Source organism: Osmerus mordax, chromosome 22, assembly GCF_038355195.1.
Source record: "Osmerus mordax isolate fOsmMor3 chromosome 22, fOsmMor3.pri, whole genome shotgun sequence".
NCBI lineage: Eukaryota > Metazoa > Chordata > Actinopteri > Osmeriformes > Osmeridae > Osmerus > Osmerus mordax.
The window spans coordinates 12,829,806-12,901,894 of record NC_090071.1 but is presented as its reverse complement, the minus strand read 5'-3'; the positions used below and the strand labels follow the sequence as shown (position 1 = coordinate 12,901,894).

The window sequence follows — 72,089 nt, the reverse complement described above, 5'->3', positions numbered from 1 at the left end:
CAGCGCCACCTGCTCTTCTGGCAGTGAATTGTTTTCAGCACCCACTGCCTTCGGAGTACTATAAATTCAACCAATCTGTCCGACTCTGTGCGTGCGTCTGTCCGTAACGGAGTCGGAGAAGTATAATTCGGCCTTATATCATCAAAGACATGTCATTGGTGGCCCTTAAAGGGGTGATTGACTGGGTTTTTGGGGTATTTCACATTGTTCTTTAAGGTCTCCGAATAGGGTATGTAACATTGGTTGGGCTGAAAATGGCCCGGGTGCTGTTCTATGCCCCCCTGATGCTTCCAGTGAATTTGTCCCAGGAAAAAACGCTAGGTTTTGTCCTTTTATGGTATGCTCATGAATATATAGATGAGCTGTGCACTGATTGGTTGGTCTACAACGAGTGAAGCTGTGGAGCAAAGATGCAACACGGCCAACACTCACTGAAACATGAAGGTGGAGACTTGAAATAAAAACGTACAAGTAAATCTATTGTGTCCACACAACAGTGTTTTCAACAGATTGACTAGATATCATTTGAAATGATTATGTTAGTTGTTTCCACTTCTGTTGTCAAAGCAAACAGGATCGACTTAACTAGGTGGGTAACGTTAGCAGTACAACTTAGCAAACAAACTATCGTGATTCAACTCAGCTTCAGTTAGCTTTAGCTATCTTGCTAAAAAATAGATCTGGACAAACATGCATCTTGAATTGTAGATTTACATGACAACATAGGTTATTTATTTGAATGAAACAGTCAGGAACATGAAATAATGTTCACCCCATTGCCAGTAAACTAAATCATCACACATTCTACCGATGCTAGATACAGGCACGATACGTTAGCATTGCTAATAACTTAGCGACAACATCATACTACAGCTTGCGGCTGTGATGAACATAAGGTCGGAACAGCACCTATTTTCAGCAACAGCTTTATAGCAAATCCTGCTTTACATTGTCCCAGGTTTTCAAAACTGTCCTCTGTGAAATGGTTCGAGCAAATGTGTAATTGAGGGTCGAAATGCACAGGGATCTTCTCATAGACAAATATCACAGGCCGTCGAGTGTTTGGTTCCATGGGAAGATTCTGAAAAGTGTCATCATTCCCTGTACAGGCTGGAACACTGCATTTACGACCATAGTCCATTTTCAATAGCCTTGAAAAACGTTCTTCTTTGTAATTCCGTGGAAGTACACAGAGCAGCGCGCAGCAAATTTTGGGGCGTGACAAAGGTACAGACTAGAGCCAAAAAAGGTGGGCTTTTTCAAAATCTACCGTTTTACAGCTAAATTTTTTAATTGTGAGATTTGCATAGGAAAGAGGTGTCAATGGCCTTTGGGGTTCACTGTATGTCCATTTTACCCACTGACTGTCATTATTCAACTGTGACAAGGTAAATTCGGTTCTGCAATCAATGACCCCTTTAAAGATCCTGTAAAGTCGACCTGGAAACGAGTTTTAAGTTCGCCTCACCACAGAATAATGTGTTATTAACTACCTATCCAAATTCTAATGAAAATATAACACTGACAAGTATGTTAAATTAGGTTTTGAAATCATGAAAAAATCTGCAGTCTTCTCTGCGTGTCGCCTGAAGGAGCTGAAGCTCCGCTCCTCGCTGCCTAGTGCCTACCTCCGACCTCAGAACCGTTTAGAATTAGAATGTATTTGTTCAATGAGTGAAACATACAGATGCATATAAATGAAATGTTCCCCTGAGCTGTAACAGTAAAAATGGACACCAGAGACAGCAGACAGTGAGCTCTCCAACTAGACTACTTCTAACACATTAGCTATTTCACCAAAATACCATCATTCTACACCGAGTAGCCTAATATCAATTTAGCGGTTTGCACTAACTCATAGCAGAGATACCTCTGGAAAAGTTATGTAGTATTGTATAATTATAACAAGCACACAGAACTGAGTGATGAACTTCTTAAATGGCGTTGCAGCGCAGCTGGAGTTCTTGCATCCAGGGAAGATAAAGTTGCGGGTGGTGAGAGACATCCTGAAGCTAGCTAGCTAGCTGATGTAGGCTACAATAACAGTACAGCAGGAGGAGCCATTCAGTGATCTGACGTAGATAGGGCGAAATGACATAGATAGGGCATTTTTGGGCTTTGCCCATTAAAACCTGATCTGAAAACGGAAAATAAACTGTTCTTCGGTTTAACTCCACATTTCAGTGTGAAAAAGTTTTTGCGCTTTGCACATGCTTTCAGGAACTCATTTCACACGTATATAATGTACTTAGAAGCAAAACATGGAATTTACTTTACAGGATCTTTAAGTGTTTCTACCTTTTCTTCTTAATGGGCGGAGCTAGTTCAGGCATGGAACTCGGGCAGCGCGTGCCATATCACCCATCGCCGTGTTCTCAGCCCATAGGCTTAGCTTGTAAAGAATATATTGTGCTTATTAAAGTTATGCATTCTGCTTATGAAAGTTATGAACTTAGAAGTGTGCTCAGGATTAAACATTGGGTCTCAAACTGGGTGTGGGAAGCAGGCTGTTCTTTGTGTCTCTATCTTCATTTTCAGAAACAACCTTGAAACCGGGTGGAGACGGCACCCGAGCAGGTGGGACGCGTAGGCAAGAACAACTCCCTGATGCACGAGAGAACAAGCTCAACCCTTTTTTAATACTTGTGTTTCAATTGCACTGTATAAATATATGCTGGGGAGGGACAGATAGCCAGTTGGACTTCGTGAACCAGCCCAAACTCTGTTGCGGGTAGGGAAACTTAGACAACTCCAGAGCTCACTTGTTGATTTCCAACTGCTGCATTAAAGCTGATATTATCGGACCTCTGCGACTCCAGACCACTCTTTCTAGAACACAGATTTGTGTCACTGAATACTATCATTACATATTGGAATACACACATAGATTTTGAATCCTTCAAATGGTGACCCCGACGCTGAAAAGAGGGAGTCCAGAGGGTTCCGGCCCAACCGACAGATCGGGAGAAAGACCCATACACCGGTACGAGGAGGCAGACATAATCGTCAGAGGCGCCTCAACATTAAAAAAAGGTAAGCAGACACCTGTTAATTCAAAATACTGCTATTCGGAACTGAGAACCAAATTTAGACGATTACTATGTTTCATCGTACCTAATCAAACCAACAGTGGTGGGAAATCAACCGTTTTTGTGTTTTGTCTTTGTCCAAGGGGAGGTTAGAGTCCTCTCCAAGGTTTAGAGTCCCTGAACTCGTTGTCTTTGTCCAAGGGGAGGTTAGAGTCCCTAAACTGGTTGTCTTTGTCCAAGGGGAGGTTAGAGTCCTCTCCAGGCGTTAGAGTCCCTAAACTCGTTGTCTTTGTCCAAGGGGAGGTTAGAGTCCTCTCCAGGGGTTAGAGTCCCTAAACTCGTTGTCTTTGTCCAAGGGGAGGTTAGAGTCCTCTCCAAGGGTTAGATTCCTTGAACTCGTTGTCTTTGTCCAGAGGGAGGTTAGAGTCCTCTCCAAGGGTTAGAATCAGAATGGGATTTATTCGCCATGAAAGTTTGCACGGACAAGGAATTTGCTTTGGCAGGAAGGTGCATACAATAAACATATACCTAAAATTTTAATATGTGGACTAACTATACTAAGGGTACATAAACTAGCAGTACTAAGTGGGATTATAATAGAATTAAATATACAATAAAATAAAATATAAGTTGCCGTAAATTACAATATAAAAATACAAAAATACAAATATTACAAAAAATACAAATATTACAAAAAATACAAATATTACAAAAAATACAAATATTACAAAAAATACAAATGTACAAGATACCATGTTGTAATGCAGTGCAAAAAGCAGTGTGTTTTAAGCAAGAAGTCATTAGAGTCAGTGTGGTCCGTTGGCCTTGTTGAAGAGGCCAACAGCGGAAGGGAAGAAACTGTTCCTGTGGCGTGAGGTATTGGTCCTGATGGACCGCAGCCTTCTGCCGGAGGGGAGTGACTGAAACAGGGAGTGTCCGGGGTGGGAGGAGTCGGCCACAATCTTCCTCGCTCGCCTCAGGGTCCTCGAGGTGTGCAGGCCCTCGAGGGTAGGCAGATTGCAGCCAATCACCTTCTCAGCAGTACGGATGATACGCTGCAGTCTGCTCTTGTCCTTGGCAGTGGCAGCAACGTACCAGACGGTGATGGAGGAGGTGAGGATGGACTCAATGATGGCTGAGTAGAAGTGCATCATCATTGTCTTTGGCAGGTTGAACTTCTTCAGCTGCCGAAGGAAGTACATCCTCTGTTGTGCTTTCTTGATGAGGGAGCTGATGTTCAGTTCCCACTTGAGGTCCTGGGAGAGGATAGTGCCCAGGAAGCGGAAGGACTCTACAGTGTTGACTGGGGAGGCACACAGGGTGATGGGGGTGAGTGGGGCTGTGTTCCTCCTGAAGTCCACAACCATCTCCACTGTCTTAAGAGCATTGAGCTCTAAGTTGTTCTGGCTGCACCAGGTCACCAGGTTGGCCGCTTCCCACCTATAATCAGACTCGTCTCCACCAGAGATTAGCCCAATAAGGGTGGTGTCGTCCGCAAACTTCAGGAGTTTGACGGACGGATGACTGGAGGTGCAACTGTTGGTGTACAGGGAGAAGAGCAGAGGAGAAAGGACGCAGCCCTGAGGTGATCCGGTGCTGATGGACCGGGAGTCAGAGACTTGTGTTCCCAGCTTAAAACACTGCTTCCTGTCAGACAGGAAGTCTGTGATCCACCTGCAGGTGGAATCAGGCACGTTCAGCTGGGAGAGCTTGTCCTGAAGCAGGGCGGGGATGATGGTATTGAAGGCAGAGCTGAAGTCCACAAACAGGATCCTGGCATAGGATGCTGGGGAGTCCAGGTGCTGTAGGGTGAAGTGGAGGGCCATGTTAACTGCATCGTCCACAGACCTGTTGGCTCTGTAGGCAAACTGCAGGGGGTCCAGTAGAGGGTCAGTGATGGATTTAAGGTGTGCCAGCACCAGGCGCTCGAAAGACTTCATTACCACAGAGGTCAGGGCGACGGGTCTGTAGTCATTATGTCCTGTTGGCCTTGGCTTTTTGGGCACAGGGATGATGGTGGAGGACTTGAGACAGGCTGGCACATGGCATGTCTCAAGGGAGGTGTTAAAGATGTAGGTAAACACCGGAGACAGCTGGTCAGCGCAGTGCTTGAGGGTGGCTGGAGAGACAGAGTCCGGCCCAGCTGCTTTGGGGGGATTCTGCCTCTTGAAAAGTCTGTTAACTTCACCCTCCTGAATGGAGAGAGTCGTCACTGTAGAGGGGGGGAGGTGGGAGGCCTCCTGGGTGGGAAGGGGTAGTTCAGGACTGTCCAATTGTCTTTCAAATCTGCAGTAGAACTCATTCAGGTCGTTGGCCAGGCGGGAGTCGTTAGTGGAGTGGGGGGCTCTGGGCTTGTAGTTGGTAATTTGCCTGAGCCCTCTCCAGACAGAAGCAGAGTCGTTTGCAGAGAATTGGTGTTTTAGTCTCTCTGAGTACAGTTGTTTAGCCTCCCTCACCACCTTAACCTGTTCTTCGACTCCTTGAAACTGTCTTTGTCCCCACTCCTAAACGCGGCCTCTTTCTCTGACCTCAACCTTCTGAGTTTAGCTGTAAACCAGGGTTTGTCGTTATTGTAGCTTACCCTGGTGCGTGTTGGTATACAGCAGTCCTCACAGAAGCTGATGTATGATGTCACAGCCTCTGTGAGCTCATCCAGACTATTGGTAGCAGTCGTGAACATGTCCCAGTCAGTGCAGTCCAAGCACGCCCGCAGATCCTCCATAGCTTCACTGGTCCACTGTTTTGATGTCCTCACAGCAGGCTTACAGCGCTTTAGCTTCTGCCTGTATGCAGGAATCAGGTGGACCATGGCGATGTCAGAGTGACCCAGTGCTGCTCGGGGACCGCATGGTATGCTTTGCTGATTGTAGAGTAGCAGTGATCCAAGGTGTTTCCTTCTCTGGTAGGGCATTTGATGAATTGTCTATATTTTGGGAGTTCTTGAGTGAGATTGCCTTTGTTAAAGTCGCCTAGCACAATAACCAAGGAATCCGGATTTTCATGCTCCACACTCAGTATCTGGCTGGCGAGCACACGTTGAGCCTCGTTGACGCTAGCCTGCGGAGGCATGTAGACGCCAACCAGAATGAATGATGCAAACTCTCGTGGCGAGTAAAAATATCTACAGTTAATAAAAAATGATTCCAGATCAGGAGAACAGTGCTGCAGAATCACTGTCACATCAAGACAAAAAAGAGCGCACCTAACGACCGAGGCAGCCATCATCGGCGCCATCTTTAGAATCCCTGAACACTGTCTATTTGTGTGGAGTCAGATTGAGTTTAATAAAAATAGAGAGGAGTGTGGTGTATCTTTTCTTTGTCCTCTCCGGTACAAGATGGTTACAGAATTGAATTGATGTGAAAAAGTAATATTTGTGTGGAGTCGGGTTGAGTTGAACGGTATTTTAAACAGATCTGTCGTTCTTTAAAAAATAAAATTAAAAATAAAAAGATCCACTAGGTGTCCTCCAAGGACCATAATTGACTTCAGTGCAAACTCTAACAAGTTGTCAAATTGTGAGATCACTCACTTTTATCAATCTCGTGCTTTTTTCTTTGACCAAGAAGTTACATAAATCCCGAGGAGAGTTGGAGAAAGGTGGGGGCTAAAAGAGTCCAGTTACGTTGAGATCTTACACAGGTGATCCCAGAGGGTATACCCCTGGTTTATAAATTGGTTCTAATACAATTGGAAGAGTTATACTAGAGCAAAATTAAGTGAATAGACGGTAAACGCTAAACAGCTGTGTTGGTCAAAGAATGGTTTGAGGAAATGTATGTGAAAAATTATGAGGAAGCAATTGGAAAGTTACATAAAGGATTGGTTTAGAGAGGATCATGGAAGGTTATGAAATAAAACAAGAACGTTTTGTGGATGTGAAGAGATGATTGGTTTAAACACTGATGTTTTGAAGAGGAAACTATGAATATACTTTGAAGGTATATGGGATAACATTTTAAGTCAAAATAGTAAAATGTAGGGTTTTTAAGAGTTTAATTGTAATTTGATTTTAAGTTTTATTTGAGAGTTTTATCAGAGCCTGGCATACTGTTTGGGATAAACAGTTAGGCTGTGATAATGTTGTATTAATAAATGGTATTAGTGCATGAATCGGGTTATTATAACATTCAGTTCTGAAATAATTTGGGAAGACTCATCAAGTCTGATAAATTGTGGTTATGATGGTTTGAGCTAATTGGCTCGTTTTGAACTGCAGCAAAACGAGTTATGAAGTTCTACCTATCTGACCTTTATAGAAAATATATTTGGGAAAAATGTTTGGTTAATAGCTACATTAAGAACATTATTTGTTCTATATTTCATTTAAGAAGCATACAGATTCTGGTTTGGCATAATGAAATTTGCTTTATCATATCTTTGATAAAAAGAGGTGTGATTTGGTAAAATAGAGAATCTAAAACAATATTGGTCTTAAACTTAACTGTTTTAAAAGACAGAAAAGGTTTTTTGAAGTGAAAGAAATTAGACTAACAGTTGATTTTCTAAAGAAGGGAACAAAGAAACAGATTGTCATTTCTAGGCATGACTAATAGGAGTTGAATATCAAATGATGATGTATTGTCTTAATAGATGTTGTTACATGTGTTTGCTCAACAATAAGAAAACTGAAGGGTCAATACTGCCTGGTAATTATAGATATGTTTACAGTGGATTGAAATCTTTCCCAGTCCTGTACCAGATGCATTAACAACATTTGAATTGAATTATAGAAGATCATAATTACACAACTTAAACCTAATGCTCACGAGAAAAGAGAAGTCTTCTGCTAAATTCTGTTCCAGGTGAAGCAGTAAACCAAAGAGTGGAGGAGTCAAACGAGGAGATTGGGTATTGATTAAAGTTATCAATGAAAGGAGGGATCTTATGAAAACTTTAAAATATCCTGTCTAATTTCTGTTTTTTCTATTTGTTTCGAATTTAGTTTATTACAATTCTAAAAGCTTGGCTAAAGCTGTATGTATGTGGTGAAGGGGGCCTGTGAGCATGTCCAGGTCTGCCGTGGATACATGGATGTCGAATGTCCACTCTGGAGTGACGGTGGGTTTTCCCCTATAACATCGTTAGGGTTTTCCCACTGTGTCCAGTGTGTCCACACCACTTGGCCATAACGCTGCATAGTCTCATCATTTTTGTTGATTTGTATGTCAACATTGTGTAATCGGTAATGGGATATTTTTTTAATTTGGGTTTGTTGTCACACCTTACTGTTCGCATCTCATTTGACTCAGTTACTGCTTGATCATGGGAGATAAGGTGATGCTGGGACTGTAACTCTTTTCTGCTTCAGGACGAGTCAGACCGGCGGGTCTGACTACCTAACCCCTGTTCTAAGGCCCCATTCCCCTGGAGACCCTGCCCCATCTGCCCCTATGCCTCATCAGACCTATGAGTGGTCTGCCCTCCCCCTTCCCCTTGAAGACCCTGTCCCACCTGCCCCAATACATCATCAGATGTTCGGGGAAGCCTGTTGTACATTTATGGACAGGACCATTCAAGGTCATCGAGAGAACCTTGCACGCCCTAAGGGTGCTGGGGAAAGGAAGTACGTGGTACCACTGGAGCATGTGTTGTGCTGCTCCAGAATCCAGTCATACGTTCCAGGAGTTGGTGGAGAAGGGCCAGGAGGGGCAGTGAACCGTTTGCTATTGCTACGAATGTGAGAGTCCAGAAAAGAGGGTTACGACTAGGTCAAGAGTGATACTGCTTGACCACACTAGAATAGTACTGGACTAAGAAGGTTTCCGCTATTTTACTTAAGAGTGGGCTATATCAATATCAACATGATTGTTGCTCTATCCCGTGTCTCAGGTCCCTGTGCAACCAGATCATTGGCTCAGCTGTGGAGAACCCAAAGACGGGGTTCCAAATGCCATTGCTGGGGCTCGCTGACCAGGACGAGGAGGCGGTGGTTGGTCCGGGCTATGTTGATTGATCTCTGGTGTTTTCAGAGATCAAAAGAGGGATTAAAGAATATATTGTGCTTATTAAAGTTATGCATTGTGCTTATTAAAGTTATGAACTTAGAAGTGTGCTCAGGCTTAAACATTGGGTCTCACACTGGGTGTGGGAAGCAGGCTGTTCTTTGTGTCTCTATCTCTTCATTTTCAGAAACAACCTTGAAACCGGGTGGAGACGGCACCTGAGCAGGTGGGACGCGTAGGCAAGAACAACTCCCTGCTGCACAGGAGAACAAGGTCGACCCTCTTCTTATCTTTCTGTTTAATTGCACTGTATAATATATGCTGGGGAGGGAAAAATTGCCAGTTGGACTTCGTGAACCAGCCCAAACTCTGTTGCGGGTAGGGAAACGTAGACAACCCCAGAGCTCTGTACTTGTTGATTTCCAACTGCTGCATTAAAGCTGATATTATCGGACCTCTGCGACTCCAGACCACTCTTTCTAGAACACAGATTTGTGTCATTGAATACTATCATTACATATTGGAATAGACACATAGATTTTGAATCCTTCACTTGATAGGCGGCGCTATAAAGTCGCACACATGCACGCACACGCGTCCTCGATTACCCTTGTGTTCTGCGCTGCTGCCATTGCTGGTCGCTCCCCGTTCTCTGTGTTGTGTTGGCCTGTCTGTCGTTCGCGTTTCCCTGTCCGTCTCTTCGGCCCCGGACGGCGTGTGCCTGTTTTGGGGATCTGAACGAAGGTTTCGAGCTGCTTCCCGATGATTCCTAAAGAATATATTGTGCTTGTGTCGAATGTTTGGCTCCTTGGGAAGACTATGAGTGTTAGCCTTCCCTGTACAGCCTGGAACACAGCATTTACGACCGTGGTCCATTTTCAATATCCTTGTTATACTTCAAAACGTTATTATTTGTAATTGCTTAGAAGTAGCCTATAAAGAATATATTGTGCTTATTAAAGTTATGCATTGTGCTTATTAAAGTTATGAACTTAGAAGTGTGCTCAGGCTTAAACATTGGGTCTCACACTGGGTGTGGGAAGCAGGCTGTTCTTTGTGTCTCTATCTCTTCATTTTCAGAAACAACCTTAAAACTGGGTGGAGATGGCACCCGAGCAGGTGGGACGCGCGTAGGCAAGAACAACTCCCTGACGCACGAGAGAACAAGCTGAACCCTTTTTTGATACTTGTGTTTCAATTGCACTGTATAAATATATGCTGGGGTGGGACAGATTGTTGATTTCCAACTGCTGCATTAAAGCTGATATTATCGGACCTCTGCGACTCCAGACCACTCTTTCTAGAACACAGATTTGTGTCATTGAATACTATCATTACATATTGGAATAGACACAAAGATTTTGAATCCTTCAAATGGTGACCCCGACGCAGAATAGAGGGAGTCCAGAGGGTTCCAGCCCGACCGACGGATCGGGGGAAAGACCCATACACTGGTACGAGGAGGCAGACGTAATCGTCAGAGGCCTCAACATAAAAAAAGGTAAGCAGACACCTGTTAATTCAAAGTACTGCTATTCGGAACTGAGAACCAAATTTAGACGATTACTATGTTTCATCGTACCTAATCAAACCAACAGTGGTGGGAAATCAACTGTTTTTAAGTTTTGTCTTTGTCAAGGGGAGGTTAGAGTCCTCTCCAAAAGGGTGGAAGTCCCTACAAGTGTTTTGTCTTTGTCAAGGAGAGCTTAGAGTCCTCTTCAAAAGGGTGAGAGTCCTAACACGTTGTTTGTCTTTGTCAAGGAGAGGTTGGAGTCCTCTTCAAAAAGGGTGAGAGTCCCTGTAGGCCTAAGTGTTTTGTGTTTAAAAAAGGAGAGGTTAAAATACACTCCAAGGGTTAGAGTCCCTGAACTTGTTTTGTGTAAAGGGTTAGAGTCCCTGAGGTTAAGTGTCCTCTAAAGTCCTAAAAAGGGTTAGAGTCCCTGAGGTTAAGTGTCCTCTAAAGTCCTAAAAGGTTTAGAGTCCCTGAACTTGTTTTGTGTTGAATAAAAATAGAGAGGAGTGTGGTGTGGTTTTTTTCTTTGACCAAGAAGTTACAGAAATCCCGAGGATAGTTGGAGAAAGGTGGGGGCTAAAAGAATCCCGTTACTTGAGATCTTACAAAGGTGATCCCAGAGGGTATAGTTCTGCATAATTATGTGAGTATTAATGCTGATAGATGTGTTCGTTTAGATGAATCCCAAGTTTGGTGGTTAACAAATGCGTGATCAACATTTGTTATAATTCCTAGCCAAACAGGGAGGTTTTTTGAAGCCTTTCCGACCAGAACTTGGATTTATAGGCGGAAAATCTGTGATGTGTGATGGTATTCAGTAAAAATGCAGAAATTGAACCCCTGGTTTATAAATTGGTTCTAATACAATTGGAAGAGTTATACTAGAGCAAACCAGCTGTGTTGGTCAAAGAATGGTTTGAGGAAATGTATGTGAAAATTATGAGGAAGCAATTGGAAAGTTACATAAAGGATTGGTTTAGAGAGGATCATGGAAGGTTATGAATGAAACAAGAGAAAGTTTTGTGGTTTTGAAGAGGAAACTATGAATATACTTTGAGGGTATATGGGATAACATTTTAAGTCAAAATAGTAAAATCTACAACTCCCTGACGCACGAGAGAACAAGCTGAACCCTTTTTTGATACTTGTGTTTCAATTGCACTGTATAAATATATGCTGGGGAGGGACAGATAGCCAGTTGGACTTCGTGAACCAGCCCAAACTCTGTTGTTAACTTAGACAACCCCAGAGCTCTGTACTTGTTGATTTCCAACTGCTGCATTAAAGCTGATATTATCGGACCTCTGCGACTAGAGACCACTCTTTCTAGAACACAGATTTGTGTCATTGAATACTATCATTTCATATTGGAATAGACACAAAGAATTTCAATCCTTCATTAGACTTCCGGCTCTTCCGGTCGTTTTTATTCTATTAACTCCAGTCAACATTTACAAAACTATCTCCCCCAATAATATTTGTTCGATTCTCGAACCTGGCTCATACTACTAGCTTTTTCATAGAAGAATTTTTCCTGATTTTTGCTAAGTTTGAAACCATTCCGAAATGGGTAAACTAGCACCCCATTTATTTGCTTACGTCAATAAAAGTTGCCTGCAAATGTGCTCGCGGATACTAACAGAAAGTTCACATTGGCCGATAGCGGATTTACCTGGAGCTGAATGAGCCATATTGAATGAGCACAAGGAGAAATGGCTTGAGTTGCCTGCCCTGTTGTAGCAAGTTTAGCAAATGGTTGTTACACATACATGAAATGTTGTTAATATAGTTTATTCCCGTTATTTTAAAACAGATTAGATTTTTCTGTCAAGAACGTTTTTACGTTCATGACATGATGGCAAATATTATATTATGTTAAGCGTGAGCGTAGATTGTTGACATGTCTATCTGGAGCAAAGACGAAGATTAACACTTTAACTGATAACCACAATAAGAAATTATATAAATATGATTAGTCTTGCCTTCAGAAGCTTTTGTTAAACACACCCATTATTCTTTTTTTTATAGTGTCATCAAGCCAGACTGCTTTTGTGGGACAGTGAAGGTCCTCGGTGACTGTTTCACCCCCACTTATATCTGATGGAAACTTCTTGTATATAGGCCTAGTTCTGTTAATATGCCCCTTTCAAAGGCAAATGTTAAATAAAGTGTATTTTAGACACACTTCTCAATCTTTTATTTATTACATTATTTCCAAGTCTTGTTAGATCACGTTATATTTACATTTATTCATTTAGCATGGGCCATTAGCGGTCTGGGAGTAGTGAGTGACCTGGTGTATCATTCCCTCCTACCGGAGGAACCCTAATAATAGGAATACTAACAAAAACAACGTTATATCCATTAATAGGCGTTTGGTTTTGTAGAACATATAAAACACAGGCCACATTTCTACACTGATATGTAAATTGAAGGCAGTGTGAATTTCGTGGCATTTCGTTTGAAAATACAGTTGACAGTAAGCTATGGTAAGTCTGCATTATAGAAGATTTCTGTTACCAAAATAACTATTGAGCTTTCTTTGCCTGGCGAGAACAACGACGGAGCTAGGTGTTCATGTTAAAAGTTTATTTAATCCGATATAATGCGTTGGAAATCATACTCAAATCACAAGAAAAAAAGCAACATATGTGATGAGTTCCATCTAGAATAGCCCTATATTTAGCCCTATAGCTTATTTCTAACAACCAAGTGAAAGGAATACTATACAATGACAGCATACATTTACGTAAAGTTTGCATCATGTCTCTGATTCTTATCGGACTTGTACCCCATTCTGCCACTGCAATGCCTTAGCTCACACACTTGCAACCATATAAATCTATGCTCGCCACTGGCTGTCGCAAAGTATGACGTATACAGCTAGTTGCAAGCGTGCACGAGGTCTCGGAGCAAGGGAAAAAAAGAGCCACTGTTTATCCGACCTGCTCAAAAAGGCTGTAGGAACACAGCTAGACCGGAAAAGTCGGAAGTGGAAAGATGGCGCGGTCCAGTTTCGCGCTCTCGCTTGCCTCACTGCGCCACTGAGCACTTTTCATAGAAATGAATGGGGACGCCATCTTCGAAGACAAAAGTTGCTTCCTCTAGTTATATTAACTATGGTTCTTGCCCAGTCCGAGGTAGCGTAGATCTCCGATGCTAGTTTAGCTTCGCGCTGCTCTGTGTAGGTGAAGGATTCAAAATCTATGTGTGTCTATTCCAATATGTAATGATAGTATTCAATGACACAAATCTGTGTTCTAGAAAGAGTGGTCTGGAGTCGCAGAGGTCCGATAATATCAGCTTTAATGCAGCAGTTGGAAATCAACAAGTACAGAGCTCTGGGGTTGTCTACGTTTCCCTACCCGCAACAGAGTTTGGGTTGGTTCACGAAGTCCAACTGGCAATTTTTCCCTCCCCAGCATATATTATACAGTGCAATTAAACAGAAAGATAAGAAGAGGGTCGACCTTGTTCTCCTGTGCAGCAGGGAGTTGTTCTTGCCTACGCGTCCCACCTGCTCGGGTGCCATCTCCAGCCGGTTTCAAGGTTGTTTCTGAAAATGAAGAGATAGAGACACAAAGAACAGCTTGCTTCCCACACTCAGTGTGAGACCCAATGTTTAAGCCTGAGCACACTTCTAAGTTCATGAGACATAACTTTAATAAGCACAATACACAGCTTTAAGACATGCATCCTTCATAAAGTCGTACGAACATTGTTCCTGTTGTTGTATTCACTCTTGCACAGTGCCTGTGATGCATTCAGTGATTAAGATGCCACAAATATTAATAACTGGGATTATAGATAGTGCCGTGCCCGATATGCAGCTGGTGATTACAGTTCTAGAATTGTGCTGTAATGTATTATACATTCTTTAACTTTTACACAGGAACTGAACACGTTACAACGTAAGAGGTTCGAATCCAGCCAACGAGCCTGCCATGTCACTGGTTTTCTGTTTAGCGAGACTGTAAGCCACTGCAAAGGAAGCCAGGTACAACGCAGTCGCTAGCTACCTGTAGTCTAGCTGTATATAGTCATGGCAATCCTCACACAAACTATAAAAATTATTTTTGATTTTCGAAACGGTTTGATCGGTACAGCCAATCAAAATCTGTGGCAAAGCTGGCAAACAGGAAGTTGGGTCGTATCAGCAAATCTTTGATGGATTCAAAGCTGCATTTACTCAGAACCCTGTTCTGAGGATGTCTAAAATGTTTTCCGTTCATTTTACCTGCTTGGCCACCTCATTGCTGCTTGCAGCTATATTTAGGGTTCCTCCGGTAGGAGGAAAACCTATTGTTTTTGTTAGTATTCCTATTATTAGGGTTCCTCCAGTAGGAGGGAATGATACACCAGGTCACTCACTACTCCCAGACTGCTAATGGCCCATGTACGCCCATAGGTGGCGCTATAAGCCACGCCCAAAGTCTACGTGATTTCCCCAGCGCCCCATTATTCCAAAATGCCTGAAAATTGGTATACATGCCTTATTTCTCATGGGGAACAAAAAAACCTCAAGAACCCATAAGGTCCGCCATGATAGATTTTGCTGTACTGTCCAAATTTGCCTTCAAAACCCTTCTCCTCATGAACCATAGATCCAATCGACTTGAAAATTGTTACAGATTTGTAGAACACATGTCTTTCTATAGGGTGAATAAGGAATGCAATACAAAATGGCTGAAAGAAGTGTATTTATGTAAATGTCCACATTGCCACAATATGTTTGTGGTCAATTTTGACTGATGGTTTTTCAAACCTTTGTGCCTTCAAGATGACATCATTCTGAAGTACCATACGCAATTTCACCTTGATATGTCAATATATGATTGAAGTCAATTGAATTGCTCCATAGGGCGCGTGCTCCAAATTCTCTGACTCATCCTGCCCCTTGACACTAGGGTGACCACCTGTCGCGCCTTGCGTTGTCCCGCAAGGCGCGACCCGGAACTCTCTCTTTTATACATTTATAGTTGGATTTGACATTTAACAGACATTTAATTCATTTAGCAAGTTGTTTAACTCAAACAACCATAACACAGTACATATGGTATACAAAGCTGCAGTCAGATTTGGCGAAATTGTTAGCTTGGATGTTATCTTTACATATAGATGGGGTCTTGATGATGATGCGCACGCTTCAAGGCAGAAAGACGCGTTCCATTTCACTTTTACTGTACCTACACCTTTAATGTTCCCGCCATCCCCCCTTTTCTGAATGAAGTTCGACTGATCTGATTTGTTGATTTCTGTTGCTATGAAAACCAGTTTAGCCAAGTTAACTAACATTGTTTTTAGCTAGCTTGCATTATCAATAGCTAACAAAACATTAGTAAAAATAGCTTGCTAATCGAGCAGAACTTGTTAATGCAGGAGAGTCAAAGACCTTCGCACGTCACTAGCATCTCGTCATATCACGCAGTCGGCGCACAGCTAGATAATCAGCTGTCAGCGCTCTTGAGTACCCAGCATGCAGTGCGGCATGTCAAAAAACGCAAAGACTTGTGGAAAATAGTTTGGTTACAACGGCCATGCGAGGGATTTCAGTTGTTGTCTTCGTTCAGTTAGATGTTTGTAATGTTATTGTTTGTTAGTTAAGATAATCTTGTTGGTCACCCTGAGTGTGCATGTCGTGTAGTTTAATGGGAAAAGAGAGCCTGCAAAACTGTATCGCAGGCTTCTTTTGCTAAGACTTGCAAGGTGTCTGTACCTCATCCAGTTGCCTATGAGGCTGGTCTTGAGCTCTATTCAAGAAGGAAGTGAATGTCCGTAGTTTTCATGCCATATTTGAGAAAGTTAGAAAGCAATGATGTGGTTGATATGTATTGATTGTGGGAGGTAATTATTGGAATACATCTAAACCTCATGAGGCTGCTGCAGCATTTCTGCTTAGGAATGACCTGCGCTGGGAGAGGGAAACAGCATGGATGGGGATAGTGTGCGGGCAGATGTGTCTTTATATAGGGTAAAATGGAATGAGAAATGCAATACAAAATGTCTGAAAGGGGTGTATGGAAAGTGTCCACATTGCCTCAATATCTTTGTGTCAATAAATCAAATATCATTTTGACTGTTGGTTTTTCAAACCTTATTGGCTTCAAGGTGACATCATTCTGATGTACCATGCGCAATTTTATGCAGTTTTACCTTGAAATGTCAACCGTTTCTTAACCTTTGTCCCAAAGCTGACCAAAGCCCATACTCTGCCATTTCTACTCATACAATATCAACAGTTGGTGTGTAGCAGAGAGGATAGAGAGACTGACTTGTGACCTTATGCTCATGAGTTCAAATCCCCATTCAGACTATTGTTGTTGGCCAAACACTAAGTAGTTTTGCTCTCTTGTTGTCCAACTCTCCATCTTCAACAGTGTACATGTTTATAATATTTTGCCATTTTGCGGAGGAACCCGCATCGCTGCTTACAGCTATATTTTCAATTTGTTCTTGTCGATCAGACCATGTTTTTCAAATAACACTGGATGTTTTTCCCTCACAGTGCAGTTTGGTGCATTATACAATGTAGCCTACCTATCAGGGGCATTGTTAATTGTTAATGCGAGAGCACAACTTTTTTTTGCATTCATTTGCATTCATACTGTTTTTGTGAGCTTCATGCAATATTGTTTTTCTGTTTTAGTCAAAATAAGATGATCTGTAGGCCTATCAAATTTCTTTAGTTTTGTAATGGTTTATTAGCCTACCTCAAATCTGACTTGTGTGCCGAGTCCGACACCTGGACCCCTACTACGTGCTGCAGTGGCTATTTGGCAAGCTCAGAAGAGTGTGCCAACATGGAATTCTGCGTGCATCGGTTTGTGTTTTCGGTTAAACTTTGACTTTGATTCGGCTTTGATTTTACAAGCGTTGATTGGGATACTGCGTTTAATTTTTTCCGGGATTATCAATCTAAATTAATGCACGGACTAAAAGTAAATTGGTAATACTCAAACTTTATATTTTACTGGGGCACAGCAGATTTATACTGTGGCACGTGCCCCAGTAAAAAGGGTCTAACGACGTCCCTGCTACCTATTATGTGTGAACAAGAACTGATAATTGATTGAAAAATTATGATAATTATAATGACATTTTGCAAACATACAGAAGATGTTCATTTTAGAGTAATAGGTTATCTGGTTATTTATAACCAATACAATTTATCAATTATATACTGGTATTCAGCCCTGTAGCCCATCGCATAGCAAACCAGCTCTGGGGATACACCTTTACACTTACATTTACATTTAGTCATTTAGCAGACGCTCTTATCCAGAGCGACTTACAGTAAGTACAGGGACATTCCCCCGAGGCAAGTAGGGTGAAGTGCCTTGCCCAAGGACACAACGTCAGTTTGCATGACCGGGAACCAAACTGGCAACCTTCGGATTACTAGCCCGATTCCCTCACCGCTCAGCCACCTGACTCCCCACACTTCCACTCTATTGCCTACAGGTGGGATGTTATCCTTTCATTTTAAATATTTTGTTTTGTTTTGCATCTTATCTTCCACAGATGATTAGATAAATATACCGTATTTTCAGAAAACAAGCCGCATTTTCTATAACCCGCACCCCACCAGAATGGGAGCTTTGTGTTTGTAAATCGGATTTTAACTCACACTGAAATATATGCCGCACTTGATACGGGAACAATGATACCACGCAATGCACGAGTAGGCTATAGGCGATCTTACAGCATGCCATAACACACTTCGGTTGTGGATAGCATAGATATATATAAAGGCTAGATGTCTCGTCCACGTTGCCGGCCAACGGAGTCGAACGTCCGCACAAGGCGGCCATCTTGCCACAGTCAGCTCACTCACCCATAACATTGTGTTGGTGGTACATGTACTTTTTAAAGATCCTGTAAAGCAAATTCCATGATTTGCTTCTCAGTACAGTATAAACGTGTGAAATGAGTTCCTGAAAGCATGTGCAAAGCGCGAAAACTTTGTCGCACTGAAATGTGGAGTTAGACCGTAGAACAGTTTCTCTTCCGTTTTCAGATCAGGTTTTAATGGGCGGAGACAAAAAATTACCTATCTACGTCATTTTGACCCATCTACGTCAGATCACTGAATGGCTCCTCCTGCTGTACTGTTATTGTAGCCTACATCAGCTAGCTAGCTAGCTTCAGGATGTCTCCCACCACCCGCAACTGCATTTTCCCTGGATGCAATTTCAGCTGCGCTGCAACGCTATTTAATTTCCCTATTAATGAGGAAAGAAAAATAGGTGGATTGATTTTGTGAAGAGCCACGCTGATGGAAAGCTTCGGATAAACTCCAACAGCCGCCTCTGCAGTGACCATTTCACGGCGGATCATTTTAACATGGACCAGAGACAGACGGGGTTCAGGGACACACGGCTTCTCTTGAAGCGCGGAGCCGTACCGAGCATCGCCCTCCCGGCCGTTCCTCCTCCGGTCGCACCTGGACCATCCACCACCGCCAGCAGTTCATCACTCAGTTCTGTGTGCTTGTTATAATTATACTAGATAACTTTTCCAGAGGTATCTCTGCTATGAGTTAGTGCAAACCGCTAACTTGATATTAGGCTACTCGGTGTAGAATGATGGTATTTTGGTGAAATGGTAGCTAATGTGCTAGAAGTAGTTGGAGAGCTCACTGTCTGCTGTCTCTGGTGTCCATTTTTACTCCTGTGTTACAGCTCAGGGGAACAATTCATTTATATGCATCTGTATGTTTCACTCATTGAACAAATAAATTCTAATTCTAAACTGTTTCGTTCGGCTTGACGTAGCGTCCATTATCTGGGTCGTAGGTAGGCAGCGAGGGGCGAGCTTCAGCTCCTTTAGGCGACACGCTCCTCCAGTCTCAAGCAGAAAAGAGTGCTGAATTTCTCACGATTTCAAAGCCTAATTTAACATACTTGTCAGTGGGGTTTTTTCCATTTGAATTTGGATGGGTAGTTAATAACATATTATTCTGTGGTGTGGTGAACTTAAAACTCGTTTTAATTTCCACTTTACAGGATCTTTAATGAATTATGCAATATAGGCTAAATGCTTGAAAATATCACTAGAAGGGAACAACTTAAGGGGACGGACGGAATTTCGCCAGAAATTGTACCCTCTCTAGTTATGTTCTAAAAAATAGAATAGAAGTATGCAGTGGCATAACTACATCTCTGACATTGATAACAAACCAAACCGCTAAAAATCGGATGAAAATTTAGAAAGTTATGGTTATTTAAAAAGTACATGTACCACCAACACAATGTTATGGGTGAGCGAGCTGACTGTGGCAAGATGGCCACCATGTGCGGACGTTCTAGACTCCGCCGTAAGACATCTAGCCTTTAAATATATCTATGGTGGATAGTATGTCCATGCGTGGCAAAATCCACTGTTATGTCTACAAAATTATTTACAAAAAGGGCGCAACCTTTGTTCTCTCACATATATATTATTATTATTTTTTCCCCCCTTTTTGCCCCCCTAAAACTCAGTCAATATTTGGCCTACATAAACAACGTAGGTGTCAAAAGTTTCGTCTTGGTAGCGATTGAGTTGCTTCTATTGGAATTTACGTTCCGTTGCATGGTTTAGGCTTAAGTTAAGTTTTTGTGGCGAAAAGTGAAGCTAACGGTGGCTAATTTGCTAGCCACAGTCACTGACGTTACTAACGTCACTGCGTCACTAACGTCACGAAAACACGAGTGACTACCTTTGGCAGAACATTCGTTTTGCATCTGTTAACTTGGGGGATAGCTAGGCTAACTATAGCTTTACTGCAAGGCAGCTGCAGAAACGCCACAAGAAAAGAGGCCAGGGTGATAACTACTTCGGAGTCAGGTGGCTGAGCGGTGAGGGAGTCGGACTAGTAATCCGAAGGTTGCCAGTTCGATTCCCGGTCATGCAAACTGACGTTGTGTCCTTGGGCAAGGCACTTCACCCTACTTGCCTCGGGGGAATGTCCCTGTACTTACTGTAAGTCGCTCTGGATAAGAGCGTCTGCTAAATGACTAAATGTAAATGTAAATCTATTTACTCATTTTACTTTGTGATATGACACACAATTGTGATGTGTAATGTACAGTATAAGCTGATATTATTAAGGAAGTACATCTACTTTCGGAAACAGTAGTCTACTATTTCACTGAAGTATTAGCATCATGACATTAGCCTGTGTTGCCCAGGCAACACATACTACAGTGGTCTATGATGTAGCGTTATCTGTTTTCAATCGTTAAAATAAACATTCCTCACATATACATTTTCGTTGTAGGATTTATTCTGACATTAGTAAACGATTTGTTGGTGAAGTTACCATTACCTGTGGTTTCAAACCAGTGTAGCTCACTGCAACGCTGTAGCTTACGCGAGACACACTACAAAAACATCTACAGTACACAGCTGTTTAGGAAGTCAAACTGCGACAGAACATGTTCGGCACTCGCCTTACTTAAATCAAAAGTCTATCTAACTACTAACCTGAACTTCATTGCCACAGCCTAAACGTTGTCAATCTGTTCATGAAAATAATTAATTTCATCTTAAACCGTACAACGGAACGTTAAATCCAATTCAACCAACGCAATCGCTACCAAGACGAACAGTAGTCTAGTACTTTACCGTAGTAGTACAATTTACCGGGGCAGCTTCTCCACACAGGGCTATATCGCATTTTGCGTTGTTACTGACAATGATCGCTACCAGTGAGCTTTTTATGAATGAGCGATTTTCCACTAAATAAATGTCAAGCTTATTTACGTTTTGGGAGGCATATTTTCAGTTAGCAGATGGTACTGTTTGAATCGCGATTCCATCTTCTACTGCCGGGTAACGTCGTAGAATAATCTCCAAAGGGGGTTCTTTATTAATGAATGAATGCAATGAGTAGGCTAAATGCCTGAAAATATCATGAGAAGGGAAAAACTTAAGATGACGTTTAAGTCATAGAGATTAGGTCAACTTTTACACCGGTCTGCCAAATTTATTCCTTTTGATTCAACGTTGAGGCTGCCTCTTGCAGGGGAAATGAGAAGACATCTATTTCATTCTACACTTCACTCGTATTTTCAGTTGTAAATGAGCAGCAAAAAAAAATGCTTTTAAATCTATGTAATCTTTATAAATAATAAGTATTCATTTTTATATAAAATATACAGAAATATCAGTTGTAAAAATGTCATTCAAAAACGGACCCCTGTGCAACCGACGCAAGCAAGCACAGCCTACAATTTCCTCAGAAATTGTACCCTCTCTAGTTAATGAATGCAATACAGTGGTAGAGTGAGTAGGCTAAATGCTTGAAAATATGACTAGAAGGGAACAACTCTGAGTGATTGAACTTGTAAAGCAAGCAAATTTGTCTGCTGAGCTAAATGAGTAAGAAGATTCTTATTTAAGGCCCTGCTAACCTGTCTCAGCCAATGCTTCACTTGTGATGTTATGGTCATGGTCCTGCACCACAAGACAAAGAAAGATAAGGAGTAACAAGGAATGTAAGGGCTGAACTACAAAGATGATTAAAAAAAAAATTCACCAGGGGCCGTTCTCCATACGTCGCTCATTACATCCGAGATCAAATGACACATCCAAGATGACATCCTCTTGCTTATAATGATCTGGCTAATTCGGTTCTTCGAACACACTTGTTGTTTATGATTAGCATAGGTATGTATCGATAGTAGAAACCTTGATCAGCAACGCTGCTATTGGCTGCTCACATAAGTCTATGGCTTCTCACCGTGGCCAAAATGAGCGCCCTGTTTTTTCCCCAACAGAGCAACAGCTTGCTCGAAGGTTACTCCGAATTTTAAGATTTTATCAGAAGAACGCCAGGGAACACCTCAAAGTCTGCAAAATCCAAGAAAGAGGGCTGGCAAAAAGTAGCAGGCCAAATTAAATGTAGAGTGACCACGCGTTTTATCGCTTATTACAGTAAGCTAGGCCTATGTTTTTTTTTTTTTTCATACTTTCATATTTTCATTTATCATCTTTAATGTCATATGATGTGGTTTCAACAAATTTATTATGTAAATGACATCCTCACAAAAAAGCGATAGGCTATCCTCTCAAAAAGTATAGGCTAGCATATCGCGCTGTGCTTAAGGAGCCTATCTATCACGCAATGAGCAATTAATTCGGTTTCATGTTAAATTCTGCTAATTATTCTTGCACCTTCTACAACAGGTTCCTGTAGTAAAAACGGACAAGACATGTCTGTGACAGACTTCCTGTATCACCTCTGCTTGTAAAGCCTCAATCTAATCGTGTTTACATAAAATAAACCTGCTCCCGAGCAGGTTTAAGTTTATGGACCTGTTGCTATGACAGCAAGTCCAGGATGAGCTTCGAAGAACCGAACAATCCAAGATAATGACAAATCGTCAACAATCAAATCCAGCTAACTGAGTTAGCGACATACGGAGAATGGGCCCCTGGTATTTTTACAGGTGTGGTCATGTGTGTGGATGAGTCTGTGTATGTGTGCTAATTTCACTGCACTGTCATTTCATTCAGTGTCCCCTCCCACACCTCTCTCAGGTCATTTATGAGTTTGTAACATGCTGTTGTGGGGTGATACACCCTGATAAAATGTACAACAACTTAAAGGCAGGGTAGGCCATTTTGTTGAGAAGCACTTTTTGTCATATTTACCGAAAGTTGCTTCACGTTTTGATAGCAACCAATAGGTTGTGGTACAGACCAATAGGTCTATACCTATATCTAAAGATTTGACGGTAATATGAAATCATTCGCAATACTGTAATAAACATGACCAATCATTAAGGGGTACCCTGACTAGTGATTGGACAGGCTACCTGTCTGTCTACCTACCTATCTGCGCGTACTCTGCCCCTCCACTCAATGCTTGTTACTGTAGTTTTGTGGGAGTGGCTTTGGTTTAAATCGTGTCAAACAGAAGCTAAAATAGCTAGCTTTAAAAAACTAGCCTACCCTGCCTTTAAGGTACGGTCGTCTTATCTGGCCCAACTGTCCCCAGTTCAACAAATATACAGTATACATTACATTTACATTTAGTCATTTATACAGTATATAATAAATTCCTAGTATGAAAAGATCCAGTAGAGGTATCTGAAACCTTGACTGGTTCGTGGGTTTGGCTCCTTTAAAGGTGACATGACATGCTGTTTTTGGATGCTTTTATATAGGTCTTAGTGGTCCCCTAATACTGTATCAGAAGTCTCTTTCCCGAAATTCAGCCTTGGTGCAGAATTACAGCCACTACTAGCAGTTCCACAAGGAGCTTTCCTCAGAACGCGCTGTTTTGGTGTCTGTAGCTTTAAATGCTAATGAGGAGGAGAGAGGCGGCACAATGCGCTAATGTTTACAATGGATGTATCGCAATGGCTCGTAGCGCCGTTGCTGTAAGATGCCTTGAATTTGCCCATTCTCATCTGATCACCCTGGTTTGCAGAGGTGCACATTCAGTCATTTTAATGACGGGAAAGGCGGATATCGCGCGCGCCATAAGACCAACAGCAGAACAGTTATCCAAATAACAAAGAAGTGTACAACACTTGCGTTACAGTGTGTGTATTCTCACACATACTAGCTATCTACCTTTACATTAGCGACAGTAACTCAGCTTTTAGCTGCAGAGCTAATTAAAGCCACATTCTAAGGGTAGCAAGCTAGAAACCATATACAGTAAAGCAACAAAATGATAAAGCGTTAGTTATATCATAAACTGAAACCTGAGCTGTTTTATGTTTGTACTCTGTCCTGTGGAATGAAGGCGTGTGTGTGTGGGTGTGAATGTATGTGTGTATCTTGAAAACTGTCAATGAGTAAACATGCTCTCTCTGTCAGACTGGGTGTGTGAGAGAGAAAGGGAGAGACAGAGAGAAAGAGATATCAAAGAGTTTTGTGGTGAACCTAACAGCCAACAACGTTTGTCCTCTACTTACCTCTACTGAACCACTTCCATTGGTAGCAGACCATTTATTTCAATACAAAGAGGAAGAGGTGACTTTTAATTCACGGAACACCTAAGGTCCTGCAAGACTGGCGGGCAATTCTGTTTACCTGTGTTGAGCTGGAAGAAGTGAGTATCAATAAGTGTGTGTGTGAATACAATGTGTTGATTGTGTGAGTACAGACTCTTGATTGTGGCTTAGCACAGAAAGTTGAGTGCGTGGGTGCAGGAGTACAAAGTCATTGTACTCTTTGAAAGAGTATGTGTGAGAACATTTCATTTAGTGTGTCAGTACAGTGAGTTGAGTGTGTGTGTAAGTACAATGTTGTGTGTGTGTGTGTATGTGTACGAGTGTGAGTGTGTGTGTGTTGGCACCTGGGTTACCTGGGAAACCTGTTCAATGACAAGTACGGAGACTTTTCAGGTGTGGTCGAAACAACCAGTTTTACTGACTGTTGTCTGTTCATATGTATGTGTTTATTGAGTGTGTGTATGTATGTGTGTATATATTGTATGTAGTATATATTTATAGTATACACTTTGTGTCTGTATATGCAGTATACACATATGTACAGGATACATACTGTATGTGGGTGTGTTTGCGTGTGAGTTTGTGTGTGAATGTGCATTTGTTTGAATATATATATTAAAAAGCATTTGTGTGTCTCAGCCCTGATATGGGGATCCCATCCTTGTAGGAGAAGAACTGGTCAGAGAAAATCCTTCAACAACTGGGTAAAAGTTTTTCTCTCTTTTTTAAATCTTCTCTCCTTTCCTCTCCACTCCTCTTATCCCTCCACTCCATGCCAAGGTGATAGTCTAAATTACTTAGGCAGTAATCAGTTTCATTCTTATCTTTCTCACTCTCCCCTGACCCCTCCCAAACCCCCACCTTCCCAACCAAGTTTTTTTGCCATGGCGCTCGTCAGAGAGGTTTTAGGGTCAACATGGACAAACCTGTCTCCAGAGATGGCCATCTTCTCCCTCTTTCTCCTCTCCATCCTTCTCCTCATCCTATGCACCAACTGTGGCAGGTACAACCTCCAGCTGCCAGCCTCCCTAACTCACTTTTTAACCACTGATGTCGTAAAAATTATGAATTTCCTGAAAGTTCACAATATTGTATACAGAACTAGAGAGGGTTATTGTGGGGTGTGCTCGTGTCGGTTGCAGATGGGTCAGTTTTTTTACAGAAATTCTTACAACTGATATTTCTGACATTTATTTAGGGGGAAATGGGTAATTCAAAAGAAGTTTACTGGAAGCGATCATTTGTCAGCAACACGCAAAATGTGACCATTTGGTCGCAGTCTAGAGCCCTGCGTGGAGAAGCTGACCCCAATAAATTGTACTATGAGCTAGCGAACTACTAGACTATAGTGATGGGTCGTTCGCGAATGGGCCGGCTCTAAGAGCCGGCTCTTGTAGGTGAACATCGGGAGCTGGCTCGCATATCTGAAGAGCCGGCTCTATTTTTAATAGATTAATATAGCCTATAGAAATTAAATGATTATGTAATAATTAAATCATGAATTATTTTAATTGTATTTAAAATAATTGACTAATTCAAAGAACAAAAAATTATGTAGGGCAAAGGCGCACACACATTCGTTTTGTGTCTGATCAGCCTCACATTCTGTTCCTGTCAATCATACACGCAGTGTCAACCAATTATACTGCATGAGGGAGGGCCGAGACAACTCTCACACACACAGTCAGACGAGTAGTCGAAACTCGGAAGAGAGCCATAACAAATCAATGCATTTTTAAAGACATTGTGGTTAAAGTATGATTTCATTTAATAATTTAATTAGAATTGTTTTCACACCTATCATAGTCAAAGTCATAGTTAAAACATTTATTTTTTAAAGAGCCGTTTGGGAGCCAAAATAGACTATTTTCAGTGAGCTGAAACAAGCTGGCTCAGGAAAAAGAGCTGGAATGCCCATCACTACTAGACTACTGACAGAGAATGTCTAATATGGGGAGAACTGCCACTCTCGGGAAATGTCCGGGTTCTATACTGATTGCACTTCCACTCTAGTTCCATATGAGGGCGCTAACGAGCGAGTGCAGAATGAATGGAGGTCTATGGAGCTATACCCCTCAAAATCCACTTTTCTCAGGATATAATATTTTGTCGATTAATTTGAAATCTGAATTTGAAAGGGTAGGCAAAGAAATCTGTTAAAAGTCGCCTTTCTGTTCTAAAAAGCCTTTGAAAATGTCAATGACGTCATACACATCGTACGACCAGAAATACTGCTTTGCGGCAAGCTCTGGTCACTTCCTTTTTTCTCTCGAGGCATCGACAACACAGCTGACAGGTTAGGCTCTCTCTGTCAATACACATGCTAGAAAGAGTTTTGGCTTGCTAATGTTGCTAATGCTCTGACATTCTGGTTCCGCTTCAGATACCATCAAGCGGGATCTCTGGTCATAGTCAGTCCTTCACTAACCAATCAGCATTCATTAGCAGAATGCTAGCGTGTTATGGGCAACAACGACTCACCCTGTAAGAAATCGAAAGGACATAAGTACTTGTTCATTCAACTTTCGATCTATAATACATGCACAAACTACAATCAAATCTGAGATTTCTCAAAACAATCAGGCGAAAGAGACAAATGTAGCCGTTTAGCTCCATATATTCCCATTCATTTTGCACTCGCTCGCGATCACCCCCAGTGGAACTCTGGTGGAACTGCAACCAAATTCGGTACAATGGGGCTTAATAGGGAGTGGATAGGCTCTCCTTAAACAGGCTCTGCTACTGATGTGTGGGAATGGCAGGAGCTAGGTCGAAGGGCGTACAAAAATACAGGGTGTTGAATCACAGCAGAGCCCGTCTACGGAGAGCCTGTCCCAGACGCCCACCCCTCGGCTTGAGGCAACGGCCCCGGTGGATGTAGGTGGTATTGCATTTCCGATTTGCTACCCGACTCGTCCGGTGGTTTTTATTCTATTACCTCCAGTCAACATAGCAAAAAATATCTTCCCCAATATTTTTTTTCGATTCTCGAACCTGGCTCGAACTACTAGCTTTTTCATAGAATAATTTTTCCTGATTTTTGCTAAGTTTGAAAACAATCCGAAATGGGTAAACTAGCACCCCATTTATTTGCTTAGGTGAAGAAAGGTTGCCTGAAAACGTGCTCGCGGATACGAACAAGGGACGAGCACAAAAAGGAACATTAGCAAATTGCTCATTTCAGTGGCAGCTGGTGAAAATTATTCTAGGTGGGGCTGTGAAATATTCAGTCAATTCAGTAACCATCCTAATACAATTGAACACAAACTGCAGGATAGAGTGCTCTGTGAAATAGTAATTATTTAACTAGAGAGGGTACAATTCAAGGCCGTAATTATAATATATATTTGGGGCATCCCCCCCCCCAATATTCAAATATGGTCAAAATGTCCCCCCCAATATATTGCTATAAAAATACAAAAAAGTAAAATAATGTGCTACGCTACGACAGGCAACCACGCACGCTGTCCGAAATTATCATAACAAATTTTATTTGGCCCCCCAATGTTGACTCCATGGCTACGGCCTTGGTCAAATTTATGGGGAAATTGTAGGGTGCGCTTGCTTGCGTCAGTTGCAGATGGGTTCGTTTATTAACCTTAATTTTTACAACTGATATTTCTGTTTCTTATATACTAGTGTAAATAAACAGTTTTATGGACCTAGCAACAAGCGGTTGCCTTGGAGATGTAGCCATTGACCTTAACAATGTAGCATCTGCTCGGCAACAAAGTAGCCTAAGTTGCCTAAAAAAAAACTAAAACAACCAAATATGGTTTCTGCACAGGTCCGCAAACGCCCCGCAATCGCTTCGCGTTTAAAAAAAGTATCTGAAGCAGACAGAAGACGAATTGATGTTGTTGATATGTTGCCTTGGATTTGTCGCCTCGATTTGTTAAAACGATAAAAATGCCTACTTATTATTTATGAAGATTGCATACATTTGTTGCTGCTCATTTACAATTCAAAATACAAAAAGTGAAGTGTAGAATGAAACGGTTGTCTTCTCATTTCCCCTGCATGAAGGAATAGTGATAAGCTATAGTAGCCTCAGTTGAAAAGTTGGATCAAACGAAGATATTGGGCAATCCGGTGTAAAATGGTCCTAACCTCTATGACTTAAACATACTCATACCTACTCATATTGCATTCATTCATTAGGAACCCCCTTTGAAACAAGCTGATCCCCCTTTGAAAATAGCTATTCTAACAACGTTGTCACCGGCAGTATTTCAGATGGAATTGCACTTCAAACAGTACTATCTGCTAACTGAAAATAAGCCCCCCAAAACTTAAAGGAGTCATTGATTGCAAAAACAATCTTACCTTGTCAGTGGTGTAATGGTAAAAATAGAGGTGGGTAAACTATGAATTTTATTATTTATTTATTTACAGGGTCGTCAACCCCCCCCCCCCCCCCCCGAGACGAGCTTTCACGTCTGTTTCAACCCCCCCCCCACGCATTGACCGGACCGTGAGACACACGCATTTCAGCCCCTTCACAGAGGCTTGACAACCCTGTTTATTTATTTATTTTTACGCTTCATTAGGCCTATTTGGATGGAACCGGTAAGGTTGGCTTGTATCTGCATCATCGTAATTAAAAGAACGTTAATAATAGTAGGCTAGCCGTTTGTCCCTGTCTTAATGTGATGTTGTGCAAACCAAAACAACGTTTACAAACGTGAATTGATCACTCTGTACTTGAGGCCTTTTGCGGGCATCTGTGGGAGTGGGAGCACTCGATGGTCTCTTCAAAAATCGCCTGATATCCATGGCTAATTAATCCATTCCGAACAGGTAAACTAATCCACAACGTGTGTGTACATACTTTGTGGATCTTGATTGGTGTCGCCGCCGCAGCGCATTGATTGAAGGGTCACAGACCCTACAGCGCAGATGAAATTATTCAGACTACAGCGTTTATATGTTAAACAATATGAAATTTAGTCTTTGGTGTTTTAAAATTACACCAAATTTATTTAGGATTATTCCAACAGCAGAATACGAGGCGCAGGGAACTTAGATGTGCGTAAACGCGCATAAACGCTATTTAGAAGTGGATAAACGCAATTTCTGCAATTTAGAGGTGGATAAACGTTATTTACGAATTTCGGGAGGTGCGTAAACGGCGTTTACGTGCGTTTAGCCCCCACTACATCCCTGGTCATAGTTGAATAACGACAGTTCGGTGGGTAAAATGAACATACAGTGAACCTCAAAGTCCATTGACACCTCTTTCCTATACAAATCTCAAAATGAAAAAATGTGGCTGTAAAACGGTAGCTTTTCAACAAAGCCACCGGACTGACGTCAGTCCGGTGGCCTGCCTTTTTTGGCTCTGGGCTGTATCTTTGTCACGCCCCAAAATGTACATCCAGACCAGCCCACTCACTGGTGTTCTTGCCCAGTCCGAGGTAGCGTAGATCTCCGATACTAGTTTAGCTGCACGCTGCTCTTTGTAGGCTACTTTTAAGGAATTACAAAGAAGAACGTTTTGAATTATAACAAGGATATTGAAAATGGACCACGGTCGTAAATGCTGTGTTCCAGGCTGTACAGGGAAGGCTAACACTCATAGTCTTCTCAAGGAGCCGAACATTCGACAGGCATGGATGCTGTTTGTTTATGAGAAGATCCCGGCGAAGTTCGACACTTAATTATTCATTTGCTCTAAACATTTCACCCAAGACAGTTTTGACAACCTTGGTCAATTTCAAGCAGGATTTGCTAAGAAGCTGAACCTGAAAAGATGCTGTTCCGACCGTATGCTCATCGCAAGCTGTAAGTACAGTATGATTTTGTCGCTAACAGTTATTAGCAATGCTAACGTCTCCTGTATCTAGCATAGGTAGAATGCTAAATACGTTTCTAAACACATCAACATACTTTACTTAGCAAATGACTCTAGCTAGACTAGCTGTAGTCGGCATTAGAAGGGATGCTTACGAAAAAATTGCCAGAAAACGAATAGCAGTCTGGCCTATTGCTAACGCCCGTCTAGATTATCTATTTGAAAGAATTGGAGAAAGGCAGGTGCTAGATACAGGATACGTTAGCATTGCGAATAACTGTTACCGACAAAATCATACTACAACTTGTTGTGATGCAGTTGTGATGAACGTAAGGTCGGAAACGCACCTCTTTTCAGCAACTGCTTCATAGCAAATCCTGCTTTACATTGTCCCAGGTTTTCAAAACCGTCCTTGGTGAAATGGTTCGCGCAAATGTGTCGAGGGTCGAACTGCACAGGGATGTTCTCTGCTACGGTATAGACAAACATCAGCCCTGCCCGTCTAGTCAATGTTAGCTAGACGCTGATTTGCAAAGAATGCAAGAACAGCTAGATAGCGAAAACACCTAGACTGTAGACATGTGAACTAGTTTAGCTTGCTAACGCAAGAGCATAGGTAGAATGTGTGATGATTTAGCCTAGTTTATTGGCAATGGGGCTAACGTTGTTTCATGTTCCTGACTGTTTCATTCAAATAAATAACCTGTGTTGTTATGTAAATCTACAATTCACGACGCATGTTTGTCCAGATCTTTGTCAGGTTATTAGTGATGTGTCGTTCGTGAACGATTCGTTCATTTTGAACGAATCGTTACAAGGACTTACAAGGACTCGGGAGTAACGAGTCCTCTCAAAGAGTGATTCGTTCATTTTCTCGTGGCCGCGCATCTGGACTGTTGCATAGGCTCGTCCAAGTAAACATAAATGATTCGTTCATTTCTCGACTGCATTGACCGGACCGTGAGACACACGCATTTCAGCCCCTTCACAGAGGCTTGACAACCCTGTTTATTTATTCATTTTTACGTTTCATTAGGCCTATTTGGATGGAACCGGTAACGTTCAAAGAGTGATTCGTTCATTTTCTCGTGGCCGCGCATCGGGACTGTTGCATAGGCTCGTCCAAGTAAACATAAATGATTCGTTCATTTCTCGACTCGGTCTTCGGGTACGAGTATTTGGATCATTTTTCACGTGACCTGCATAGGCTCTGTAGTGGCAGCTAGAGGAAACGCTAGAGGGAACGATTTGTTAATTTCCCGACTCGATCTTTCGACAAACCTTTGGATCATTTTTCACGTGACCTGCATGGGCTCTTTAGTGGTAGCTAGAGGAAACGAACGATTTGTTCATTTCCCGACTCGGTCTTTCTACGAGTCTTCAGATCATTTTTCACGTGACCTGCATAGGCTCTGTAGTGGTAGCTAGAGGAAACGAACGATTCGTTCATTTCCCGACTCGGTCTTTCTACGAGTCTTTGGATAATTTTTCACATGACCTGCATAGGCTCTGTACTGGAGGAAACGAATGATTCGTTCATTTCCCGACTCGGTCGTTCTACGAGTCTTTGGATCCTTTTTTTCACGTGACCCGCATTGTATTTTTTAGTAGAGGAAACAGTTTCTTTATTCCCTTTCGCGTGGCCGCTGTTTTAGTAAGATGTGAATGATATTCGCTCCAGTCATCATACTGACTGGTTTTGTTATTTTCACTTTACATTTACACTTACAATTTAGTGCAGTGTAATTGTTTGCCGTGATAATTAAATGCTAGTGTGATAATAAATGACCAAATCATACAAACTGTCATGATACATTATTTCAATGCAGGAATTTCTTTTAAAATAGTATCTGCTGGTGCACGTCATGCACTAACCTACATGAGAATATGATACGTGTTTGCAGTGGACGGATAGCTCCCCCCCGTTGAAATGAACGAATGACTCGAAAAAAGATGCATTCATTTTACTTAACGAGATTCAAAGAACCGAATCAGTAAAATGATCCGAACTTCCCATCACTACAGGTTATTTTTCAGCAAGATAGCTAGAGCTAGCTAACTGAAGCCGAGTTGAATCACGAGTTTGGTTGCTAAGCTGTAATGTTCTACCCACCTGGCTAAGTCAATCCAGTTTGCTTCGACAACAGAAGTGGAAACAACTAACGTTATAATTTCAAATGATATGTAGTCAATCTGTTGAAAACAGTGTTGTGTAGACACAATAGATTTATTTGCGTGTTTTGTCTCCACCTTCGGTGTTTCAGTGAGTGCTGTTGGCCGTGTTGCGTTTTTGCTCCCCAGCTTCACTCGTTGAAAACCAACCAATCAGCACGCAGCTCATCTAAATATTAATGAGCATACCATAACAGGAGAAAAGCTAGTGTTTTTTCAGAGGATCTATCAGGGGGCATAGAACAGCACCCGGGCCATTTTCAACCCAACCAATGTTACATACCCTTTTCGGAGACCTTAAGGAACAGTGTGAAATACCCCAAAAACCCAGTCAATCACCCCTTTAAATAAGCTTGACATTTATTTAGGGGGAAATGGCTAATTCAAAAGAAGTTTGCTGGAAGCGATAATTTTCAGTAACAATGCCAAATGCGACCGTTTCGTGTCAGTCTACAGCCCTGCGTGGAGAAGCTGACCCTGGTAAATTGTGCTACGAGCAAGCTACAGGTAGCCTAGCTGCTGTTGATAGCCAAACTTCACTGAGGGGATTGTTTGAATGCGCCGGAAATGAAAAACGTTTCTTTTGACATTTAGGCTGTGGCATTGAAGACAGCGACGCACCACACAAGCTGGAGTTTAAATACATTATTTAATGTGACATTACTTACTTTGCTTAAATGTAAGATGCTGCTAGTACACCACGGCACAATACGATACTTGCTGTGCGAGAGGGACGGCAAGATGGCGTCGCGGTAACATCACTCTGTTGTTGCTCTGCAGTATGAATTAGCAAACCTCGGTTTGTTGAACAGTTAACATGAAATGAGGGCTTTCAAATGCTATCCTAATACTTGAAAACTCAGAGACTTCTTGAAGAATATGTTTTTCTACGTGTTTCCTTACTTTTTCGGCTTTTTAAAAACCGTCTAAAGTTAGTGGCTAACGCAAACCACTCTCTGATAACCTAAGGGTTAGCTAACTTTACAAACGGAACGGACTGTTATTTCTTCTATTCGGACAGTAGTCCTCGGTTGACTCACATATTCTTAAAAAATGGACAAAGATATTAGCAGCATAATGCAGGGGCGATTCTAGGATCAGACCTTTAGGGGTGCTCAGCCCCCAATGAGAATGTGACATGAATACAGTGCCTTGCAAAAGTGCTAAACCCCCTTGCTAATATAAATCCCTAATTTCACTGGATAACAAGTAATACATTTATGTATTATTATGCAAAATATTGAATGAATGAAAAAAATAAGGATGTCCCTTTCTTCATGAACTACCAGCATCAAATGATAATAAACAATATTAAAAATATATATATATTATTATATTTAGGGGTGCTGAGATGAAATTTAGGGGTGCTTGAGCACCCCTAAAAAGGGTCTAAAATCGCCACTGGCATAATGTACTCATACGCCAAGAAGGCTCTGCAGGTCGAGGAAGGCGAGCTGGAGGTGACTTTGCCGGAGCAGGTGGGCTTGGACTCGGCGCAACCGTTGCCAAATGCGCCGAAGCCGCGAGCCGCCAAGAGAAGTAAAACACTTGATGACAAGGAAGGTCAGTCTGTGCCTAATTCTGTTCTGCTAACAGTAATGGAGAGTGTTGAAAAGATGCAAGAAGAGTCACTGAGGAGGTTGCATTCGTTGGAAGCGACAGTTAAAGATAATACTTGCTCCATAAAAAGTGTCACTGGCGCTATGGAATATATGGGGAAACAAATAAAAGAAGCAACAGACAAAGTTGAAACTCTAGAGGAAAAAGTTGGACTCCTGGAGAAAGAAAACGGTGTGCTCCGTGACAGGTGCAATGAACTTAATAATTACAAAAGGAGTGGAATCTACGTGTTTCTGGGGTCAAGGAACAAGCAGGAGAAAATGGCAAAACGAATTGGTGCACCTACTCAGCCAGGTCTTACCAGACACCGCAGACCAACTGGCCTTTCCGTGGACATCACTCACAGACTGGGACCCCACTCCAGAGATGCATGTTCCAACCGCCGTCAGGGCTCGACAATAATGATGGCCCCGGGCTAGTAAAAAGTAACGTTGGGACAGTTAAACTAGCAACTCACTGTCCCGATAGGGCCACTGCAAAGCATTGATTGAAGAAAAAAAATCTAATTGTAAAACTTAACATACTGCATGTTTTGTTATCTGCTAAATGCATAAATAACTTTGCAGCTTGTGAGGCACACCGTTGGCCAATCAAAAGTTGAGTAGTGAGTGATGAGTGGTTGTCAAATTCTAATTCTCTCATCTCAATAAATTTGTTAACAACTGGCGCGAGACTGGCGCAGACACTGAAGTGAAGATGGCAGCAAAAGAGAGCTACGAGCTCAAACCATAGAGGCTCAAACAGAAGCAACTTTTTTTTATGGACTAAGATGCACTGTGTCGTCCGTCTAAAGCAGACAAAAGTGGATATTTTTACACAGGCACCGACAATTTTCCAAAACAATCCCTCACCAGCCATGCTAATAGCAGACAGCACCTGGTTTGCATGACAGCTAAGCAGGTGGTTGACAATCCATCTTCCGGTCCGTTGACCATGCTGGTCAGGAATTTAAATGCAGACACCCATAGTGTTATTGCACGACTTATAACAACGGCATATCACATAATTAAGACGGAAGAATGGTGTTGACTTGGGTACTCAGTATCATACTGATGAAATGCTATGGAAGATTTTATATATTAGCATTGAGGGACCAGAGGTTTCACAGTTTCAGCCAGACAGAGTTGTACAGAGATGGCTGTCAGCAGGGCAGAGAGCACGTCATGTTGGAGGTTAAAAGTCAATTGTTTTGCTGACTATTACCTTTACCTATTACTTATTACCTATTTTTTATCGCAAAAAAAAATATTTTATTTTTGAGTGGGCAGTGTAGTTGCTGAAAATGTGCTTATTTTATTGATGAAACGGCTAATTTGTAAATTTGGTCCGACTTTTTGATAACCTAGCTAACATCGCAGTGCAGTGCAGACACTAGTTGCTGCATTTTATCATAATCCTATCAAATTTGTGAAATGACAATCACAAATGTTTAGTTTGTTTTGAACTTTATTAAGTATGACCCTATATTTAACACAAATGTAATACACAAGCACTACATTTAGTCATTTAGCAGACGCTCTTATCCAGAGCAATTTACAGTAAGTACAGGGACATTCCCCCCGAGGCAAGTAGGTTGAAGGACACAACGTCATTTTGCACGGCAGGGAATCGAACTGGCAACCTTCAGATTACTAGCCTGATTCCCTAACCGCTTAGCCACTTGACTCCCTCCACTATACAGCAAAAGTTTATAAAATGTTGTGCTGATAATGCCAGTGTGCTGCGAGTCCAGGGTATTGTGCAATAGCCAAGAAAACACACATCTCAACTTCGCGTTCTTCGGATTGATAAACAGCCTTTAGACGGGCTCCGCTTTGTGTTTGGCGCTGCCGCGCTAGCGTTGGATGATTCACAAATGTAACGCGATTCACAAATAAATGACCCCATTACATTACTACAAACATAGGACGCTCACATGACGTGATGCATTTTTAGTCGCATACTGTGACGTTTGAGAACCTAAAACTCTGTTTAACCTAGTGCACACGCCAACACAAAAACGGAGTTTTCAGAAATCTCCACTTTGGCCGGAGTTTTTAGAAATGATCGTTTTCCGTGATAAAACCTCCGTTTTCGTGTAAGTGAAAGGCCAAACCGCATGAAAATATACGCGTTTTTCCTCCGTGTAAACGGGGCCTAAATGTTTTCCTCAAAGGTCATAGCTTTATTTCTGGGGTAGATTTCTCAAAATATATGTGTTTTGCTAGGGGTTTGTTTTTTCTATCACAAAGTTTATAACAACTTTCTATCTTGTGTATTTTTCCAGTTTTCAGGTTATACCTGATATTGTTGTCTTTGTCTTTAATGTCTATTAATGCCAGGGGTCTTAAAAATTGTGTGAAATGCAAGACTCTGTTTTAGTTTGCAAAGAAAATAAGACAGATTTTTGCTTGTATCAAGAATGTCACTCAACAGCCAATGACAGTAATTTTTGTTCACAAGTTCACGAGTTCACAAGACAACATCTGGTTAGCACATGAATTAGAAAACTTGTAGCAGAGTGCCTAATTCATGCCGCTGCTTTAACCTATACGGGTCACGTCAGGAACGCGGCTTCCACTCATGTCAATGTGGGAGTGGTCCCTGCGTATATTAGGGTGCTCCGAATGAATGGCAAGGGAGCGAGCAACAGACACAGGAAACAGACACAGACGGAGCCTGAAGGAATTATCCAGTTATTTTGAAATACGAGTCATAGCGACGCTTGCCTACCGACCGCAAGTGCTGGAGTCCGTGGTCCGGTGAAGACCTCCAGACGCGACACGGAGAACCACCCGGCACCGAAAAGGCCGGATCGCCCACATGGAGATCCAAAAGTGGTCGTCAACGTGAACCGCCAACCTGCCGTTCTATCTTCATGGGGACCAGGGCAGATCCGTGGCGTCTAACGTGTCCATGAGTCCAGACTGGAGAACACCTTGCTCGTCTCGTACACTAAGCTGTGCGACTCTCAAGCCGCTCCACCACCACATAAACGCACCCACACCTACATAACACGCACCCTTACACACCACAGACTGTTTCGCTGCATCGTTTTGTTTATTTTGTGTTTTGAGTGTCGTGGATACAGGCATTTAAGTTGCTGATGTTTTTTTTTGTTTTGTTTGCCTTGACGTGGGTCCAAGGGGGAATTGTTGGTTATTGATTGTGTGTTTATTGTTTAATAAAGAGTACTACATACACTTGCATCAAGCTTCTGAGCTGTTCTCCTTATTTGCATTCGTTATATTTTCCTTAATTGCTGACGGTATCACACCCTAGTAATTGGCAGGATTTTGGGCCTGCCTGGCGCCCGAACTTTCACTACCTGGGGTTGCCACCGTTACAAACTCAGCTGGTGTAGGAATCTTTAGGTACAATTTTAATGGGAATATTCAAAATAGAGAGTCAGGTGGCTGAGCGGTTAGGGAAGCGGGCTAGTAATCAGAAGGTTGCCGGTTCGATTCCGGCTGTGAGAAATGACATTGTGTCCTTGGGTAAGGCACTTCACCCTACTTGCCTCGGGGAGAATGTCCCTGTACTTACTGTAAGTCGCTCTTGATAAGAGCGTCTGCTAAATGACTCAATGTAAATGTAAATACCGATTTAGATTCTTCAGGGCATTTTCTCATAATGGTAATTACCACAAATAATCATACAATAATCATTATAAACATATGGATCAACTCCTTTGTGGAGAATAACATGCTTCTTGATACCATAGAGGATAACATATCATACTGGTTGAACAAATACCCTTATGCCTCTTTAGTTGTGGGTAGAGATTTTAATATAGCGATGAATAATATGTTAGACAGATGGCCACCAAGGAGATCAGGGCCTCCTAACTCTGTGTTAAGTTGTCTCATGGATACATTTGACCTGGTTGATGTTTGGAGGGAACAGTTTCCAAATGACAGACAGTATACCTGGTCCAATAAGGACTGCTCAAGACAATCCAGAATTGACTACTGGTTAGTTTCCAGATGTTTAACGAGGAACAACATTTCAGTCAATATCAGTAACACTGCATTGACCGATCACAAAGCGATTTACCTCTCAATAACTCTGTCCTCGGATCAATCCTCTGGCCCAAAAGCCTCATTTTGGAAACTTAGTAGTTCCCTCCTTGAACATGATCTGGCCTGCGTTTCCCGCGAACAATGGATCGTAGTTTTCTACGTGCAAAATAACAAACCATCGTTATTTCTTACATGCTCTATGGCTACGATGGCTTCGGGAAACGGCCCGTAAAACTAAGATCCATCGTACGATGGATTCTACGATCAACTTAAGCTTACGATGCTTTAGGGAAACGCAGCCCAGGTCAAACAGAGTCAAAGAATTGATTGAACACTTTTGGATTAAAGCAGACTCTCAGAAAGCTTATGGGACAAATTGGGAGCTTCTAAAATATGAGTCGGGAGGTTTCTCAGGAGCTTTGGTGGTGATTTGGCCAAAAACAGACGAGCAGTTGAAGACTAGCGTTTCTTTCTTAACAAAAGTCTCTATCTAATGAGGAAAGATGTGAATGTACGAAATTACATTTAGTAATTTAGCAGACGCTCTTATCCAGAGCGACTTACAGTAAGTACAGGGACATTCTCCCCGAGGCAAGTAGGGTGAAGTGCCTTGCCCAAGGACACAACGTCATTTGGCACAGCCAGGAATCGAACTGGCAACCTTCAGATTACTAGCCCGCTTCCCTAACCGCTCAGCCACCTGACTCCCAAATTACAAAATAATTTAGATTACATTTATAAATCAAAAGCTAAGGGAGCATATATGAGGTCAAGAAAACGATGGATGGAAGAGGGTGAACAAAACTCTGCCTACTTCTTTAGACTTGAAAAGAGTAAAAATGCACTGGCTACTGTATATCAAATTAAAGTGGAGGGAAAAATTATTGACGATCCAAGAGAGTTAGCCGTCCACTGCTATAATTTATATAACAATCTATACACATCTAATTACTGCAAGGTAACAACTAAATCATTTATGGACTCTTATCAGCCATTGTAGAATTATATCCCCAGAAGATAGAGACTACTGTGATGATGGCATTGCCCAAGAGGAGGTGTTGAAGGCGATTAAAAATCTCAAAAACAACAAGACCAGGGTGTTTAACTGCTGAATTGTACAAAATGTTTGATGAATTACTAACTCCCTTTCTGGTAACAGTTTTAGAGAAAAAAGCTCTTCCAACAACTATGTGTGTCATCACATTGATTCCAAAACCAGACAAGGATAGAAACTGTCAAGAGATTTGGCGTCCTATCACTCTTAACCCTCGTGCTGCCTTCGGGTCACATGACCCAAAGGTTCATAACGAACCATCGTTGTGTTTACCCAATTTTACCCAATACAAAAACAAATAAAAATAATTTTCTTTTAACCATTCCAATGTGGGGGGTCTGAGACAGCCCGACAGTTAAAAGAAAATGCTTCACTTTGTTTTTGTATGAGGTAAATTTGTCTCAATACGAAGGTGGGTCACAATGATTGATGGGTCAGAATGACCCGAAGATAACACAAGGGTTAAATAACGATTTCAAATATTTTGCACTAGTTTTCGCTAATAGACTTAAAGAAGTGTTAGACTCTATTATAGATGAATCACAATCTGGGTTCATGAGGAAAAACGACATATTGCAAATAATATTAGATTGGTGATAGATTTGTTGGATTATAATGATCTTATCACTGACAACAGTTTCATTTTGTTCGTTGATTTTTATAAGGCGTTTCACACGTGGTTTTATCCTGCAAGTGCTTAAAGAGTTTGGAGATGGCTTTTGCAGAACTGTCAGGACCCTGTATGAAAATGGTGGTAGTGCAGTAAAATTGAAATTTGGTACTTCCTCCCAGATTCCCCCTGCGATAGAGTTGATCAGAGGATTTTCACAAGCTTCAGGTCTCAAATTAAACTTAAGAAAATGTGAACTAATGGCAGTTAAAGAATGTGATGTTTCAACTATATGTGATATCCCTGTGAAGGATCAGGTTACATACATGGGAACAATAATAACTAAAGACCACAATATAAGAAGTCCATAAAAATGTTGCCCAATCATTGAAAAGACAAAAAAGAAGTTAAACTCTTGGCTACAAAGAGACTTATCCTTGAGAGGAAGAGTGTTGCTGACAAAAGCAGAGGGAATTTCCAGACTTGCTTATTTGGCGGCCTCTTTGGATGTTGATTGTGGGGTATTGAAAATAATACATGACAATGTTGTTTAATTTCGTGTGGAAAAACAAAACTCATTTTGTCAAAAAGTCTGTAATAATGAACACAAATCAGTGTGGGGGCTTTCATTTTTTGGACTTGAACTTTAAGCAACACAATCAAAAATCAACTGGCTCAGACAATTCATTAATAATCCAACATCACTATGGAATTTTATTCCAAACGATATTTTCTCTAAAATCGGTGGCCTGAATTTTCTGTTATTATGCAATTACAATATTAGCAAAATCCCAATCAATGCTTTTGGCTTGGTCTCTTTTATTCAAACATTACTTTTCACCTCATCGATATTACATTTGGCATAATAAGGACATTCTCTTCAAAAACAAATCTTTATTTTTTGAAAACTGGTACAGGAATAATATTTTACTTGACTCACAATATGGATTTCTCTGATACTACTGTGGGGAATTTATGCTTTTCTGCGGTGCGCCAGACTAAAAATAAAACAATTAGGACTTTATACCAAAAATATATTGTTACTATTCCTTATATGATCCCATATTGAAACAGTTTAATAGAGAATGTCCGTTAAATATATGCTTACTAATAAATTGAGAGAAGTTATGTTTAAATTAATTCACAGATTCTACCCAGAAAAGTGTGTGCTTAAGCGGTATAAACCAGATATTGAATCTGAAAGCTCTTTCTGTAAAAGGTCTGGGTTCACATTTATGGTGTCAGGTGGCTGAGCGGTGAGGGAAGCGGGCTAGTAATCTGAAGGTTGTCAGTTCGATTCCCGGTCATGCCAAATGACGTTGTGTCCTTGGGCAAGGCACTTCACCCTACTCCCCTCGGGGAGAATGTCCCTGTACTTACTGTAAGTCGCTCTGGATAAGAGCCTCTGCTAAATGACTAAATGTAAATGTAAATTTATAAAACTGTGCGTAGCATTCTTACTAAAAGTGTACGTACGCCCAAAAGCCTAAAATGGCGTACGCCCCCAAAAATCTGATTTATAAAACCGTGCGTTTGCACACCTGTAAGCAATGTTCCCTTTATAAATCACAGATTACCCACAAGTGTGCGTACGTGAATCAGCATTTTACCCCGCCCGTTTTTAACCATAAATGGTCAATGCAAAGCACCTCATGAATGCTAATCCAGTATATTAATGGCCCTGGCATGCGCCCTGGCAATGCACAGTATTAAAGAAATATATTTAGTTATACACTGTGTTTTGCAGTTACACTGTAAAATATTTCACTGTAACTTTACAGTAAATTACTGGCTACTAGTTGCATTACTTTCACAGTAATTTTACAGTAATTTATTATAAATATTTCACAGTAATGTATTGCACATGTTTCACAATAATGAACTGTAAACATTTCACAGTAAAATGCAATGCAACTACAGCGGTATATTGTAACTTCAAAGTTGTCATGCCATTTGATTACTGTGATATAGCAGTATGTAGCTGTGGAATTACATCGTCTTGCTGTATATAAATTACAGTGATTGTCTGTATTTCTATGTTTTTTACTGTAAAAGTAATGCAACTAGTAGCCAGTAATTTACTGTACATTTACAATTTAAATAACACTGCAAAATACTGCAAATTTGACTTGTTAACTGATTTTACCACACAAACGTGCTTTGGATTTGCTAAATTAAAAGTCAAAGCAAGAACAAAGACAACAAAGACAAAACACATTTTAACTTTTTAATAATGATAACAAGTATTAAATTCACTATTAAATTCAACAATTTAACTTTTGGACTTCCCTTGTACTGTTTTATATTGTTTACCATCAACCTGGAATTGTCTTCCATTGTAGGGGGTGTAGCATGGGCCATCATAATTCTGACCATGATTCGTCGTTAGGCTCATTAACGATCACTGCAAAAGATCTGCGTTCCTGTGCAGGAGAACCTAGCAGAACAACCATTTCTCCAGCTCTCCATCGCAGCCATAGCCCACCTGAGAGGTCACGACAGTTAGCCAGACTCATTAGATCAGAGAGGTATATTAACATTGCATCGTTTGAGTATCGTAAGAGTCGAGACTTCAGGACCCCGGGTTCTGGACTGGATGGAGTGCTACAGAGATGGCGTTCTGCTAGGTTCTCCTGTCTGCACCGGAACTGCAGCTCTTTTGCAGTGATGGTCTCCTATGTATGCACAGGGACACTGAAACTATGTAGCGAGTGTCTCTTTTTAGTACAGGTTTACTGTGCAACACTAGTTCACTCCAATGTTAATACTTAGCTATAAAAATAGCATTCGCGCTGACCCACAGCAGAGTTAGCTAATAGTTCATCCTAAATTTGGAGCTAGTAAAAACCTACAAAGTTGTATGTATAATTTGAACAGTACTTGCTACGAATCTTTAGCTGAGGCAACATACTGATGTTCTTATTTCACTGACGCCAGCCGCAAATTAGCCACCCTAGCTGAAGCATCGACCATGTGAGACATCAAACTAGACGAAAATGTTTGCAATCATGACGGATTTACTGGATTTGATTATTAAAATCAGTTAAGTACGGTATTAACTGCACAAGTAAAACATACGCACAGAGATTACTAGCAGCTAAATTGGATGACTGCAGATAGTTTAATGTTACAGAGCAAAGTCACAATCCTGGCAGGCAGCGCCGAGGTGAAATGGTGGAAAAGAGAAACGGTTGGGAAAGCGAGAAAACTGACTTCATTTCCACCTCAAAACTATTTCACTTCCTGAACATTGCATGTAAACCAATCTCATACGAGTTTTGAATCTTACTTATTACACAGCTAGCCATATTTAAAACATTATAGTATATTTTAATTGATTATGTTTAATATATTTAAGAATTAATAGACTTATCCTCATTCTAAGGAATTTTTATGAATACATTTTGAGAAAATGACTTTAAATAAAATCAAATAGATGTAATAAACTATGCCATTTCTGAGTGTACCTTCGAGCTCTTCTATCGTGTGCTGTATCCACCTGTCTCTTCTTGATCCCACAATGCAGCGCAGTTCAAGTGCAAATCAAGTTTTACAGTAATGTACTTGGTTATCTCAAAGGATGATTTGAGGAGTATTTTACTGTGAAATAACCCAACAAAATGCTGTGAAATCTTGGTATCGTTTCTTTCACAGTAACTTACTGTGTCTACATTGATTTCACAGTAAATTCTACATTACAACATGATATTGGGATTATTGCAGTTAAAGCCTGTAAAGTTATAATACGATGATTTATTGTGAAATATTGCAGTTAAATATTTTTAAATCCTGGTAACATTTTACAGTGTATGTAAAGGTAGGATATGTGATGTTATCCTGCATTCCATGCAGTCGGGGCATCTCCCCCTCCTGCACTCCCGTGGTGGACAATCTGATGGTGAAACAGCGCTGAATTTTGATTTAAAATTTGAGTTGGATTGTACAAGGTGTTTATGGAACAATTATCACTCAGTACAAGCACAAATAACACTGCTGGATGTAATATTCATGATAATGATTAAATGGACTGAAAAACGTTTGTGAGGAAAACAAAATATATAAATATTACGAGTAATCGTTCTTCCCACATTTACTTTCTGCAGTCTGAATACAGTACGGTCATCTGCGTCGCCAATTCCCACTGTTTCCAAAATGTGCGTAGGCCTACGGATGGGTCAGAGTTTGCGTGGAGGACCGCACATTCTCCCGTCAAGTTTGTTTTTTATAAAACAACCTTTGCGTGGGAAGTGGCGTATGCACATTTTCAGCCCCGTTTTGTGCGTACGCAACGTTTATAAATGAGACCCCAGATGAAAATATTTCCCATTTATTTTGGAAATCTTCCTACACAGAAAAATTCTGGTCAGATATCAGAATTTATCCAAACCTATTTTGTTATGGATTCTTCATTTAGTTTTAAGGATGTTTTCTTTGGTGTGGTCGAGCTTAAGACAGACAAGTAAGGAAAATATTTCATTATTATTCTTTTATTCCTACTCCCTAAATATCACATCCATAAATGTAAGTTCAGCGACTCTAAATCTTTCTTTCCTGTGTTTGAGAGTGAAGTCAATGAATATTTGGACTCCATAAGATATTCACAGAACTGTAAAGCTCTGAAGACTGTGCAGATATATTAAACACTTCGCATCACGTGACTGAATTAAATTGGAATTCTTCTAACTGTAAGTGATGCTATGAATTGGACTGCTTGTTAATTAGCCTTGCTGGACTTTGCAAACTCCCTGGGATATGATTTGTTTATGCATTTACATTTAGTCATTTAGCAGACGCTCTTATCCAGAGCGACTTACAGAAAGTACAGGGACATTCCCCCCGAAGCAAGTAGGGTGAAGTGGATTGCCCAAGGACACAACGTCATTTTGTACGGCTGGGAATCGAACTGGCAACCTTCAGATTACTAGCCCGACTCCCTCACCGCTCAGCCATCTGACTCCCTACCATTTATTTTGTAGTTGTGTGTATGTGTACTTGTATGTGTTGTCTGTAACTGCAAATGCTCTCAATAAATTAATAATATATATATTTTTAAAGATACTTGCTGTGCAACAGTCTTAATAGCACATCTATGCGTGTGCTGACGTTGTGACGTTAAGCTAGCACTGAGTTCCTTTGGCCACAAAAGGCACTTTTTTGCCACAAAAACTTAATTCAAGCCTAATCCGTCAAACGTAAATTTCACGCGAATACAAGCAATGCAATCGGGACCAAGACGATCAATTTGACACCGACGTTGTCTATGTAGTTTAAATATTCATCTTTTTTAGGGGTGGGAAAATAATTAATAATAATAATAAATATAAATGAGTGTAACTCATATTCAGTGTAACTCAAGGATCTTTTATTTTTCTTATTCATCTTTTTTTTGTCTATGAAAAGAGAATCAATTACAGATTATACATTAGTATGCATGCATAACATTCACATACAGGCTTAATATAAACATATCTCAGACACACAACCAATTGCTAATAACAGCATAATAATGGTGATTACCATGTGATTGTGCTGCCATCTACTGGTCATTCACGTCCGTTTCAGTAACCTATAATTGGTATTGTATTGTTCTTTGAATCTTTATTCAACTTCTTCATATTCTTCATATTAATATTATTATTCTATTTCTTCCGCGACACCTTTCAGCGCCTTCAAATCTTCAGCTATTAAAACCGTTCAGCTATCAAAAAATTCAGCAGTTTCAGGCCATGGGTGCTATGACTTTTCAGCTTTGTACCTCTTATGCTTGAATTAATATAAATCTATATTCATAATATTTTTAACATGGTTTTCCAATGGAGTTTTTTTTCAAATCCTCTCAATCCTCTTAAACTTCTTAAACTTTTAACCTTCTTCTTCCTCAATACTTCAGCTACAGCCACCATTTAAACTTTAAAATGTTGAAAAAACCCTAAACAATTTTTTTTTTTTATTCAGCTTTTTGATATCTATCCAACTTTTTTTAATATCACTGATTATGTTTCATGAGTTTTTCAAACCGTTTCTGAGATTTACATGGGTGTGTATGTGAGAGCCTAGAGTGCTGACTGAAACGCTTAGAGTGGAGGGGAGCTTCGAAATCAGTTTCAAAAAGTATTTCTAGTTTGCCAGCATTGCTACAATTTTCACTTTTCATGCTTCATTTTTGGATCAATAGATCCAAGAATTGTGTGTTGGTCGTAGACAGTTGTCTGTGGAATCCAACAGACTTACACATTTGAGCCCCACGATTTTTCACACATTTTTGAAATTCATTTCAGCATTCAGCTTGCGGGTATTTTCTAATTTATGTAGCCTATTTTCAGCAATTTAAAAACAAATAATTCATCTTTCAGCATTCCAACGCATTTTCTGGAGGAAATGCACTTTCTAGTTATAACTATGATGCCAGTAACGTGTATCCTCGCGGTTGGAATAGAATACTTCTACTAAATTGTATTAAACTGTATAGGAACAACCAAACTAAAGGCCGAATTATACTTCTCTGACTCGTTACGGACAGACGGACGGACGGAGTCGGACGGATTGGTTGAATTTATAGTACTCCGAAGGCTGTGGGTGTTGAAAACACTTCACTGCCAGAAGAGTAGGTGGCAACTACACTGCCCATTTCTCGTCACATTTGAATTCAAATGCTGATTTACATGTACTGTTTAGCTGAAATATGAATTGTAAACTTACAGCAATGGCGGTCAAAGGATTCTGTTCCGTCTTGTTGGTCACGGCAACCCCGCCCCCGCCCCTGACGCAAGCGGTTCTTAATACGGACCAATCACAGCCAAGGGGTATCCGTAAAATGACGGACGGACGGATAGTCAGGAAAATCAGGAGGTGCACGTAGAGCTCTCCGAGGGGCTCGGAGAGGGCATGGAGAGGGCGTTCCTTGACGGAGAGGGCGTTCCCTGTCTCCGTCTCCGTAAAAACGCAGAAGTATAAATTGGCCTTAACACCATGCAGACTGTCTGCTGTTTTTGCCGCAAACTTCCACACTCACGAGATGCTGCTGAGAAAACAGATCTCTGCGCATGCGAAACCCATTACAGTCTCTGGTCTTTCTAACAGGTTGTGCTCGCTGAAGGCACACCCAATACATATATATGAGAGAGAACAATGGTTGTGCTTGCCAAAGGCTTGAGCAACCGAATTTGTCTGCATATCCACCAGAGTTCCACTGGGGGTGATTGCGGGCGAGTGCCAAATGAATGGGAGTCTATAGAGCTAGACAGCTAAATTGGACTCTTTTTTCTGATTGTCGTTGAGAAATATCTGATTTGATTGTAGTTTTTGCAAGTTCAACATGGATTATAGGTCGAAAGTTAAATGAACGAGTACTCATGTCCTTTCGATTTCTTACAGGGTGAGTCGCTGTTGCGCATTACACGCTAGCATTCTGCTAATGAAAGCTGATTGTATGATGTCATTGACATTTAAATGTTTTTTTTAGAACAAAAAAGCAACTTTAAAAAAATCGGATTTTCTTTGCATCCCATTTCGAATGCAACATTCAAATTACTTGACAAAAAAATTATATCCTGAGAAAAGTGGATTTTGAGGGGTATACCTCATATGGAACCTTGAGTGGAACTGCAACCAGTAGAGAAGCCGGAAGATTCCCGAGAGTGGCAGTTCTCCCCTTATTAGACAATCTCTGATCACAGCCTGGAAAAATACCTAGGTAGGCGTACAAAAATACGGGGTGTTGATATAACAGCCTGGAAACATACCTAGCTAGTCTACATGTTTGGCACCTCCATTGTGAATGTAGCCTAGTGCAGGGGCGTTGTTAGACATAAAGCCCTACTGGGGCACAGGCCCCTATTCATATCCCTTTTTTTTTATTCCAAGCTTGCTGTGCACAATGCACTGCTAGGCTATAGAAACTCCCCTTGCTTAACCCACTATACAACAGTTCAGGGACGCAAGTTTGATATCAGCTTTGGCAGGGACATCAATAGTTAATGCGAGCGTGCAAATTTTTTTCGCATTCATTTGAGCGCAAATAATGTTTTTTGAGCTTCATGTTATATTGTTTTTATGTTTTAGTCAAAATAAGATGATCGGTAGCCCATCATGTAGAAACTTTCTTTAGTTTTGTAATGTTTTCTTAGCTTACCTCAATTCTGACTTGTTTGCCGAGTCTGACACCTGGACTTCTGTGTGCGTGCTGCAGTGGCTATTTGGCAAGCTCAGAAGAGCGCACTGACATGGAATTCCGTGGGCATCGGTTTGTGAATTGTTAAAACTCAAACTTTAGATTTTACTGGGGCATAGCAGATTTATACTGGGGTATGTGCCCCAGTAAAAAGGGTCTAACGATGTCCCTGGCCTAGTGCAAAAAAAAAAAGTTTTAAGGGTGGGAAAATAGATAGTCTAAGTAGAGCTACCACAGCCAACTAGTTTTGCATTTCAACCAGGTTTCCTGCGATAACACCAGCCTGGGCTGTATTTTTTGTCAGCTGTAGGTATATGCAGGTAGCAAAATGGTGTTCACTTCACTTCTGTATTGAACCAGACTATTTACTTACTTTAGTGTAATATATTCCTAAACGGTGCATCGATTCTGTATAGCGACGCACCACACAAGCTTGAGTTCAAATTAGAGCCCGACCAATAAAGGATTTTTAAGGCCGATACCGATACAAATATTTGGTGATTTAAAAATCCGATATTCCGATATCGGCCGATATAAAACAAATATTTAAAAAATCCAGAAATGCGTAACAAAACAAACTGATTTCCCTAACAGTAGTTCAGTCAAGACAATCACGTATTATATTTGAGCATTTATTGTTACATGACAAGGACATGTAGATTTAACTTTGGCGGAGTGGATGATCTAAGGGAAGCGCTCCCTGCCTCCTCGATGCAACACATTCATACTTGACATATGAGGCAGGGAGCAATAGAGATATAATCCCCCAGGTGGTAAGAACATACAGACAGCATGGGGGAGAAGGGGATGGTGGAGGGTGGAAGCAGCACTGATCATACAACAACCGGGGTGAGTGTGTGCGTATCCGCGCGTCTTTTGAAGACGCCTTATTGGCCGTGGCCCAATGGATATGCGCTGCTAACCTGGGTGTGGTAGTGGGCGGAGGAAAGGAAGGTGGAGTAAGACGCCTTACGTCCCCGATGACTGACGCGCGCTGCCCGATTGCCCTGCCTGAACTAGCTGCGCTTATTTCAGTCAAGACAATCACGTATTAGATTTGAGCATTTATTGTTACATGACATGGACATGTAGAATTAACTTTGGCAGAGTGGATGATCTAAGGGAAGCGCTCCCTGCCTCCTTGATGCAACACATCCATTGACATATGAGGCAGGGAGCAATAGAGATATAATCCCCCAAACACACGCCACCACTCCGCCATGCAGACTATGTGTAGAGCGGAGCGCCGCTGCTCCTGAGCCGCGGGAGGACCCCCTGACATCCCACTACGTACGTACCAGTGGCGAAAACAAGCGTTTTCTGGATGCAGGGGTCATGCTAGCATTAGCGATGACTAAGACTGTGTGCATATCCGTCGTGTTACATACCATCTGATGTGCGGTTTACCGAGCCGTCCCACGCGCACATCCCGTCCAGACCCGGTGCTCGACGGTCTTTCTAAATTTCTAAAGTGTTTTCATTGATTTATTGGCTATTGGTTAATCAATAATAAACTGTATCACCAAACCGAAGGTTGGCCAACTTTGTCAGCTAGTAGTAGAAGAATGTGCAAGAAGTTTGAAGTTTGTATGGTCAATTTTTCGGTTTTTCGGCATTCAGGCTGTCTACTCTTTTACCCCGGTCCCTAAATATTACACGAAGCCTGAACGGAGGTAATATGAATGTCTGTTGAATCTCGAATATAAAACTGATTTCACCTCGGTCTCGGCGCAGTGGGGAGTGGTTGGAGTTGTCTAGTGCTGCATTCACTTGCAGTGGGATATTAGCAGGCCCAAACGTTATTTGCGAGCGCAGAATTCCGACAAAACCCCGCAGAATTTCAAATAGAATGCATTGGTCTAAGGCAAAATTTAAATAAACTTGTAAACTCATTACGTCTCTATTCTTTCGAAATATTTAACCTGTAAACAGAGCACATTGCCACCAGTGTAGGTCAGGGGCGTAGCCAGAATAATCTTTTTGGGTAGGCCTACAAAAATATGGATAGGCATCTTTTCAGTTTTTTTACTTATTGGGTGTGCTTTGCCTTCGGCAAGGGCACAACCTTTGTTCTCTCACATATATATTATTGGGTGTGCTTTGCCTTGGCAAGGGCACAACCTTTGTTCTCTCACATATATCATTATTATTTTTTTTATTTCTTTTTGCCCCCCTAAAACTCAGTCAATATTTGGCCTACATAGGCAACCTAGGTGTCAAAGGTTTCGTCTTGGTAGCGATTGAGTTGCTTCTATTGGGATTTACGTTCTGTTGCATGGTTTAGGCTCAAGTTAAGTTTTTGTGGCGAAAAGTGAAGCTAACGGTGGCTAATTTGCTAGCCACAGTCACTGACGTTACTAACGTCCCTACGTCACTAACGTCAGGAAAACACGCGTGACTACCTTTGGCAGAACATTCGTTTCGCATCTGTTAACTTGGGGGATAGCTAGGCTAACTATAGCTTTACTGCAAGGCAGCTGCAGGAACGCCACAAGCAAAGAGGCCAGGGTGATAACTATTTACTCATTTTACTTTGTGATGTGAAACACAATTGTGAAATGTAATGTACAATATTAGCTGATATTATTAAGGAAGTAGGCCCACATATACTTTCGGAAACGGTAGTCTACTATTTCACTGAAGCATTAGCATGACATTAGCCTCTGTTGCCCGGGCAACACATACTACAGTGGTCTATGATGCATCTGTTTTCAATCGTTAAAATAAACATTCCTCACAAATACATTTTCGTTGTAGGATTTATTATGACATTACATTATAAGTAAACGATTTGTTGGTGAAATTATAATTCCATGTGGTTTCAAACCAGTGTTGCTCACTGCAACGCTGTAGCCTACGCGAGACACACTACAAAAACATACACAGCTGTTTAGGAAGTCAAACGGCGACAGAACATGTTCGGCACTCCCCTTACTTAAATCAAAAGTCTTTCAATAGGTGAAACTATCTGACTACTAACCTGAACTTCATTGCCACAGCCTAAACTTTGTAAATCTGTTCATGAAAATAATTAATTTCAGCCTAAACCGTACAACGGAACGTTAAATCCAATTCAACCAACGCAATCGCTACCAAGACGAACACAGCAGTAGTCTAGTACTGTACTGCAGTAGTACAATTTACCGGGGCAGCTTCTCCACACAGGGCTATATCGCATTTTGCGTTGTTACTGACAATGATCGCTACCAGTGAGCTTTTTATGAATGAGCGATTTTCCACTAAATAAATGTCAACCTTATTTACGTTTTGGGGGGCATATTTTCAGTTAGCAGATGGTACTGTTTGAATCGCGATTCCATCTTCTACTGCCGGTAACGTCGTAGAATAATCTTCAAAGGGGGTTCTTTATTCATGAATGAATGCAATATGAGTAGGCTAAATGCCTGAAAATATCACGAGAAGGGAAAACTTAAAAGGACGTTTAAGTCATAGAGATTAGGTCAATTTTTACACCGGTCTGCCAAATGTATTCGTTTTGATTCAGCTATGAGGCTGCCTCTTGCAGGGGAAATGAGAAGATATCATATTTCATTCTACACGTCACTCGTATTTTGAGTTGTAGGCTAAATGAGCAGCAAAAAAAAGATGCTTTTAAATCTATGTCATCTTTATAAATAATAAGTAGGCCCTATGCATTTTTATATAAAATATACAGAAATATCAGTTGTCATTAAAAAACGGACCCCTGTGCAACCGACGCAAGCAAGCACACCCTACAATTTCCCCAGAAATTGTACCATCTCTAGTTTACAATGCGATGTGCACCCGGTGCATATTTGCTCAGAAGAGGAAACAAAGGATTTGTTTACCTCATTCACTTTCGCGTGACTAGGTTTAGTAAGACGTGAATGATATTCGTTCACAAGTAATAATTACAGGTTTTGTTATTTTAACTTTTTTGTACTTTACTTACAGTTCAGTGCTGTGTAATTGTTTGCCGTGATAATTCAATGCTCGTGTGATAATAAATGACCATTTCAAATCATACAAATTGTCAGTGACCTAGCCTCGGCGCCGTCTCAAGTCAGCCAAATAGTCTAACCAGAATTCACTGTTTCAAGTCATGAAGTCAGTCCATGTCGAATGCACCTACTATCCGAACTTCCCATCACCAGAGTGCTGACGTTGTGAGGCTAGCACTGAAGTGGCTAGCAAACTAGCTAGCATTCAAGGCACTTTTTGCCACAAAAACGTATTCTCCTAAACCGTGCAACGGAACGTAAATCCCAATACAAGCAACGCAATCATGACCAAGACAATGATTTTGACACCTACCTATGTTGTCTGTGTAGTCCAAATATTGAGGGGATCTTTAGGGGTGGGAAAATAAATAATAATAAATAATATAGAGCTATATGAGAGAGAACAAAGGTTGTTACTCAATTATTCAGTCACAAGTTGACACCCACCTCTGTCTTTGAGCCTTTTCAGGAAGACACCATGTGTTTGATTCATTCCAGGAAGAGAGTTCATTTGAGCAAGGCCGACCAGGCAAGAGCAATGACTGTGTTGCATCTTGATGTTTGTAATCAGCAACTTACTGTACATTTACAGATGCAAACCTGCACATGCACAGTTTGAAGGGGATATGTCAAATATACAACATACAGAAAGTCACTCATGCACAGGCTCACACACAGACACATACAAACAGACACACTCATAACACACATTCCAGAGTTACAGATCAGTCTGGTTTGGCAGCCTTATAAATTCCACTGTTGCGTAAGAAAGCCTTATATGATAAGAACACAATCTATCTGCAACAGATGACAGTTTTTCACAATTGCTAAAACACTAAAACCCATTCTCTGAATCAAATGTTCAGTGAACTAAACCAATTTGTCAAATCAGACACTCTTTTGGCAAAACTCGTTTGGCAGAACACATTCTCATTCACAAAACACATTTTGCACTGTGATGCACTGGTGCTGCAAAATGGTAAACACAGGCGGCAAACAGTAAACATAACTACAACATAGTTGTCATCTGTAAAACACAATGACTCAAAATTGTTCACACTTGTTTCTAATGCTGGTTTGGGACAATGTCAGCTTTCACCGTGGTGTCCGTGTACAAGAATAATTCAACATCAACCAGCATTTTTTACTGTAAATGTTTGCCTTCCACCATACAGCCCTTTTCTCAACCCAGTTGAATAATTTTTCTCTGCATGGCAGTGGAAGGTCTATGACTGAAACCCATATACCAGGGTACATTTCCTACAGGCAATGGAATTGGCCTGTGGTAACATAGGTGTGGAGTGGTTTCAAGGCTGGATCCAGCACACCAGAGGGTGTTCTTTGTTGACAGTACTAAGTTGTGATGGTTACTGTAATATTTTCAAATCAAATTTACAGTATTTGTATAGCCCTTTTTACAAGCAATGTCACAGATGGCTTCACATACGCCGATAGAACTGCCCCTCAGCCAACCTCAACCCTCAAGGAAGACAGGGAAAAACTCCCAGAAAAACTCACTAGAGGAGAATAAATGTAAGAAACCTTGGGAGTGGTCTATGATGCATCTGTTTTCAATCGTTAAAATAAACATTCCTCACAAATACATTTTCGTTGTAGGATTTATTATGACATTACATTACAAGTAAACGATTTGTGGTTGAAATTATCATTACCTGTGGTTTCAAACCAGTGTTGCTCACTGCAATGCTGTAGCCTACGCGAGACACTACCAAAACATCTACACAGCTGTAGGAAGTCAAACGGCGACAGAAGATGTTCGGCACTCCCCTTACTTAAATCAAAAGTCTATCTAACTACTAACCTGAACTTCATTGCCACAGCCTAAACGTTGTCAATCTGTTCATGAAAATAATTAATTTCAGCCTAAACCGTACAACGGAACGTTAATTCAAATTCAACCATATCGCATTTTGCGTTGTTACTGACAATGATCGCTACCAGTGAGCTTTTTAAGAATGAGCGATTTTCCACTAAATAAATGTCAAGCTTATTTACGTTTTGGGGGGCATATTTTCAGTTAGCAGATGGTACTGTTTGAATCGCGATTCCATCTTCTACTGCCGGTAACGTCGTGGAATAATCTTCAAAGGGGGTTCTTTATTAATGAATGAATGCAATGAGTAGGCTAAATGCCTGAAAATATCACGAGAAAGGAAAAACATAAAAGGACGTTTAAGTCATAGAGATTAGGTCAATTTTTACACCGGTCTGCCAAATGTATTCGTTTTGATTCAACGATGAGGCTGCCTCTTGCAGGGGAAATGAGAAGACATCATATTTCATTCTACACTTCACTCGTATTTTGAGTTGTAAATGAGCAGCAAAAAAAAGATGCTTTTAAATCTATGTGATCTTTATAAATAATAAGTAGGCCCTATGCATTTTTATATAAAATATACAGACCCCTGTGCAACCGACGCAAGCAAGCACACCCTACAATTTCCCCAGAAATTGTACCCTCTCTAGTCTTTACTGCTACAGTAAATGAATTTACTGTGTAAACATAAACAAATTCTTCTTTACATGTAACTACATGCCCTGAGGCCTGTTCCATAAAGGCTGCTCAAGAAAGTTGGACTTAACAATTGTGAAAAACTTTTAATTAATTAATAATTAGAAAGTGCAAGCCCAGAGCAGGGTTGGTTTTCTAAATGATCTTAGACGTTCTATTCATTTTATTCTATATTCTTCATCTTTGGTCTAGTCACTCCTTCGATCTGCGCAGGAAAGAGGATGGACCTGAGTCTTTAATACGTGTGGTAAGAACTGGCTGGAAGGGACGGTAAAGGTGGGAATAGGAGTTTTGGGTGAGGTGATTATGGAAGGGATGTGGGTGGAGATGTTGTTGCATCAGAGGGGGCCAATTGTAAAAAAAAAAAAAAAAAAAACATGTAATCGTATTTGTTGTGCATTTTGTTTACGTAACATGTTATTTTAGTGGTAGTGTCACTGGCCTCCTGGCTGATAAACTGCATGTGATTGGCAGGTGAGACTTGAAGATGCCCTGAGGGAGAATACCATGATCAACAATATCAGGAAGGACGAGAAAGGTATCGGAAGATGGAGCTGTCATCATTGTCAATACTGTACATTTACATTTAGTAGACGCTCTTCTCCAGAGCGACTTACAGTAAGTACAGGGACATTCTCCCCGAAGCAAGTAGGGTGAAGTTCCTTGCCCAAGAACACAATGTCATTTAGCACGGCCGGGAATCGAACCAACAACCTTCTGATTAATAGCCCGACTCCCTAACCGCTCAGCCATCTGACCCCCATGTACCCCATGTACATGCATTATACAATATCAAAACAGTCAAGTATCAAGTATGAGAATCAACTGTGTCTTTTAGAACTTATATGGCTCTATCTGGAACGTGACTTGTGAAGGTTGTGAATTTCATGTTGTGATTCTTTAATGTAATGTCATGTGTAGTTGTTGTATGTTGTGTAATGTCCATGCACATTAAATGTCATGTGATTTTGTGACGTGATATTATTATTTAATTTATTTTCTCTCTTTTATTTCCTAAAAAGAGTTTCAAACGGAGAATGGTGGCCCTGTCACTGTGTCTGCCTCCATTCCTGAGTCTAGCTCAGTCCCTGGGTCTGATCTGATTCCTGAGATCCAGTTCGCCTCTGGACAGGACAACGGCACCTGGTACCAACCCTGGAGGAGCCACATGGGGGTGCCAGAACATGACGGTAAGTGTTAGTGCTTCACCCACAATCAATGGTCACTTCAGTATGCTGCCTGAGACACTCATACGTTCTAGGTTAACCTCAAACTGACAGGCCTGTCTCTTTCTCCCTCCACCTACTTCATCTACCACTGACGCACTCATATTTCCCCTTGCAGCCAAATTAAACTGTACAGACCCAGCTGCAGCTTTCAGCCTCCGTCAAGTATTCTAATGTAACAAGACTGTATGTCTTGTTTCGTAGGGGATATTTAAACGCTACCCTGGAAGCCTTAAAGAGCGACAGGATCTTAGTTCCCACTCTAGTGCTTTGAGTCTCAATATGCACACTGTGTATATGTTTTACCTGACACTATTTTACTATATACTACAGGAATAGGTAGTGTAGGCTTCAGGTGAGTATGTCGATACGGTGGCTTCCTGAAGTGCATGTGATGGAAAATAAGCCAAAATTCACATCCCCCCCACCTAATCCTAATAGTGCCAGTGAGACGCCCCTACCCCAAGGTAAGTTTACAAGACAACTGTCAGATGTCTACTTTTAACAATCAGTAATTTATTTGTCTCCCCATAGGAAATTGTATATCTCCTGGAAGAATATATTTCAGTGGGATAAAATAAAAAAATCCAAAAATAAAATACAATTATCCAGGATTTCTTGTAAAACCTTAAAACACTTCAAAGAAAACCCTCAAACATTCATTCAAACAGTTTGTATCAGTGAAATGTCCGTGAGTGTGTGTGTGTTGAACTGTGGTACCAGTCCTTGGCAACGACGACTTTGATGCGTTGACTTGAGATGTTTTCTGATAACTGGATAAACAGCTGAGGCAGGACAATGAGATGTCGTAAGGATTGCAGGGTAACAAAAGAACAAGAAGTTTCCGCGCGGCCCAGGATAACTCCCTGACACAACATGGCGCAGCTCAGCCCACACGCAGCACAGCTCAGCTCGCACGCAGCACGCATAAACTGAGTAATCTGAATCGCAAAAGAAAAAGAATGTCTCTCCAAAAACAAATCTTGATCACAGGCGATCGTCAGTCTCTTAAAAAAAACAAGAAAACTCAAAACAATATATAAATCACTTCTTCAAAAACGATCGTTGTCACGATCGTGACAGTTCACTGTCAAGTGCAGTCAATTGGTTTGTAGAAAGAAATCAACGTATCTCGCTCCAACACAGTTCATGGATGACTCACAAAATAGCAGGACTTTCAAAAATGCCTCCAGGAAGAATTACGCCAAAAACAACAGTGTTCTGAAAGAAACTCACGGCTCCAGCAACTCTTTCTCGTGCCCTTAGCCTTAGTCTCCAACACCGTTCTCCGTCCGATCACACAATTAACCGACTTCGGCTTTACATAAGTCCTCAGTTTCACACAACAATGATAGCATACACTAACTTGCAAAACTTCAACTGACCGTACACCACTGTCTGATATCACAGCTCCAACGTAAACTTCTCGTACAGCGATCATGGAGTGTCAGCTCTTTTCCTCCTAGCTCTTCTTCTACCCAGGAGTCTTTGCATCTCCCGCTAGCGCGCCGGAGAAAGGAAACTTGTCCCCATACACAAAAGTACCTGTGTTACACTAACATTACAAATGCTCTTCTGTCTCAGGACAAAAGACAGACAGGTTCGGTCAGGGTCTGACCCTGGAGAGGTGTCAATTGGAGAGCATCTAGGCAGGTTAAGCGACAGGTTAAGCGACATGTTGTCTTCCAAAGTCCGACTGTATTGAGATCCAAGATCCACGTCGATTTAAAAGCAGAGACGTGGAAAGTGTGAGTGCTGAGGTGTTGCAGCACCTCCTGATTTTTGTTTTGTTTAAATGCAATGGCAATTCCAAAATATATATTATTAGAATAAGTTTTACACTGGGATATTTGGGGTTTAATGTAAGACTATGGGATTGTACCGTTGTGTGACTTGTGTGTATTTTTGTCCAGACCCGACCCGAGTCCGAGAGAGTAAAGGCCAACCAACAGTGTCCAACCCAAACACGAAAGGCATTTTTATTCGTTTTTAAGCTGTATTTATAATTAAAAAAAGTTTTATGTTTCAACATGAAACTACCATGTCAGGTAGGCTAGCCCAGCCGAAGTGACCAAGCCTGAATGTCGCTGCCAAATTCTGGTCCAAACCCAGCGCAACGGGTTCTGACATGTCCCATCGGGCTTGGAGCGGGTTGCCACTTTCTTTGTCACTGATGTTCAGCCAACCCAACTCAAAATGCTTTCCAGCGTCCCTGTAGAACAGCAGTGAACGTTCGGCTCAGACATGTTGGCGAGGATATTACAGTTTTTTACAATCCTTATGACAATTTTTTCAATACTTGTAACAAATTTCATAAACTCTTAATGTACCAACACACCTACGGCACACAATTGGCACAATGCTCAAAATCACACATTGTAAACAAAAATAAAACACTAATTTTCATAACACAAAAATACACTAAACAATACACCATGTCTACCAAAACACTAACACACGTTGTCTTTCAACAGGAACATTTAGCCAATCATAGCACAATGTCATGAAAAACACTAACATCAGACGGAATTACAGAAACTGCATTATTTTATGTGTCAGGTCTCACAGTATATGGATCATAGATTGTGTTTTGCATTGCAGTTTTGAAGCCTCTTTACATTTTTGTTTTGTTGGGTTTAGTAAATGCATACCTTTTGTTTCTTTTGCTGCTGAAATTCAGAACAGAAAATTAATGACACTAATGACATTAATGATCACAATATGAACAGCTGTTTACTTTGACTTTAGCCAATAAGTTAGGTTTTGAACATGATGTTATCTGTTCTGACATAGTGTGAAAGCATTGGTAAATTGGGCAGTAACAAGCGATTGTTTTGGTCTTGGTTGAGCTTGTGTGTAAAAAAGGTTTAAGCCTTTTTGATGTGTGTTTACTCTATGCATTTTGTGTCAAAGCAACAAGAAATGTGTTAATTGTATAGCCAACACAGACGGATGTTGTGCTAACTGTGTCAAGAGTTTAGGAAACTTAGCGATTGTAAAATACTGTAACTATTTTAGTTTTATATATTAAGTAGTTAAGATTTAAGATTTTTCTCAGTCACTTGCTCTCTCCTATTGCAGGTAAGGTGAACAGAGAAACCCCCTATTTGGAGCTCTGTACACCCCAAGGCCACATGGACTCTTTCCTACCGTCTGCCTCCCCATCGCTCTTTGTTGACCCACCCCAGGTAAACACCAACAGGGGGACCATCCATCAGCCTCGGCCCATGGAGGAGGGCCTGGGTCTGGAAAGGATACAGACCAAGGAGCCAGGGGCCTCTGTGGAGGATCTTCACCAGCACATCTATGATGTTATTGGGGGTGATAGGGAGGTTGAAGCCTTTCCTGTGGAGGTCATCCTGGATGAGGTGAACCTGGTATCCCCAGGTTATGAGTCTACAGTGAAAATTAGATCAAACCCAGCCAAGCAGCTAGACATCAACTCAGACTCAATCACATCGACAGAGGATGGTTTTACCATGCCTGTCACCTCCACCTCCTTGATGGAGGAAGTGAAGGCAAGTTTGAGTGACAAGGAATGGAATCCATTGTATGCACAGGTAAGCAGAAGGTCTAAGTGTCCAACTCCACCCCCTGTTCCACCCCCAGAGGATGAAGAAGAGAATGAGGTTGAGGAATCCTCACCTCCATTACCAGACAGGAGTGCAGAAATATAGAGTTGACTGTGAATTATTTTACCTGGAGTACATTCATACATTATTTTAAAAGTTCCATAAATTAGGATTGCGTTGATAAAATTTGCTTTGATAAAATTTGCTTTTTGGGGAAAAGCATCTTGTCTAAAAATGACAATACAATGTGTTTAGTTTCATTTCAAGTTTAATGTCAGATAAACAATAACAAAGTTATTGGCAACAAAATGTGTGGTTTTCAGGCTTCTTCAGCAGTGCAGACAAAATTTGACTTAAAGTATATAAAACAGGAAATCATTAATTAACTATTTAACCTATAGCATGGTCAACAATGTGCAGTATTTATCATATAGAAAATTTAATAATATAAAGCACCTGTATCTAAAGTGTTACCTGTTCTTTTTTATATTTTCTGTTTCTTTGACATACTGTGGACTGTTCATGAAGCAAATTGAAAGTTTAACTTTGAGAAAAAAGAATTGGGGGGAAAATAATGCTTTCATGACATTTGTATGAATAATTAAGTGTGAATGAATTGCCCATATTACCAATCTTTGGTTACTAAGTTCTTACAAATGTGAATTAAAAAAATTCCTGTCAAGTGAATTAACAAAAACAAGTTCAGTCAAGACACTCACGTGATTGATTTAATCATTTATTCATATACATGAAAATAGGTTTGACTTTGGCGGATTGTACATGGGGAAGCACTCCCTGCCTTCGCTGCAGCATGCATGACAATGGAGCAGGGAGCAACGAGTGAAATCCCCCAAAACACCAGTGCTCCGCCAGTCTATATTATGTGTAGAGTGGAGCGTCGCTCCTCCTGAGCCACAGGAGGACCACATGACATCCCACTATTTACTAGTGGTGGCAAAACAAGATGTTTTCTGGATGCCCGCACTGTAAAAAAAAAAGAGATTAATTTACCGCACTTTTTCTGTAAATTATACGTGTTTTTTTCTGTATTTCTGAATTAGAGGAAATACTGATAGAAAAACAATGGCAAACTGCAAATTTAGAATTTTACATAAAAATTACAGCCAAATGTTGTTACTTAAAAATACACTAAAATGTTTTTACAAATATTAATCAAATTCTCACAAAAATGTTCTGTTAAAACACAAATCACTTTATCAAAACTATCTATTTTAACAGTTATTTTGCAGATAACATGTTAAATCGTTATATCTGGTTTTGGCTTTGAGGTTTTTTTGTGTGGAAAATGCTGTTTTTTCAAGTTCAATTAATAAAAGTCATATTTACTGGCAAAGAACAGCCTGTAATGTAATATTACAGATATATCTTGTAAATTTGGTACAGGAAAATAACAATTATTTTACGGTTAATTAATGTTATTTTTTTTTACTAATTTAATGGGTTTAATCTGGCGTCCCAGCTGCCAGATTGTTCCTGTTTTTTTACTATGTTTTTTTTTTTTACAGTGCGGATCATGCTAGCTTAACAATGACTAAGGCTATGTGTGCATATCCATCATGTTGCATACCATCTGATGTGCGATCTACGGAGCCGTTCCACGCGCACATCCCGTCCAGACCCAGTGCTCAACGAGACTTGCGCCCATAACCAAGCCCTATACACCGACCATCTCCCCGGTACCCTTCTCATCCGACGGCGGGCAGACCTCTAGAGCAGCGCTGACCATCTAGCAGGGATATGTTATCTAGTGGGAAGGAAAACAAAGTGTCAGCAGCATGCTGTTCCCTGGACGGTATCCGGGGTATCTCCTGAGATACTTCCAGAAAGATTGCTAGCACATGCAGTATGCATGCAGTAACGGAGATCTCGGAGACATTCTAGCATAGTGATGATCCAGCAGCCTATCTATACAGGGCAGATTTATGCTACCTCTAAAGACCTGACCTCTAGCACCCGTCGGCAGCCCATGGCTGCCGACGGGTGCTAGAGGTCAGGTGCACAGACGGTTTCACAGATGTGAAAACCAATGTGTCAGCAGAGCATCTGCTATTCTCTGGAAGTCCGGGGCATCTCAACGGATGTCTCCATGTAAACAATGTGGATTCTGATGGCTAGCTTAGCGCATCAGAGCACGTCTGCGGATCACCACGGCTACATGGAGATCCGAAGAGACATTCTAGCATTAACAATGTATGAAGCCACAGGATACTATGGACTACATTGGTCTCCGTAGGTCTCAGACCCACTCAGCTTGAGCACTTGCACAGCTTGAGCACTATGCCTGGAGTAGAGATAGTCGCTGAGCGTTACCTAATTCAAGCCTCTATTGTGTACCAGCAGCGCAAACATTGCCCAACACACAGTCTCCGTTCTCAAGCGCTCATTAGTTTCTGTGCTTCCACAATGTCCAGCTTGGATGTGGACACCTTCGCAAAAGCAGAGGTGGCTGCCCTGATCCGGAAGGGATGCGCCATATGCATATCCGGGGACAGGCCACAGCGCTTGCACAGGATTCGGTGGCGCTGCGTGAGCCACGATCTGGCCTCCGGCAGAAGGCTGCGGTCCATCAGGACCAAAACCTCAGGCCATAAGAACAGTTTCTTTCCATCCGCTGTTGGCCTCTTCAACAAGGCCAAGGGCTCACACTGACTTTAAAGACTCAATCACAATCTGCACAATGACACCTTGCAATTTGCACCATTTGTATCTTTTGTACTATCTGTATTTTTAAATTGTAAATTATGGTTACTTTATATTCTATATTTTATTTTTATTCTAAATCCCCTTAGTATTAGCTAGACTTTGTTCCTTTTGTATAGTTAGACCACATATTTAAGTTTTAAGATTCCTATTTTCCTAACGGAAAATAAGTAAGGGATAATGTATAGAACGCCGGTCATTATCGGGAAAATAAGCCCTGACCGGCGTTCTATACATTTCATACGTTCTTTAAGTAACCTACACCCTACTGGCTCTTCACTGCGGTAGCTAGAACGGTATTTCCCACGATGGTTTGTTCAATTAAATGAATGGGGGAGGAGGCGGCGTACAAAATAATGCACTTTATTCACAGTACGGTAAGGTGCTCACATGAGCTACTAGTACAACAAGCTGCACCAAGGCTGCAATTTCGTTACAATGCCTGTTACAAAATGTCAAATCAAAACTATCGTAATTAAATCAACCCAAAAGAGGGTACTCTCACTGCAAAGAAATGAAAAGACAGAATAAGGCCCGTCCAACAAAATAAGTGACACAAAACACTTGGAGGTGGTTTCACATGTAATTAAAAGGCACACAACGGCAAACCGCAAGCCCTGAACTGCTGTCCTTTAGTAGTTGCCCAGGAACAGCGAATGGTTTTAAATAGTTGATTTCGTAAAAATCTACGGTGGGGAAAAACAGTGGCTACTAATGATCCCTGAGTAGTAAACAAGTAGCAAACATCATATTAGCCACTTGTGCATCAAAACGTACTGGTTTTACATGCAATTACAACTTTGCTGCAATTAATACCTGTACGTCTGTGCTGAGGTCAGACTGCAGACGGGAACCAGGTATTTCTAGCACAGGACACTACAACGACAATAAGTGCATAATCAATACAAAGCAGTACAAACATTGGTAAGCATAGACTACGTGACGCTTGTCCTTACCCGCTTCACATTAATCACCGCCGGCCAGCTCTGATTAAAAACAAAAGACTAACTGTGGCGTGCCATCTACCTGTATTTAATTGAAATTAACGTGGTCACGTGACAGAACCAGGTGAATGAAGGACTCAAATTATTTGTCTATTCCAATATGTAATGATGGTATTCAATGACACAAATCTGTGTTCTAGAAAGAGTGGTCTGGAGTCGCAGAGGTCCGATACTATCAGCTTTAATGCAGCAGTTGGAAATCAACAAGTACAGAGCTCTGTCTATGTTTCCCTACCCGCAACAGAGTTTTAGGCTGGTTCACGAAGTCCAACTGGCTATCTGTCCCTCCCCAGCATATATTTATACAGTGCAATTAAAACAGAAAGATGAAAAGAGGGTTGAGCTTGTTCTCTCGTGCATCAGGGAGTTGTTCTTGCCTACGCGTCCCACCTGCTCGGGTGCCGTCTCCACCCGGTTTCAAGATTGTTTCTGAAAATGAAGAGATAGAGACACAAAGAACAGCCTGCTTCCCACACCCTGTGTGAGACACCATGTTTAAGCCTGAGCACACTTCTCAGACCATAAGACAGAACTTTAACAAGCACAATGCATAACTTTACAAAGCACAATATATTCTTTATGAACCAGATGCTCCCTGGTTTATCCCCCTCCCACCTGTCACATATACATTATCCCGCTTATTACACGGCTACTTGCCAAAACGAAAAATTAACTTAACACAGTGTGTCTTTTTACAATTTATTTGTTACCATTCGTAGTGTTGATCTGATCGGCAAAGAAATAGTTCTCCAAAGACGTTGATCTTCAAAAACGTTGAACATTCTACAGCTGCACAATCATCTGCTGAAATTCTATTGAGCTGGTGTGACCCTAAGATTGTATTTATTCTTGTTGAACTGTACATTGCCATTAATTGTAAAATGTGACAAGGAGAATAGGGCTTCTTTCGGAATATTGAAAAATATATTCCTGTCTTCATTCCGGATTTCTTGGGGGGGAGCTGCCATGGACACAGAAAAACGCATGTTAGCCAGAACAATTTTGACATTTCAAATAGTTTGTTAGGCTATGTAGCTGTAACTCACCAGATCTGCTGCTGCCGGGATGAGAGGACAGGACTCTGCTCCACTTTTCCCTGTCTGTCAGGGATGGACTCCAATAGCTCCTCAGACTGCCCTCACATCTGTGCCCAGTCACAGACATAATTTCCCGACTCTCCAGACCAGCCCGGGCAGCATATGAGAAGTTTGTTTTGGAAATGGGACCAAAATCGAAGTTGCTCTTTTGAAAAACTGTAAAAGAGGAGGGCCACATGTAAAAATGAATACTAACCTTTTTATGTCGCCTCTTTACTTCGATGTTGGTCCAAACTTCTCATATTCTCTCTCTCTCTCTTGCTGCCGAAAATCAAGCTGTTCCACTTAGCGCTCCCCCTAGAGGCCTGGAGAACTTCCGTTGTGAAAACTGGATGCAGCGTTTTTGGTTTGCGTGCTTTCGTTTTTGCAACGCGTTTATGTACTGCAGCCAGGGGCGCCGTATAGGGGGGAAAAGTTAGGACGATTCTAAGGGCCACTGACTGACAGGGGCCCCAAAAAATAGGCTAAAAGTAATATAACATTATATTATATAAACCATCATCGATGATCGATAAATATAATAATACAATGAATGATATCTTTGTTTTTACTTGTGTTTGGCAATAAAGGTTAAATATCCCTATTGACCAAAAAGTAAACATCCATATTGACCGACCATCCCCCTGTATCTGCATGATATGGTTTGATCCTGCCTTAGCGCACTTATCGGTGATGGTGTTTAGTTGCAGTCAGTAGATGCGCTAGTCGCTAGAATGTCGGGCCGTAAACACAAATCAGGGTTTCGGAAAAGATCAGAGAAAAAATAAAGAGAGGATAGACAAAAGGGAGGGTTTCAATCAGTAACCCAGTTTTTTACCAAGAAAGGTGGGTAGCCAATCTGTGAGTGGTATTAACCTGTTGGTTTAATGTCTATATAAGCTATCTAGCTACCCAGCTAGAGGGGGGGAGGGGCCCACTTTGAATTTTTGCCATGGGACCCGAACAGGGGCGTAGCCAGGACATTATTTCTGGGGGGGCCAGCTCTGGCCAGTCTTTTATTTGGGGTGGCACATGATTGTCAAAAACTACTATTTTAAAACTCACACACTGCATCACTCAGCAGCAGTTTTCTAACGGCTCATCTAGTCTTATGGACACTAATGATGTCTTATTGATAATCCCATGTTATTGGAATGGGTGCTTAGATAATGTGCGAGTGCGATGTGTCATGATTAAGTGAGGGGGTTCGGGACCTTAACATGAGACAGGGATGTTTTTAGTGCAAGTAACAGAAATACACAATATGAATTGTCATTTTAGGCGATAATTTATTTGGGTAAACTGTAGCATTTTAATTGCAATATTCCATTCATTTCGATAATATATACATATACTATGTATACATAAAGAGAGAGAAAAGCAAAAACATTACATCACACGTCCCATAATACATAAAGAAAAACAAATATCAAGAATATGTACAATGTACATTGAGCAGTATCACTACAAACAGTGAACAATATCACTAGCTTACTACATCAAACAGATTGTGGTGCTGAATGAAAACAGCACTGACAAACCAGGGGGCTATTGCACAAAAGTAGAATAAAGATATCCAGGATAACTGAATCGGTGACAAAGGGCAGCCCTGGCGGAGTCCAACCCTCACCGGGAACAAGTTCGACTTACTACCGGCAATGCGGACCAAACTCTGGCACCGGTCGTACAGGGACCGAACAGCCCCGATCAGGGAGTCCGGTACCCCGTACTCCCGGAGCACCCCCCACATGAGCCCCCGAGGGACACGGTCGAACGCCTTTTCCAAATCCACAAAACATGTGTAGACTGGTTGGGCGAACTCCCATGCACCCTCCAGAACCCTGCCGAGGGTATAGAGCTGGTCCACAGTTCCACGGCCAGGACGAAAACCACATTGCTCTTCCTGAATCCAAGGTTCGACAATCCGACGGACCCTCCTCTCCAGCACCCCTGAATAGACTTTCCCAGGGAGGCTGAGGAGTGTGATCCCCCCTAAAGTTGGATCACACCCTCCGGTCCCCCTTTTTAAAGAGGGGAACCACCACCCCGGTCTGCCAGTCCAGAGGCACTGTCCCTGATGTCCACGCGATGTTGCAGAGTCGTGCCAACCAAGACAGCCCTACAACATCCAGAGCCTTAATGAACTCCGGGCGGACCTCATCCACCCCAGGGGCCTTGCCACCGCGGAGCTTTTCAACCACCTCGGCGACCTCAGCCCCAGAGATAGAAGGGCCCCCCCCAATGTCCCCAGACTCTGCCTCCACGTCGGAACGCGTGTTGGTGGGATTAAGGAGGTCTTCAAAGTATTCCTTCCACCGATCCAGGACGTCCCCCATCTAGGTCAGCAGCGCACCATCCCCACCATATACAGCGTTGACAGTGCACTGCTTCCCCCTCCTGAGTCGCCGGATGGTGGTCCAGAACCTTTTCGAAGCCGTTCGGAAGTCATTCTCCATGGCCTTGCCGAACTCCTCCCATGCCCGGGTTTTTGCCTCCGCGACCGCCAAAGCCGCATTCCGCTTGGCCTGCCGGTACACATCAGCTGCCTCTGGAGTCCTACCAGCCAACAAAGTCCGATAGGCCTCCTTCTTCAGCTTGACGGCTTCCCTCACCTCCGGCGTCCACCACCGAGTCCGAGGGTTACCGCCGCGACATGCACCGACCGCCTTGCGTCCGCAGCTTCGGTCAGCCGCCTCAACAATGGAAGCCCGGAACATGGCCCATTCGGACTCAATGTCCCCGGCCTCCCCCGAGACATGGTCGAAGCTCTCCCGGAGGTGGGAGTTGAAGCTCCTTCTGACAGGGGATTCTGCCAGCCGTTCCCAGCAGACCCTCACATTACGTTTGGGCCTGCCAGGCCTGACCGGCGTCTTCCCCCACCATCGTAGCCAACTCACCACCAGATGGTGATCAGTTGACAGCTCCGCCCCTCTCCTCACCCGAGTGTCCAAGACATTCGGCCTCAGATCCGACGACACGACTACAAAGTCTATCATCGAACTGAGACCTCGGGTGTCCTGGTGCCAAGTGCACATATGGACACCCTTATGCTTGAACATGGTGTTCGTTATGGACAAGCCGTGTCTAGCACAGAAGTCCAACAGCAAAACACCGCTCGGGTTCAGATTGGGGGGGCCGTTCCTCCCAATCACGCCCCTCCAGGTATCACTGTCATTGCCCACATGAGCATTGAAGTCCCCCAGGAGGACGAGGGAATCTCCGGGAGGAGCGCTTTCCAGCACCCCTCCCAGAGACTCCAAAAAGGGTGGGTACTCTGCACTGCCATTTGGTGCATAAGCACAAACAACAGTGAGGACCCGTCCCCCCACCCGAAGGCGGAGGGAGGCTACCCTCTCGTCCACCAGGGTGAACCCCAACGTACAGGCGCCGAACCGAGGGGAAACAAGTATTCCCACCCCAGCTCGACGCCTCTCACCGAGGGCAACTCCAGAGTGGAAGAGAGTCCAGCCCCTCTCAAGGAGACTGGTTCCGGAGCCGATGCTGTGCGTCGAGGCGAGGCCGACTATATCTAGCCGGAACTTCTCTACCTCGCGCACCAGCTCCGGCTCCTTTCCCGCCAGCGAGGTGACGTTCCACGTCCCTAGAGCTAGCTTCTGCAGCAGAGGATCGGACCGCCAAGGCCCCCGCCTTCGACCGCCGCCCGTCTCGCACTGCACCCGACCCCCATGACCCCTCCTGCGGATGGTGAGCCCACTGGAAGGGGGTCCCACGTTGTCTCTTCGGGCTGTGCCCGACCGGGCCCCATGGGAAAAGGCCCGGCCACCAGGCGCTCGCCATCGAGCCCCACCCCCGGGCCTGGCTCCAGGGGGGGGGGCCCGGTGACCCGCTTCCGGGCAGGGGCAACTGAGAACCATTGTTCGTTTTCTTCATGGTAGTTTTTTGAGCCACGCTTTGTCTGATCCTTCGCCTGGAACCTGTTTGCCTTGGGTGACCCTACCAGGAGCATAAAGCCCCCGACAACATAGCTTCCAGGATCATTAGGACACGCAAACCCCTCCACCGCGGTAAGGTGGTGACTCAGGGAGGGGGATTACACAATGTTGACATACAAATCAACAATAATGATGAGACTATGCAGCATTATGGCCAAGTGGTGTGGACACACTGGACACAGTGGGAAAACCCTAACGATGTTATCAGAATCAGAATCAGAAAGGGATTTATTCGCCATGAAAGTTTGCACAGACAAGGAATTTGCTTTGGCAGGAAGGTGCATACAATAAACATATACCTAAAATTTTAATATGTGGACTAACTATACTAAGGGTACATAAACTAGCAGTACTAAGTGGGATAAATATAAGTTGCCGTAAATTACAATATAAAAATACAAAAATACAAATATTACAAAAAATACAAATGTACAAGATACCATGTTGTGGTGCAGTGCAAAAGCAGAGTGTTTTAAGCAATAAGTCATTTGAGTCAGTGTGGTCCCTTGGCCTTGTTGAAGAGGCCAACAGCGGAAGGGAAGAAACTGTTTTGTTTTGAGGTATTGGTCCTGATAGACCGCAGCCTTCTGCCGGAGGGGAGTGACTGAAACAGGGAGTGTCCAGGGTGGGAGGAGTCGGCCACAATCTTCCTCGCTCGCCTCAGGGTCCTCGAGGTGTGCAGGTCCTCGAGGGTAGGCAGATTGCAGCCAATCACCTTCTCAGCAGTACGGATGATACTCTGCAGTCTGCTCTTGTCCTTGGCAGTGGCAGCAGCGTACCAGACGGTGATGGAGGAGGTGAGGATGGACTCAATGATGGCTGAGTAGAAGTGCACCATCATTGTCTTTGGCAGGTTGAACTTCTTCAGCTGCCGAAGGAAGTACATCCTCTGTTGTGCTTTCTTGATGAGGGAGCTGATGTTCAGTTCCCACTTGAGGTCCTGGGAGAGGATAGTGCCCAGGAAGCGGAAGGACTCCACAGTGTTGACTGGGGAGTCACACAGGGTGATGGGGGTGAGTGGGGCTGTGTTCCTCCTGAAGTCCACAACCATCTCCACTGTCCTAAGAGCATTGAGCTCTAAGTTGTTCTGGCTGCACCAGGTCACCAGGTTGGCCGCTTCCCACCTATAATCAGACTCGTCTCCACCAGAGATGAGCCCAATAAGGGTGGTGTCGTCCGCAAACTTCAGGAGTTTGACGGACGGATGACTGGAGGTGCAACTGTTGGTGTACAGGGAGAAGAGCAGAGGAGAAAGGACGCAGCCCTGAGGTGATCCGGTGCTGATGGACCGGGAGTCAGAGACTTGTGTTCCCAGCTTAACGCACTGCTTCCTGTCAGACAGGAAGTCTGTGATCCACCTGCAGGTGGAATCAGGCACGTTCAGCTGGGAGAGCTTGTCCTGAAGCAGGGCGGGGATGATGGTGTTGAAGGCAGAGCTGAAGTCCACAAACAGGATCCTGGCATAGGATGCTGGGGAGTCCAGGTGCTGTAGGGTGAAGTGGAGGGCCATGTTAACTGCATCGTCCACAGACCTGTTGGCTCTGTAGGCAAACTGCAGGGGGTCCAGTAGAGGGTCAGTGATGGATTTAAGGTGTGCCAGCACCAGGCGCTCGAAAGACTTCATTACCACAGAGGTCAGGGCGACGGGTCTGTAGTCATTATGGCCTGTTGGCCTTGGCTTTTTGGGCACAGGGATGATGGTGGAGGACTTGAGACAGGCTGGCACATGCATGTCTCAAGGGAGGTGTTAAAGATGTGGGTAAACACCGGAGACAGCTGGTCAGCGCAGTGCTTGAGGGTGGCTGGAGAGACAGAGTCCGGCCCAGCTGCTTTGCGGGGGTTCTGCCTCTTGAAAAGTCTGTTAACTTCACCCTCCTGAATGGAGAGAGTCGTCACTGTAGAGGGGGGGAGGTGGGAGGCCTCCTGGGTGGGAAGGGGTAGTTCAAGACTGTCCAATTGTCTTTCAAATCTGCAGTAGAACTCATTCAGGTCGTTGGCCAGGCGGGAGTCGTTAGTGGAGTGGGGGGCTCTGGGCTTGTAGTTGGTAATTTGCCTGAGCCCTCTCCAGACAGAAGCAGAGTCGTTTGCAGAGAATTGGTGTTTTAGCCTCTCTGAGTACAGTCGTTTAGTCTCCCTCACCGCCTTGCTAAACCTGTTCTTCGACTCCTTGAAACTGTCTTTGTCCCCACTCCCCTGACTTTGTCCCCACTCCACTGTCTTTGTCCCCACTCCATTATAGGGGAAAACCCACCGTCACTCCACAGAGTGGACATTCAACATCCATGTATCCACGGCAGACCTGGACATGCTCACAGGCCCCCTTCACCACATACATGCAACTTTAGCCAAGCTTTTAGAATTGTAATAAAATAATCTAAATTCGAAACAAATAGAAAAACCAGAAATAAGACAGGATATTTTTAAGTTTTCATAAGATCCCTCCTTTCATTGATAACTTTAATCAATACCCAATCTCCTCGTTTGACTCCTCCACTCTTTGGGTTACTGCTTCACCTGGAACAGAATTTAGCAGAAGACATCTCTTTTCTCGTGAGCATTAGGTTTAAGTTGTGGAATTATGATCTTCCATAATTCAATTCAAATGTTGTTAATGCATCTGGTACAGGACTGGGAAAGATTTCAATCCACTGTAAACATATCTATAATTACCTGGCAGTATTGACCCTTCAGTTTTCTTATTGTTGAGCAAACACATGTAACAGCATCTAATAAGACCATACATCATCATTTGATATTCAACTCCTATTAATCATGCCTAGAAATGACAATCTGTTTCTTTGTTCCCTTCTTTAGAAAATCAACTGTTGAAAAAACCTTTTCTGTCTTTTAAAACAGTTAAGTTTAACACCAATATTGTTTTAGATTCTCTATTTTACCAAATCACACCTCTTTTTATCAAAGATATGATCAAAGCAATTTTCATTATGCCAAACCAGAATCTGTATGCTTCTTAAATGAAATAGAGACCAGATAATGTTCTTAATGTAGCTATTAACCAAACATTTTTCCCAACTATATTTTCTATAAAGGTCAGATAGGTAGAACTTCATAACTCGTTTTGCTGCAGTTCAAAACGAGCCCATTAGCTCAAACCATCATAAACACAATTTATCAGACTTGATGAGTCTTCCCAAATTATTTCAGAACTGAATGTTATAATAATCCTCTTCATGCACTAATACCATTTATTAATACAACATTATCACAGCCTAACTGTTTATCCCAAACAGTATGCCAGGCTCTGATAAAACTCTCAAATAAAACTTAAAACCAAATTACAATTAAACTCCAAATAAAAATACATTTAGTTATGTTCTCTTTCTCATTTTTAACCAAATTATATCTAATACCTTTATCAAAACTCTTAAAAACCCTAGATTTTACTATTTTGACTTAAAATGTTATCCCATATACCTTCAAAGTATATTCATAGTTTCCTCTTCAAAACATCAGTGTTTAAACCAATCATCTCTTCACATCCACAAAACGTTCTTGTTTTATTTCATAACCTTCCATGATCCTCTCTAAACCAATCCTTTATGTAACTTTCCAATTGCTTCCTCATAATCTTTCACATACATTTCCTCAAACCATTCTTTGACCAACACAGCTGGTTTGCTCTATTATAACTCTTCCAATTGTATTAGAACCAACTTATAAACCAGGGGTTCAATTTCTGCATTTTTACTGAATACCATCACACATCACAGATTTTCCGCCTATAAATCCAAGTTCTGGTCGGAAAGGCTTCAAAAAACCTCCCTGTTTGGCTAGGAATTTTAACAAATGTTGATCACGCATTTGTTAACCACCAAACTTGGGATTCATCTAAACGAACACATCTATCAGCATTAATACTCACATAATTATGCAGAACTATACCCTCTGGGATCACCTTTGTAAGATCTCAAGTAACAGGACTTTTTTAGCCCCCACCTTTCTCCAACTCTCCTCGGGATTTCTGTAACTTCTTGGTCAAAGAAAAAAAAGCACGAGATTGATAAAAGTGAGTGATCTCACAATTTGACAACTTGTTAGAGTTTGCACTGAAGGCAATTATGGTCCTTGGAGGACACCTAGTGGATCTTTTTATTTTTTATTGTATTTTTTTAAGAACGACAGATCCGTTTAAAATACCGT

At 41.9% G+C, this 72,089-nt stretch overlaps 1 protein-coding gene across 2 annotated transcripts; it reads left to right on the top strand.

Annotated features, from left to right (window-relative positions):
- Window positions 1–24,312: 24,312 nt before the first annotated feature.
- si:ch73-204p21.2 (uncharacterized) lies at window positions 24,313–60,173 on the top strand. Of its 2 annotated transcripts, XM_067260564.1 has the most exons (7): window positions 24,313–24,537; window positions 25,079–25,143; window positions 25,314–25,442; window positions 54,569–54,623; window positions 54,851–54,914; window positions 55,399–55,566; window positions 58,684–60,172. In XM_067260564.1, the coding sequence occupies exons 3-7, from the start codon at window positions 25,324–25,326 to the stop codon at window positions 59,277–59,279; spliced, it is 1,002 nt and encodes a 333-aa protein (XP_067116665.1). In that variant the 5' UTR covers window positions 24,313–24,537; window positions 25,079–25,143; window positions 25,314–25,323; the 3' UTR covers window positions 59,280–60,172. The 2 variants fall into 2 exon arrangements, with proteins under 2 accessions (XP_067116665.1, XP_067116666.1); XM_067260565.1 differs by lacking the exons at window positions 24,313–24,537; window positions 25,079–25,143 and having other exon boundaries at window positions 25,153–25,442; window positions 58,684–60,173.
- The last annotated feature ends 11,916 nt before the right edge of the window (window positions 60,174–72,089 follow it).

What these genes read in the sequence shown, in the direction of transcription:
- si:ch73-204p21.2 (XM_067260565.1), top strand. Translation starts at nt 25,324, where the DNA reads ATGGCGCTCGTCAGAGAGGTTTTAGGGTCAACATGGACAAACCTGTCT. An exon ending in TATCAGGAAGGACGAGAAAG is followed by an intron (nt 54,915 to 55,398) that starts GTATCGGAAGAT and finishes TTTCCTAAAAAG; the next exon opens with AGTTTCAAACGGAGAATGGT. An exon ending in GGGGGTGCCAGAACATGACG is followed by an intron (nt 55,567 to 58,683) that starts GTAAGTGTTAGT and finishes CTCCTATTGCAG; the next exon opens with GTAAGGTGAACAGAGAAACC.